This window comes from Symphalangus syndactylus, chromosome 9 (genome assembly GCF_028878055.3).
Source record: "Symphalangus syndactylus isolate Jambi chromosome 9, NHGRI_mSymSyn1-v2.1_pri, whole genome shotgun sequence".
Lineage (NCBI taxonomy): Eukaryota > Metazoa > Chordata > Mammalia > Primates > Hylobatidae > Symphalangus > Symphalangus syndactylus.
The window spans coordinates 137,085,739-137,157,827 of NC_072431.2; the positions used below are offsets into that span (position 1 = coordinate 137,085,739).

Below are 72,089 nucleotides of genomic sequence, written 5' to 3' on the forward strand. Positions count from 1 at the left end.
ATAATAGTCCCTACCTCATTGGGCTGTCATAAGGACCGGAGATGGCGCATAGTAATGATGACAATGCTGGTGGTGATGATAAGAATAAATTTGGACATTTACTATGTGCCAGACATTGTACTAAAATGTATGCATTAGCTTGCTTGAGGTGCTCAGAAAAAATGCTTGGCATGTAATGGGCACTGGATACATTTTAAGCAGCATTATTATCAAGTACTATGTAGAAGAGTGAGAAAATTACTTTGGGGGACATGAATATTCAAGACATATAAATGTTTCAGGTTACTTCTTTGTTACGATGGAAACTTGATGCAAAAAGAGGCATTCATCAAGGTGGATTAGAAACAATTGCAAATCTCAGACTTTACCCAACAGAGGTGTATTTCTCACTTACATGACATGTCCAACAGGGGTCAGCCTGGGGTTCGGCTCATCAAGGTACTCAGCCTTTGGCCGATGGATAGTCCATCTTGACATGTGTTTCCACAGTTACAAAAACATAGAAAAGGAAGACTGGAGGAGAGATGCAGCAATTAAATGCTTCTACTCAGAAGTAATATCTCTTGCTCTTATTTTTTTGGCCAAAGCAAGCCATTTGGTCACACATAACTTGAATGTGGTCGAGAAATGCAATTAGAATGCACATATTTCAGGAAAATTAATAAAATACTTGTGAACGGCCTAATGGCTGGAGACCCTGATGACCACCACAGAAGAGCACACTGGATGGTGGACATTCTGTTGAAAAAATGTGAATAATAAGAGCTACCACGATCCGGGCACCCATTATATAATAGATATTGTGCCAGGTACTTTGCATTTATGTATCAGTTAACCCTCCCAATAAGGAAATCTTAATTTCCATGTTATAATGTGGAAACTGAGGCTTGAACAGGCTCACTTGGCCAGGCATGGTGTCTCATGCATGTAATCCTCTTGCTTTGGCAGGCCGAGGTGGGCACATCACTTGAGCCCAGAAGTTGGAGACCAGCCTGGGCAACATGCAAAACCCTGTCTCAACAACAACAACAACAACAACAAAAATTGAAAGTACAAAAATCAGCCAGGTGTGGTGACGGGTACTATAGTCCCAGCTACTAGGGAGGCTGAGGTGGGATGATCACCTGAGCCTGGGAGGTCGAGGCTGAGGTGAGCCATGATTGCACCACTGCACTCCAGCTTGGGTGACAGAGTGAGACCCTGTCTCAAAAAAAAACAAAAAACAAAAAACAAGGAGGCAAAGAGGCTCACTTGACAAAACATACTAGGTATTAAGGATAACTGAGCATCGTCTGCACAGGTTTTCCGAATTTACAGGGAAGTCCTTCAAAAAGAACAGTGCACTAGGAGGCTATAGAGACTGATTTCTAGTTCTTTTTTCTGGTTTTTAACACTCAAGCACATGCTAGGATGACAAACAGGTCTTGAGTGTCAACTCTGAGAGACTTGGGTTGGTTGCTAGAGAACTGCAATAAGAAGGCCTTCCAACGGGAATGAGTAATGTGATTGATTAACAATATCTGCTGTGGACATAGGGAGCGGGTGGCAGCATGGGAAACAGATCCATCTCTGGGCATTTCTCTTAACTTCTCTGGGTCTCTGTTATACCACCTGCCAAACAAGGTAAATAAACCTTACCTGAATCAACGTAAGAGCCTGGCTGAGATGATTTCTTGACGTCCTCAGAGGGCACCAAAACTTCTGTTTCTAGGTGCATATATTTGAACAGATTTTATGCACACAATTCCGTCATATATTCACAAAAGTCCATTTGTATATTGGGATGAGGTTGTGTAAGGGAACCCAACAGATTTAGTCACAGAAAACTTCTCCTAAAGATGGTGGAGCCGGAAGCCTTTGACAGGAGAGATGAATCATTTATTGGCACTGAGGTATGCCGATTACCATTTCCTACCAATCATCTGTGAGTTGGATATGCCTTTTGTTTTTTTTTTTTAAGACTAAGTCTCACTCTGTCACCCAGGCTGCAGTGCAGTGGCTTGATCTCAGCTCACTGCAACCTCTGCCTCCAGGGTTCAAGAGATTCTCCTGCCTAAGCCTCCTGAGTAGCTGGGATTACAGGCATGCATCACCACGCCCGGCTAATTTTTTTGTATTTTTAATAGAGATGGGGTTTCACCATGTTGGCCAGGCTGGTCTCCAACTCCTGACCTCAAGTGATCTGCCCACATTGGTCTCTCAAAGTGCTGGGATTACAGGTGTGAGCCACCGTGCCTGCAGACATTCCTCTTTGTTGATAAATCTGAAGACTGTCTTTCTCAGTCTGGAGTGGTGACTGTCAGACAAACATGCCTCATCTATTTGGTGGCTAGTTGGGGAATATACACAATATATTTTTCTTAAAAAATACAAGATGTATTAAGGTTCCAGCAGGAAATAGATGGCACACTCAAGGAGTTTAACTGAAGAGATTTTAACAAATATTCCATTTACACAAACAGGTATGATCTGGATGAAGAGAACCAACAAGGCTTGGTAAGATATTCAAGAGTTAGCAACAGTGGGAGGCCATTACTACTCATAGACCTGAAGGAACAACAGGAGGGAAAGGTGTTTCTAGGACCTGGGAATGCTGTGGTTAAACAAGGCTGCTCAACTGAGCCACGGCTGTAGGAACTCAACTGCTGCTTAGACTAGACAGTGGATAGAGAGAGGGTGAGGAGTACACACCCAGAACATTCTCTCCAAGACCCTTTGGTCATGCTACAGGGCAGAAAAGGGTAAATAATGGCTGTGGGAGGACAGAGGGAGAAGGCCTAGCACACCAGAATAGACATAGAAGGTAGAATACAAAATTCACATGAGTTTTAAAAGCATCACATCAGGGGAAACCAGGGAGGGAAAGGAAAGCTGGAGTGTAGGGAACACATTCCCCTCGACTTGGGGAACCAGGACATCAGCCTGGGAGGAGGGAACTGGGAGCTCAACAAAATGCAAACTATTTTCTTGAACCTGGAATCTTTGGAGGCAGGTGATAACTAATGCTTTCCCGTTAAATTTGAGAAAAGTTTCTTGTGAACATGTCCACTTACTTTTTGAAGCTAAGGTGAAACAGAGGAATTGTTTTTGGCCCAGTTTGGGTTAGAAGATTAAGAAGATAATGTGTATGGCCTTTGGCAGGCACAAGTGAAAGAGCCCCAAAGCCCCTTGGGATGAAGGTTGGGACCCATTTGAATAGTGGAGATGGTCTTTTCAGAGCTCTTTTTTGTTGTTGCTTATACGTTGGAAAATTTTCTTTTCTCTTTAACAAAGGAGGCCATCCCAGTCCACCAATCAGATCAACGCTATCTATTTACAATGCTGCACCTGTTGGCCTGGAAACCCATTCCAGCGGCTGGAATGGTCAGAACAGGGGTACTGTCATGTTTTCTTGTTCTTTTCTTGGTTCTCCTCCTCCACAAAGAGCCAAACACTCCTCCTGAGATCCCACCATGAGGGCAGAAGAAGAGGCTACATTGCACTGTACATCTGCATTGTCTAATTTGGTAGCCTCCAGCCACAGGTGGACATTTGAATCTAAAATAAAATTAACTAAAATTAAGTAAATAAAAAATTTAGTAAATAAAAAATTTAGCTGCATTGCATGTGCTCCCTAGGCACACATGGCTGATGGCTACTGCATCAGACAGTGCATAATAAAATTTCCATCATTACAGAAAGCTCTATTGGACAGACTCATCTAGATCCTTGTGCATACCACTGGTTGGGCTAGGGGGCTGGCAACAGGATTCAAAAGCTGTCTTTACCCACAGAATCCTCTCTTCGATGACTGGTGACTCTGGACTTGTATAGTTTTCCTATGCGACTAGCAAAATAGTGATGATGATGGTGATAATAGTGAGCTAAATTTATTTAGCCCTAAATATGTGCCAAATAGTACATTAAGAGATCTATCATATCATTTAATTACCACCACAACCCTGAGAAAGACATCGTTATCATCTCCATTTAAATGAAGCAGAAACTGAGGCTGAGGGAAATTGTGGTCACACAACTATTCAGTTATGCTATGTGAGATTACCACTATTCAGACATTTTAAAATGCAAATGGAAACTTCATATGGCTTAACCTCTTAGTCAATGGCAGAGCCAGGTTTCAAACCCAGACCCAAAGACTGTGTCAAGTTAACGGAGGCTAAGCTTTGTAAATGACCACCTTGAAACCTATGTCATAGGAGTGTTGAAGGATTAAGTGACATAATGTTGGTTTTGTGCCTGGTACACAGTGAGGCTTATGAAACATTCTTTTTGTTTTAACTTCCTTCGATCTGTCAGTTCCTTCCCTTGCTGGGAAGGCAGTGCTGAGCAGATGTGGCCAGTGAGATTGGGAGGAGTGGGCCACTGTCGTTTCCCAGATTCCCTCCCAGGGATCTGGAAAAGTCCATCTTTGTCATCAAGACCTCTCCTGACCCTTCCTCCACAGGTCCCTACCCCTTTCTCTCAGGCAGTGTCTTCTGCTGGGAAGGTCTGGACCATTCTCTCTGGGCTTCAAGCAGGGATGGGGTGATGGACATTGGCCCTGCCTAACAGCCCCAGCAGATGCATTTCATCAGTAAATCCCTCCCCTTGGAGACCGCAGAAGGAGCAGGAAGGCTGGAGGTCGACAGGAACAGGCGGCTGCTGCAGTGAGGGTGTTAGGTGGTTATGTAAGCTGTGCTCCAGACCTGCACGTTGTAACTTTGTTTGCATGATTGTATCTGGCAAAGAAACTAATTAGAAATTTCTCTCTTTTATATTTGGCAAGAGGGGAGAGAAGTCTCCCTTGGCTGAGAGGTCTGTTGTTTGGGTGGGTTTTTTAGGACTTGGGGGTAATTTTCATCCATAAGAGGAAACTCAAAAGCAATAGTACAGGATTGCCAGATTTAGCAAATGAAAGTACAGGACACCTTAAATTTAAATTTTAAATAAACAGTTTTTTAGTAGAAGTATACACCATGCAATATTTGTAAAATGCTTCTACTAAAAATTATTTATCTTGAAATTTAACTGGTGCTATGGTTGGGATGTGTCTCCTCCAAAATTCAGCTGTTGCCAATGTGATCGTTTTCAGAGGTGGATCCTTTAAGAGGTGATTAAGCCATGAGAGCTCCTCCCTCCTGACAGCACGTAAGGTCCTTATAAAGAGGGATTCCTGTAGTGTTTGGCAAGCTTGCTCTTCTACCACGAGAGAATAGAGTGCTCGTCCTCCCCTCAGGAGGATGCAGCAATAAGGAACCGTTTTGGAAACAGAAAGGAGCTCTCACCAGACAACCGAACCTACACATGCCTTGATTTTGGGATTCCCAGACTCCAGAACTGTGAGCAGTAAGTGTCTGTTCTTTATAAATTACCCAGCCTGTAGTATTCTGTGTTAGCAGCACAGAGTAAGACATTCCAGGCATCCTGTATTTTATCTGGCAACCTTAGAACAGTAGGGCGTCTGTTCACCCTTCAGAGGCCAGGTCATTGCTGATAAGAACGCTTGGGAGTAAGGGGGAGAGGGATCTAAATAGAGTTCACCAGTTACAGCCTCCTTTCATAATCATAGCTCCTTATGGGAAGGCAGAACAAACTGATTTAGACCCCTCGCTCTCAACATGTGTTCCCTTGCACAAGCGCCATCAGCATCACCTGGAACTTGTCAGAAATGCAAATCCTTGAGCTCCATCCCAAGCCTACTGATTCATACCCCAAGGACAGGGCCCAGCATGCTCAGCTTTAACAAGCCCTCCAGGTGATGCTGATGACACAAGTTTAGCCCTCCATCAAGAGCCTTGGGGATCAGACAGACCTGGGCTTGAACCCCAGTCCCACTGTTTACTGGCTGTGTGAACGTAGTGGAATTACTTAACTTCTCCAAGCTTCCATTTCTTCCTCAATTAAAAAGTAATCCGATAGCTTATTAAGGGATGTATTAAATATTAAAATTATATGCTCCATATGCAGTCCAAATTTCCTGTCATTGTAGGCAACTCTTCTTATTTTTTCTCTCTCTGTTGCTTGAATCAGCAATTTATTCTTATGACACAAGTATAGGTCCAGCCATGCCCTGAGACAAATTTGAGGGTCTGCATGGCAAGCTCCAGTTACAGGGCAATCTTTGTGTGCTCAGTTCAAAGGAGCATTTAATTTTCAACACTTCCATTTCCAATAGTCCCAAGGAAGGACAAAGAAATTAAGAGGAAAAGGTTACAGGGAGAGAAAGGACCAATTTTCTGTGGGCACTTGTTCTCTAATCCAACCGTGAGAGTGGAGGGCCACACTCATTTAATTCCTTTTGCCCACAGCATTTGTTCAGGAGGCAGGATATTTTTTTTTCTTCCTTTTGTGGAAAAGAGAGAAAAAGGAGGCCTGAGTTGGTGAGGACAGTGTGGGGGCTCCTTCTAATGGGTGAGGATTAGTACATTTAGGCATGTTTCACGAGTCCAATCTGGGGGCTCCCATATTAAATCTAGACAAGAGTTTCTCCAGTTTGGCACTATTGACATTTTGGGTCAGATAATTCTTTATTATGGGGGCTGTCCTTTACCTTGTAGGATGTTTAGCAACATCCTCAGCCCCTACCTCCTAGATGCCAGAAGTCTCCCTTCTTGGCCCTCACAGTATTGGCAATCAAAACCATCTCTAGACATCAGATGGCCTCTGGGGAATGAATTTGCCTTTGAGAACCAGTGGTCTAGAGATTTCATTAGATAACATCCACTTAAACAATTTTAATAGCTATCGTTTATTGAGCATTTACACATATCTATTATCCCCAGACTCATTTTACAAGGCAGGTGGTTTTATTTATTTATTTATTTATTTGAGACAGGTTGGAGTGCAGTGATGTGGTTATAGCTTACTCTAACCTCAAACTCCTGGGCTCAAGTGTTCTCACCTCAGTCTTCCAAGTAGCTGGGACTACAGGTGTGGGCCAGCACCCCCAGATAATTTTTAATAAGTTTTTGTAGCGGCAGGGTCTCACTGTGTTGCTCAGGCTGGCAGGTTAAGTATTGCCTACACTTTACAGTTGAAGAAACTGAGGCTTAAAGGGTTAGAATCGCTTGCCTGAAACCATACAGCTGGTAGCTCTGGGATTCTGACTAAGGTTGGTCTAACTGCAAAGCTTGTATGATTCCTGCTGTAACACTCCCTCTCTCGGGAAAGTTAAGAATTTTTTAAAACTTTAAAGTAAAAAAAATTTTCTCAAGTCCAAAAACATTTATTCAGTTAGATGCCATGAGAAGCTACAAGAGAAAGCTAAGCTGTTGCTCCTCTCAGGTTTTCAATATCAATGTCATTGAGAAGGTCAGATGTTTCACACAACACAGTGAAAGAGCGCTATGAGACATTCTGAGTTTGGGCCAAAATGAGTATTTCTAGAGGCAGAACTTTGTGAACGAAATGGCCTTTGTGTATGTCTGCTTCACATTTCCTTTTGCTGCCAATCATAATGATTTAAAAAAAAAAAAAGAGAGCAATGAAGCCTTTGAAGTTCATGGAATCTACCAGCCACATGTCCTATAAAATATTAATTCTCTTGTCTTGGAGTGGGCTGTGGGTTGCTTCCAGCCAAACACTTAGCTATCTTCTTTCTGGCTCTCTGCATGAAGTTCACCTCTCCCCTCTCCCTACGTATGGCAGTATACTCATAGGCCTTCAGCTTGCTGTAGTAATCAGAAAACTTGTTGTAGAGGATGGAAATGGGCATCCCGTTGAGAATGATCCCGAAAGCAATGCAGAGGAAGGCAAAAAACCTGCCCAGGTGGGTCTCTGGGTACATGTCTCCGTAGCCCACAGTGGAGATGCTCACCTGTAGAAGAAGGAAAGCAGGATGGAATTGTTAGCACTAAGATCGGAGAGGAGAAGAAAGGGAGAGGAGTAGGCAGGGAAGCGTCCTCCCTGTGGGTACACATGGGAAGTGTAATGGCTTCCCATGGAGCCTGCTTTAGGAGGTACCAGGAAGACTCCCTGTAGGACGTGTGTCATGAAAAGAACAGAAGCTGTGGATGGAGCTGAAAGACTTTGACTGAAATCCTGACTACGACTCATGCATGTTTGAATGTAAGATATGGGAGGAGGTAATACCTATTTGAAAGGGTTGTTGTAAAGAGCATTTAAAAGAGTACGTTAAGTTGCTGGTGTAGAATGTGCTCAGTAAATGATCTTTGCCTCCCTAACTCAGCTGGGACCAGATTCAGGATAGCGGGTCCCTGGGTTTGCCTGTACACTGTATGTATTAGAAAAATCTTAGGCTTAGAACAGTCAGACCTGGGTTCAAGTCCTGACTCTGAATCTTTCCAGCTGAGTGACCTGGGGCAAAACCTTCAGACTCTCTCTCTCTCTCTCTCTTTTTTTTTTTTTAATTTAAAACAGAAGACAACCATCTAACTCCCAGGATTCTTGTGAAGGCTAAATAAGAAAATGAATATAAAGCACTGAACACAGTACCGGGCATACAAAAGGCATGAAATTCCTCCACTGTCTTCCTCTCATCTTTAAAATGACAATTATAACACTTCTCAAAGCTGTTATTATGTAGTTCAAATGAGAGACTCTATATGAAGGTGCTTTAATTGCAGATGTCTGGAGAAACACTCTCATTATTTTGTAAAGGGGCTTTTGTAAGACATCACTGACCAAAAATATGTTCACCCCTGCATGAAATACTTCCCATTACTCTTGTCATACTGATTTAAATCCCACTGATTGGAGATTTATTTAGGTTAACAAGCTTCTGTTTTAAAATGCAGATACCCATGGGACTAGTTATCAGTTACCAGAGAAAACCCTGTGAAAATTCCTTGGGGACTGTTTTTTATGCCTCATGTACTCCCTCTGATCCCCCAGAGTATTGGCTAAATTACTAGAAGCCTTTTAAGCAGAGCTGTTGCTCACAGTTGTAAAAATTTTTGCATTGCACAACTCCAGGGGGCACTCTTTGCTTTGTGTATTTGGGTAGTTGTTGCCATAATTTTCCAGCAGACGGCAGTGAAGCATACGGTCATCTTGTTGATCCATGCTGAAGTGGCTGTTAGCAGTGTAAATATTTTTGTTTTGATGATGTAAGGGTTAGTTTGAACCTAGAACAGTGCAGTTGATTGATCAGAATAAAATGAAGAAGTGAGCCAGCTGGACAAAACTGGGGGCACTGATAAGAACCACAGGCCCATGAAAAAAGGAAGGGTATACCTCCTTTCTGGGGCTGATGATGCACCTCCTCTCACTCACTGCCCTGTCTCTGGTGAGAGGTCATGCAGCCTTTTTCTGCAGGGTCAGAATACAAGCAAGCATCCAAGAGAGGCAATGTGGTGTAGATAAGCTGAAGCAAACAGTGACTACAGTAGACTTACGGGTCTGAAGCCACTTCCCAGCTGAAGAAGTTGGGCAGATCACCTAAATTCTCTTGGCCTCAGTTTCCGCTTTTGAAATGTGTGGTTTCTACCTCACAGAGTTGTTATAGGAATTGAAGGAGTGCCTGGCACAGGGTGTGTAAGCAATAATATTAGTATATATATATATATGTATATCATGTAGGCAATCCCAGGGTCCCCCATTCTGGAGCTGGCCCCCACTGAGGAGAGGCAAAGACCAACATTTATTGAGTGCATTCTACACCAGCAACTCTATATACGCTATGCTTATCAGACCTTCAGGCTGTGGAAACAAGCTCCTCCCTGACTCCGCCCTCTGGCTCCAGCAGAGAATCTCCTTTTCCCAACATCTGGACCAAGGGGTGATGTGAGGCAGAGATAAAGTGAGATTGTGGATTAATCTCAAAGTCCTCTTGGTTGCGTGAGTGGGTGTGTGTTTCCTGTCATTGACCACACCAAAAGTCAAAGAACCCCAGGCCGATCTCTCTCCAGGTGTGTGAGCTGAACAATAGCTTTCATTTGTCACGAACACCATCAATCGCACCTCTGGGTGAAAGTTTAGGCAACTTTCCCTGGAGGAGGCCTAAAGGGAGTTTGGATTTAGGAGTGAGTGGCAGGAAGGGGTAGTTTAGAACAGCAGTCCCCAACCTTTTTGGCACCAGGGACCAGTTTTGTGGAAGACAATTTTTCCCATGGATGCGGTGGGGGGAGGGGATGGTTTCGGGATGAAGCTGTTCCATCTCAGGTTGTCAGGTATTAGTTAGATTCTCGTAAGGAGCAAGCAACCTAGATCCTCCGCATGCACAATTCATAATAGGGTTCCCACTCCTACGAGAATCTAACGCTGTGGCTGATCTGACAGGAGGCAGAACTTAGGCGGTAATGATTGATGGCCCTCCACTCATCTCCTGCTGTGTGGCCGGGTTCCTAACAGGCCACAGACAAGTACCAGTCCATAGCCCCGCGATTGGGGACCCCTGGTTTAGAACATGAGACATCCACGGAAGTCCAATGCAAACGCCTGAGGAAACAAGTCACTTAAGGGTTCAGGATGGCGGGGATGGGAGAGGGCAGGAAGACACCAAGGAAGAAAATAATTAAATAAACTGCTTATTTTCAACTTTTGATCATTCTGCACACTGGCTTTGCTTCACCCTTAAGCCAAACTTCTTCTTCTTTTTTTTTTTTTTTGGCTGAACTTTGAGTGAAAAGTCAAAGAGAACTGGCTTAAAGAAGAATAAATATTTGATGTGCATAATATGGTCCAAATATTTTTGTATATCTTCGATCTCTATTTTTAGAGAACAGATCTCTTCTGTTAGAAGGCTGTGTGTGACTGATCCCCAATAATTTGTTCAAAATGTACAGTTAATTTGTGTGTTGTCTATTTTGTGAATAATTTGACTCAACAAGTGATCTGTTTCTTGCTCCTTGGCTCCAGGAGGAACTCAGGATTCTTTGGCTTTGGGGAACTTTTTCTCCACATTCCATAGGCCAAGCCATTTCTCCCTAGATGGGAATTAAAAGCTGAAGGCCCCAGACTGACCCAAGTGACCTCACAGAATGAGTTGTCACATTAGCAGGAGTTGGGTTTGGAAATGTGACCAAAATTTCCACAATCCATCTTAATATCCTGAAGAAAACTGGCTAGCCCAGCAACTCTGCAAACTGGAAATTTAACCATTCTGCTGTAAACATACATACTTTCCTTAGCCTTGGGTCCCAAAGCCAGAACGTGACCTTCCCCTGGCAGTTTACTCATTAAACAGCAAATCCTGGCCTGCCAAATATTATGAGGATAAGCAGCAAATTTTTCTCCAAAACTTCAGAATACTTGGATTTCTCATTTAACACGCAAGTTTGTTTCCCTCATAATGAACAAGGAATAGAATAAATCTTGGCAGCCAGTAGTCCATGCATTCAGGAATTTATGATCCTAGGGAATAAAACTTATTTTTCAAAATAACACTCTTTCTGTTTTCCAAAGGAATTAGAGGTGGTGAAGATGGACCTTTTTTTCGATAAAATTATTATAAGCCTCAATACACGTTGCCCTTCAAAGGATTCAGCTTCAAAGGCTGTACTTACTCATGCTTTTGTTGCAACAACTATATTTGGAATTCCTCTTTCAAATTATAATCTTCACAGTCGATTCAGTGGCAGCAAGTGGTCACATCCACCTTGATGGTTTACTCTAAGTGTCAATCTTAAACTAAAGTGTCTTACCTATTTTAAAATATTGAATCTAGCCTTAAAAAGATAAAGATTTAGCAACATGGAAGCAAGTGGATGTGTCACAAACTCTGAAGGTAATTCCTCAGTGGAATTCAAAGAATGTCTTGATTAGTGGAAGCACTGTTAGAACAAGGTCATGGGTGACTACCTTCAAGAGAACAACAACCCTCATCTGTACATTACAGTTCTGACATGTATGTAAATGGTACAATAAGGGGTAGGTGTGCACAGCTAAAGCAAAACCACAAATGTAAGTTTGAGATCTAGTAATCTATCCACAGAAAGGTGTGCAATAATGATGCTGTCCACATCCTCAGCTTCCTTGCGTTTCTCCCTGCCCTCAACAGTGCTGTCGTGTTCCACTCACATCCTATTGGCTGACATGAGGAACATACTTTAAAGATATAAAAGGAGTCCACTCCAAAATTGGGAATCCATAAGATCAAAAGTAGTAACAATGCCTAAGAGCCTTTACCCCGTCTATAGCTCCTGTGCTATTTCTGAAGGAGCTAGAACTCTACTACTTTCTGTGCCATATATTTATATGTTGTCTCTTAGTCCCAAGCCTGACACCCTTCTGTATTTTATTCTGTAATTCCAGAACTGGGAGTCTGCAAACTACATTTCCCAGATTCACTTGCCCACTGTCTTCTAGTTATGTTCTGCCTGTGAGAGACTGGAAGATGGTGTGAGGACATAAGGGTCTCTAATCCTGCCTCTGGTTTCTGCCGTCATTCCTCCAATTGCAGCTAATAGTTATGGTTCAGGCATTTTTTGGCATTCGTGGCATCAGCCTCGTGGTGCCAATTTAGGAGTCCCTGCAACAGCTACACAGAGGCCCCTCCTCTGGACTCTTAGCTTCTGGTAGCAACACCTTTTCCCATTTATTCTCCCAATTCTAGGGCCAATAGCTACTCCCTGCAGTTACCAATCTCTGTATTATCTCAGTTTTCTGCTTTTCCAGTCTTTTTTCCTTCTAGTCTTCTAACAACTATCTATTTCCCTGTATTAAATTCCCTGTTTGAAATATTCACCTTGGTATCTGTTTTCCTGACTGCTACCTAATTTATTTTTCAAATGGGTTTCCTCAAAGCAATCGGTGAACAAAAATAAAATAATTTCAGTGATCTTGTAAGTGCCACCCATTGGCAAGGTAATGAAAACATACCTTAGGGAAACACAGATGGGAGCAAGGTCTCTGGGACAAAATGATCTGGTGCCTCAACTAGAGATCAATTTTGTTTCTGAGAAGTTAGTTTTTGAAGGAATGAGTTCATGCCATAGTTTCCTGTTTGGTTTCTACAGCTTTAACTTGCCCTGAAAAACTCAGAAGGAAATGGTTCATTGAAAGTCTACTTATTCTTTTCTACTTAAAAATATACCCGCCCTCTGCCACCTCCCCCCCACAACAAAAAAAAAAGAAAAAAAAATGTGGTAATACATTGAGGCTAAAAAAAAAAAAGTAAAAGAAAACCCATACCCACACAGGAGGCCGATGATTACAGCTTCATCATAGAGCCCATTGTTCTCGTTTAGCTGTGCCGTGCGTTTCTTACCCCCAGGCAATCCAGAGAGCCCCAAGATGCCTGGAGCTGCTTTAGGCGTGGGCCTGTTTATCTGGACTCTCAGAAGTTCTCCCATGAGGGAACAGCTGACCTTCTCATATGTTTTATAGGCTCTTTCTTTTCCTCAGCAGAAAAATAATCATTTCTGTTTTATTTTCTTCCCAAATGAATGTAGAAGCAAAGATTATTGCTTCCATGTGATAAAGACTATCAACTAGTCAGGTATGGTAGCTTCTATTTATTGCAGACTTACTATAGGCTAGCAGTTTACATATGTTTCCTATTACATTAGTGCTCACAAATAACCTCCATTTGACAGATGAAAAAGACAGGTCTATCTTACATCCTAATACATGAGCATTTGTAGACATAAGTGTCCAGGAGGGATTTGTTTTGCAGCTGCAGGAGAATTCACAGTAATGAAAATTACTGTATTTTTCTTAAATCCCTGAGTTGAATTACAGAGAAAGTTTGCAGGATCCTTGGCATAGAGAGAAGAAAGATTATTAAAAGCAAGTCAGATTTGGTGTTGCCTGAAAGTATTGAAAATACATAAAAGAATGGATAAGAGAAACTCTCTGTGATGTGGGATGAATGTTTCACAAAGGATACAGCCCCACAATGGTGAAATAAAATGCCAATTATATTTTTCTTTATCTCATCTTTAAAGTTTCAATTTGTGAGTGTATATTTTCTGATATGTATAATATATTTGGGCAGTAATATATTACTGCAGGAGAAAGACTGCATTATTGGAACTAATTCTTTACATCTTTCTGTATCCAAGCTGTTTGCCATATAACTTTGCAGTGCCCTCCTATGGTGGGTGAGCTAACCTGCCCTGCCCTTTGACTTGCAGCTTGGCCATGTGACTTACTCTGGCCAATGGGCTGAGCAAATGCCATGAACAGAAGCATATGAGGTGTTTGCATGATGGGGCTTGCATTCTCTGTCTTATTCTTTGCCACAGCCATGGACATGTGGCTGCTGGAGTCTGCTAGAGGAATGCAGACATGTGGCCTAGTCTCTCCCTTCATGCCAGCTGACCATCAGGCATGTGAATGAGTAATGACAGCCTCATGAAAGAGAAGAACCTTCTAGTTGAAATCACAGTAAATGCTGACTTTTAAATTCATGAGCTAAAGAAATGGTTAATGTTTTAAGCCATTGAGTTTCAGGGGTGTTTGTGATGCATCGTTATTATGGCAATAAGTAACTTCTAATTTATTTATAAATAAATATACATTTATCATGGGTATGTGCCCCAAATTTTTAAAAATAAGATGCATGATCAATAAAATCAGTTACTTTTAGGAATACTCTTCTCAGATTGTCATATCTGTTTAGTCAGGTGCATTTAGATGAATCTCTTTTCATCTTTCAAACTTTATCTCAATGTCATCTTCTCCAACAGGGCTTCTCTGACTATCCCACTAAAGACAGACTCTACCGCTTGAATCACTCTCAATCTTGTTACCCCACACAAGCTGTAGCAATACCTGAAATTATTTATTATCTGTCTTTCTCCATTAGAATGTAAGCTCCACAAGAGAAAGAACTTCATTGTGTTTTCTTCTCCTACGCTGTATCCCTAGTGTTTAGAATATTACTGGGCACGTTGGAGGTGCTCAAAAACTTACTGTTCAGTGAATGAATAAGGTGAATTTTTGTGGGTTACATGACAAATCGGTCCTAACACTTTGTTTCTTTTCACTTTGCATCTACATATTGGAAACAAGACATTTTGTCCACACCACTTCAAAATGTTCTTTTCTCTGTTGAGAATATGAACCTTTAGTCTGTATTATGCAGTGTAGTTAGAACTATAGAGAAGAACTGGATTAATAACATAGCAGTCCTGGGGAACAGAGCAGTCTTAGAATATTCAAGGGCAGTTGCTCCCACTGTTTTCGTAGATTAGTTTAGAAATAAATAAAATGATCAGTCTTTTATCTAATTTATAATGAATTTCACTGGTATAAATAATTTTCAGAATAAAATGGACAAAGACCATTGATAAAGGGTAACGTTTGTAAATGGGATGGTTGGAACATGCAAAATTTGGCCTGTGAAAATAGTGGCTGGCCGGGAGCGGTGGCTCACGCCTGTAATCCCAGCACTTTGGGAGACCCAGGCGGGCGGATCCCGAGGTTAGGAGATTGAGATCGTCCTGGCTAGCACTGTGAAACCCCATCTCTACTAAAAACACAAAAAATTAGCTGGGCATGGTTGCAGGTGCCTGTAGTCCCAGCTACTCTGAAGGCTGAGCCAGGAAAATGGCCTGAACCCGGAAGGCAGAGCTTGCAGTGAGCCGAGATCGCACCACTGCACTCCAGCCTGGGCGACAGAGCGAGCCTCCATCTCAAAAAAAAAAGAAAAAAGAAAATAGTGGCTGATAGAGGTAATGGCTTCAAAAGGAAATTCGTACAGTTAAGAGCAATAATTGGTAACATTTATTATTGATAAAAACTGGTGATTCAATTTTTGTAAAATTTATGAAAAACATTGATTTTGAGTTAAATAATGCCAGTTAACATAAAAAGAGATAATTTGAAAGGTTTAGACTTCATTGTACGTTGAACGGATCAGAAATTTAAGTGAGATCAACAGGTATTCAGTTCAAAAAAAATTTACTGGTAAAAATACAACATGAGTAACATTATTCTTCATGTATTTTATTTTAATTAAAATTTTTTCTCTAGCCATATCCCTTTGAAAGTAACATAACTTGCATCAAAGTATTTGTTAATATTCAAAAAAAGGTTGAAAAAACTTTTGTGAATTAAAACTGCAGTATCAAAGAGTGTACTAGATCCAGTGCCTACATGCACTAGCCTTTAAAGATGTTTAGATGAATAGAAATTTGACTCTCAAGTGTTGTATCGTATCATCAGCGTGTGGATTTACTCTTCTGCTTTCCTGCTTTAGTCACCTCCAAAGTAAATGTCATTTGCTGGGGACAAATCATCAACCACGAGCCTCATCTGTACACATGGTTTATCTACTATGGGGATGACCTTTCATCACTTGGAATATGATCAGAGAAGCAGAATTTGGCCAGCTCATTCAGAAGAGCATTGTGTCATCCTGTCCCTGAAGAGAGCTCACATATCCCCTATACATATGAGCTCCCTGCTTTCAAGGGAAGGAGGACTCACTGAACTGCAGACTTTTACATGTCCAACCTCCCCTTTTAGAGGTGAGAAAGCAGAACTGGAAGTGTGGGATTAAGGTTTCACAGTTAATTATTCAGGGTCATGGTTAATTATTGACAGGTCTGAGACTAGAATCAGGTTTTCTAGATCTTCTATCATGCTACATTGCACTGTCAGTGGCCTTGGGTTGGTTTGTCTCAGAAGTGTATACCAGACTATGGGTTATGACATACACAATGTTAATGTTGAAAATATCTACTTTCTGACATGGGAAAACTAGTGATATTTGCTTAATGTCTTTAAAGGTATTACAATCTACTTTTCAAAAGAAAACTAAGGAAACCATACATTCAATTCTTTCCTTCATATATGCCAACTTATTCATTGATCTGAGAAGACCTGATTAACATTTATTTCCAGAGATTCAGCTACCACAGCTCAAAATACAAATATTTGAGTAAACAGCACAAGTTATAAAAAGGCAAAGGCCAGGCCGGGCGCGGTGGCTCAAGCCTGTAATCCCAGCACTTTGGGAGGCCGAGGCGGGCGGATCACGAGGTCAGGAGATCGAGACCATCCTGGCTAACACGGTGAAACCCCGTCTCTACTAAAAATACAAAAAATTAGCTGGGCGTGGTGGCGGGCGCCTGTAATCCCAGCTACTCAGGAGGCTGAGGCAGAAGAATGGCATGAACCCGAGAGGTGGAGCTTGCAGTGAGCCGAGATCGTGCCAGTGCACTCCAGCCTGGGGGACAGAGAAAGACTCCGTCTCAAAAAAAAAAAAAAAAAGCAAAGGCCAAAGAAAACAATGACAAAAAATAACTATTACACTAATTGTACAAATTCAGCAATGCATGCAAAAGAACTAAAACTTGAGACAGTGCTTGAGTGTGGGAAAGGCATGGATTTTGGAGTTGGACAGGCTTGAGTTTCACTTCTGGCTTTGCCACCTCTAGGTGTGTGTCCACACTCAAACTCTCTGTACTTCGATTTCACTGTCTGTAAAATGGGGCAATAATACAGGGTCCTGAAAGAACTTCAGTGAAGTCAGAGCAAGTTTCAGTTTGAGATGCTTCTTTCCACACTTAGATTTAACTGGAACCAGAGGTGGTGGGATTTCAGTTAGAGTCGACATGGTTCAGCCAAGTCTCGCCTCCTTCTCTGCATAAATCTACAGTTTCTTTCAAAAACTGAAGCCATTTCTGCTTGTCCCCTTAAAAAAAATGGTGGCCATAACCATCTCAAAGGCTGTGATGCCAAAATGAGATAAGCTTTGTCAGGACACTGGATGGTCAATAACTGGTAAATAACAGTAATGATGACGAATCTTCTTTAAAATCTGTCTTTCAAAGGTTTGAAGACTAAATCTAGATTTGGAGATTTCTACGACTAAGCCAAATTCAGTTACTTACTGATCTGCTGAGATTCTCTTTCCAACACTTTGACATCCACCGCCGTTTTGTTAGCTGTATGCAGCGATTGGTGGTGGGGAGGAAGAAGAGGATCAGAAGCCAAAGCCTGGTGGCTGATAACCAGGGAAGGGAGGAGCAGCTCACCGGGCTGGGAAGAGGATGGGAAAGCCCAGGGCCAAGGTACTCACCGCGGCCCACCACCAAGAGTGGGGGATGGTGGTGAAGTTGGTGCTGGGCACATCGTGTTCCACAGAGTAAACGGCCGCAGAGAAAGTGAAGATGCCCATGGCGATGAAGAGCAGCAGGCAGCCCACCTGCTGGTAGCACTGGCGCAGCGTGAAGCCGAAGGCGCGCAGTCCCGTGGAGTGACGCGCCAGCTTGAGGATGCGGAAGATGCGCATGAGGCGCATGACGCGCAACACCTGACCCACCTTCCCCACGCTGCCCACCGTCTGGCCGCGTTGGTGCTCCTCGCCCGTGAAGCACTCGAGCAGCAGCTGAAGGTAGAGTGGCAGGATGGCCACCAGGTCCACGAGGTTGAGGGCGCTGCGCGCGAAGCGCCTCAGGTCGGGCGTGGAGACGAGGCGCAGCAGGTACTCGAGTGTGAAGAAGCCGATGCACAGCATCTCCACGTGCTCCAGGATGGGCCGCAGGTCTGGGCCGCCGTCGTCCCGCTCCGAGTGCTGCTGCATCTCCTCCACGGTGTTGAGCGCCAGCGCCACCACGGAGACGAGCACGAAGATGCTGGAGGCCACCCCGATGGCCTTGGCGGCCACCGAGGAGAAGGGCTTCTCCATGAGGTTCCAGAGGCGGCGCCGCTGCGGGCCGTAGAAGCGCATGTCGCGGAACAGTTCCTCCGCCTCCTCCACCTGCGCCTGCGCGCGCAGCTCGTGCTGGATCTTGAGCTGTTCGCTCAGCTCGTCGCGCCGCTCCTCGAAGCAGATGCGGCAGCAGCGCGGCGTGTACTTGAGCCGCACGCCCCAATAGCCCAGCTCCTCCAGGAAGCAGCGCGGACACAGCTCATCGAGCACCAGCAGCACCCCGGACAAGTAGAAGTTGTAGACCAGCTGGAAGACGGCCGGGTCGCGGTCGAAGAAGTATTCGTCTGTCTGCTCCTCGTAGTCGTCGCACAGGCTTAGCTGGCGGCTGCGGCTAGTGGAGGTCGCCAGGCGACCTAGGCGCGTCTTGGGGAAGCTGGCCAGCTCGCAGTATTCCAGCTGGTAGCTGTGGCCACCCACGTTCACATTCAGTGTGGACAGCAGGGCCGGAGGGTCGCTGGGGCCTTCAGGCTTGGCAGTGGTGACCTCCTCTGCCTGCTGGGCCTCCTCTGCCGAGTCGTCCTTCCACTGGTCCTCCTCCTCCCCATCTTCGTCTTCCTCGATGTAGTAGTTATAGTTGCCCTCTGTCCAGCCTTGGATGCTGGCCTGGGAGCCGGAACGGGCACCCAGGGAGCAAATGCTCCTGCGGTGTTGGCTGCCCTCATTCTCCGTCGTGTTCCAGGGCTTATAGCTCCAGGACCGTCTCCTCTCGCTCTGTTTCAGCATGGCTGCGGAGAGTGGACTCCGTGCTTTTTCCTCCTGGCTGTCGTAGGATCCCTAACCTGCTCACTGCCTCTAGGAGGATGGATCACGTGGCCTGCACTGTCTTAGAGAGGCCAGCCTGGACCAGCACACCCAGGGGCTCAGACATTGCCACCGGAGCTGCCCCTCCTGAGGTCCTGGGCAGGCCAGCCCAGCCTGCAGGGTCTGAACGCAGTCAGCTGTTGACTGCTCTAATCTCGCTGATTTGGAAGAAGCAAGTGTTAGGAGGGATTTAGAACCTCTTAGCCCATTTCCTCCCCGACTCCCTTGACCCTGTGACGTAGAAGATGATTATGTGGTCTTAAGTCTCTAGAGAATCAGAAGAAGGCAGAGATTATTGCTAATAAAAATGTCAGTCAACCTTGCTCTTAGGAAGTGCTCAGTGTATGTGTGCTGAGATGAAATCAACTGAATTAGCTATAGAATACGGATGCCTGTGTCTTCAGCTTCATGGTTGAGATGGTAGCCTCTGCCCTAGGTAAACTCACCATTAGCAGGGATGACACATAGCAACGGAGCAAAGCTGACTTCATGACAAGTCAGTTTCCCTCTCAGCATAACTCTTTGTTTAGAGCATATAAGATCTAAAGCCATCTCCTTCTTGTCCATTCACATCATCACATTTTTTTTTTAAATGGATTCTCCCTGCGGCACTGCTCAGGTCAATTCAGATCTTTGTCAGCTTCAGCTTCTCTCTCTCTCCTTTTTATCTCCTCCCTTTCTCTTAAAGGATAGGGACATGTTTCAAGGTAGAATTCCAGGAATGGTAGGAAGATGTTTTTAGGGCCTCAAAACCCTGCTCAGCAATATTAGGTCATATTTAAAGGGAGCCTGACTTCCAAAAAAAGGAGTCTTCTTCATTCTTCAAAACATCACTTTAAAAAAAAAACCCTCTTCATGATAGGCACGGTGCAAATGCTGGATATGCAAATACGATGGAGACACAGTTGTAGCACTGAAAGAACTCCTGGTTTTGTTGGGGATATAAACATGCAAGGATAACAAAAGATGCAGTAAATACTGGGGAGGAGAGAAGCGGGAGAGATTTGCTTTGAGCAGGGAATTGGTTTTTTGATTCAATTTATTTTGCATAGCTAATACACATTCATGATAAAAAATTTTAAAGGTACAAAGGCATATTACAGTAGAAAGCTTATGTCTTTCCCAACCATAATTTCAAGCCATCAGGTGTACCTCAAGGAAGCAACCACTATTACTACCTTTTGGCTATCCTTCCAGAAATATTCTAAACATATACAAGCAAAAATATACCTACCTTTATCCATCATCTCTATACCTCTTTATTATTAATAGAAATCATAGAATGCTATACACTTTGCCTTTTCCAGTTGGCCATATAAAAGCTGTTTTCGTATTTGAACACAAATATCTACCTTATTTTAAAAATAGCCACTGAGCACTTTCCTAATGACAGACATTCAAGATGTTTCTACCTTTGCTTTTATAGACAATTATGCAACAAATACCTTATATGTACATCACTTTACACATGTTCAAGATTTATAAAGGATAAATTCTTAGAGGTGAGATTACTAGGTCAAAGATTGCACATTTGTAACTTTGATTAGTAGTGCTAAATTTCTCTCCATAAAAGTTTTATCAATTTAGAATTCACCATCAATGGTTGAAAATGTCTTATCATACTTTTTTAACTCCACCAATTTTGTAAGTGAAAATGATGTGTAGGTTAATTTGTATTTCTTATAAATGTGATTGAACACTTTTTCATGTGATTAAAAGCTATTTCTTTTTCTGGGAACTGTTCATCTACTTTGCCTATATTTTCCATTGAATTGTTTACATTTTTCTTATTGACTTGTAGGAGAGCTTAATATATTATGAAAAAAGACCCTTTACTTGTGATATGGATTGCAAACTTTTTCTCAGTTTTTCCTTTAATATTTTTTCCATGTAACAATCTTTATTTTATGACTTCTGGGTGTTGTGTAGTATTAGAAAAGGCTTCACTTCTCTGTAATTAAAAATTTTCTTTTTATAGTTTTATTTTTAACATCAGAAATTAATTTCGATGTAAAGAGTGAAGTAGGGGCCTAACTTCGTTTTCCAAGCTTTTATCCAGATGTTTCAACACATTAATTGCATAATCCATCATTTCCTCACTGATTTGTGGTGCTATCTTTGTCACTTAGTTGAGTTTTAACTATGCTTCAGAGTTGTTGAGACGGGTAACATGATGAGGTCTGCATCTGCTAGCGTGGCATTCACCAATGTTGTTTAGCTTGCAGTGGGCCTCAGACCTACAAGCTTATGGGAAAGCTTCTTACCAGGCTTAGCCTTTAAGTTCCTGTGTTTCTAGCGTTCCCTTTTTGGAATACAACATTGATGTTGTTTTGCTAGCCACACACTCAATTGCTTTCCAAGTCTATCTTTGCTTTATATTGTGCTGAGTACTGCCATAATAGATTTTGCATGTTGCATAAATTCACCTTTTCTCTTTAGAACCAATTATACTATTATAAAAAGTAAAGACTGGGTGCGGTGGCTCACGCCTGTAATCCTAGCACTTTGGGAGGCCGAGGTAGGTGGATCACTTGAAGTAAGGAGTTTGAGACCAGCCTGGCCAACATGGTGAAACCCCATCTCTACTAAAAATACAAAAATTAGCCGGGCTGGGCATGCTGGCGGGTGCATGTAATCCCAGCTACTCAGGAGGCTGACAAACAAGAATTATTTGAACCCGGGAGACAGAGGTTGCAGTGAGCCGAGATCATGCTGCTATACTCCAGCCTCGGTGACAGAGTGAGACTTGGTCTCAAAAAAAAAAAAAAAAAAGTAAAAATATCACCATTTTCATATTTTTATCATCTTTTTCAACTAAAATAATATACTACTTTTTTTTTTTTTTTTTTTTTTAGACAGAGTCTCTCTGTGTTGCCCATGCTAGAGTGCAGTGGCGTGATGTCGGCTCACTGCAACCTCTGCCTCCTAGGTTCAAGCAATTCTTCTGCTTCAGCCTCCTGAGTAGCTGGGATTACAGGCACCCGCCTTCAGGCCGGGCTAATTTTGTATTTTTAGTAGAGATGGGGTTTCACCATGTTGGCCAGGCTGGTCCTGAACTCCTGATGTCAGGTGATCCACTCACCTTGGTCTCCCAAAATGCTGGGATTACAGGAGTGAGCCACCACGCCCAACCCGTATACTACCACTTATCCAAACTTTCAACACTTAAAAACTATGGAGTTAGTAATGTTTGTATGGCATCTAGAAGCTAAGCACAAACACCACATCCATACCGTAGATTGAGGAATATTACATGGGTAGACCACACTTAAGTGACGATTACACCCCTGGTATGAGTAGTTGCTTGGATTTTTCCCTGATGTATATGCATGTAAGTGCAACATTAGATGATTATGCACATATATAGACACAGTTTCTAATAAAACTGTCATCCAACAATGGTTGACTCATAACGTGGAAAGCACCCTCTTTATTTTATTTTATTTTATTTTACTTTACATTCCAGGATACAGGTGCAGAACGTGTAGGACTGTTACATAGGTGTACACGTGCCATGGTGGTTTGCTGCAGCTATCAACCCGTCATCTAAGTTTTCAGCCCTGCATGCATTAGCTATTTGTCCTAACGCTCTCCCTCCCCTCACCCCTCATTCCGACTGGCCACGGTGTGTGTCGTTACCCTCCCTGTGTCCATGTGTTCTCATTGTTCAGCTCCCAATTTTGAGTGAGAACATGTGGTGTTTGCTTTTCTATTCCTGTCTTAGTTTGCTGAGGATGATGACTTCCATTTTCATCCATGTCTCTGCAAAGGACATAATCCTTTTTTTGGCTGCATAGTATTCCGTGGGAAAGCACCCTCTTTCTGAGTGCATTTAACAATCAGTCGAGCAGGCTGCAAGGGAGACGTGCACAGGGTGGAAAGTAGGACTGGATGACCTTCATGTCCCCTTCTTGCCTTTAAATTACTAAGATGCTAGGTCTTTGCTTGATAATCCATTTATCTTGAATTCTCTTCCGACCTTTTTGTTAAATCTTTGGCTTCCAAAAGTCAGCTCAGACGTTGTCTTTCTCTTTCAGGGATTCTTCTCTGACATCGCTCTGTTTCTCCAAGGTGAATCAGCTGTCCCATCTCAGTGTCTTCATTTAAGATAGTATATACCACTAGCTTACAACATGAGACACTTGTTTTAAATAAGAGTGATTAAATTTTTTTCCTCTAAAAGTTACATAAGTGCATTGTAGAAAAATTTAAAAATAGAAATCAGAATACCAACAATTGATACAATATTAAATAGTAAATAGAATGTCCACATACTGTTATGTTAACGTTTACACCAATCCTATAGTATAGGTGCTATTATTAATCGTAATTTACAGATGAGAAAACAGATACAAGTTAAGTGTCTGTTTTACAGTAGCTTGGCCAGAATGTCATTATTATGATTCTGGTTATTGTTATTGTTTGTTAATCGACAGGTGAAAATTGCATTACATTTTTGCTTTAACCAACTCTATATTAATGATTTATTTACATGTTCCTCGTCTCCTCTAAAGTCTTTAAGGGAAAGGATGATCTTGTCTCTGTGGCCCCAGCACTAAGAAGGGGGTCTAGTAGGGTAGCAGATTTAAAAAAATTATTGAAAGGATATGCAGAATCTTACCATATGACCTCTTACAACTGCATGTGGATCTACCATGATCTTAACATAAAAAGTGAAAGAATATTACTCTGCATTGACATAGCCCCAGTCCTCACTTCGAAGGAAAGAAAACGAGTAATCTTTGCGGAACAGTGGCTGAGATTTATAGAGATTTTCCTTGTTGACAGAGATTTACAGGCAGCACAGTACAGTAAAAAGAAGACTGGAATGCAAACAGACTTGATTTTGTATTCTAGTTACAAAGTTTGGGCAAATTACTTAACCTCTTTTAGGTTCTGTTTTTGCATATATAAAATGGGTTACTGGAACATCTGCTCATATAAAGAGAATACTTCTTTACTTTATTTTTCCCTGGTCTATGCCCAAAACTTGGCATAAAATAAGTACTCCTCAAAAGACAGTCATCTCTCCCTCATCTAGCCACCTCCTACCCCAGTTCCTGACTCTACACCTATAGCACACAAATAAGTTCATTTTTATTACCTGTAGAGTTTCTTAGTACAGAAATAATGGTTACATTCTTAGTCTACCATTAACATTAATTCCTTTATATGAAGGCAGCACTGACTGATAGAATTTTCTATGTGGATGGTAATGTTCTTATGGGTTAAAACATGGCAAATGCCACAGAGGAATGGAAATTTAAAATTTGATTTAATTTTAATTAATATATATTAATTAAATCAATGTTTGTTATAATTAATTAATATATATATATATTTTGAGACAGGATCTGGCTCTGTCACCCATGCTGGAGTGCAGGGCACGATCTTAGCTCACTGCAACCTCCACTTCCTGAACTCAAGCCATCTTCCCACCTCACCCTCCCAAGGAGCCAGGACTATAGGTGCAGCCACCGTGGCTGGCTAATTTTTTTTTTTTTTTTTTTGTAGAGATTAGATTTCACCATGTTGTCCAGGCTAATCTCAAACTCTTGAGCTGTAGCAATCTACCCACTTTGGCCTCACAGAATGCTGCGACTACAGGCATGAGCACCCGCACCTGGCCTTAATTAATTTATATTTAAATTTGAACAGTCACATGTGGCTAGTGGCTACCATGTTGGAAAGTGTAGTGTTAAGCTATCAGCTGCGTCCAGATCCATCTCTCTTAAATACACAGGGTTCTTAAACCTCTTAATCAAATGAGTTTGCCAGCATAAAGTGGCCTGCTACTTCTGAGAGTAAAAGCGAATGTGACAGGGAGAAAGGAATTTTGATAAAATGAATAGGATGATGGGACAGGATTGAGAAGCATGAGCAAGTAGAGAGCAGGCTTGGGATGGGGGCATTTCAGAATGGATTCAGGATGGCGTGGCGAGAATAATATTGAAAGAGTTGAACTGAGGTAAATGGTAGGAATCGCAAGAGTACTGAAAATAAACAACTTTACAAATTTACTCAGACCTAGTTGTGAAAGGCAGAGGGAGAGAGGCAGACAGAAGGGAACTTTGGCATTTACTTGGGAAACTACATTTCCTTTAGGGCCTTTGAAAGTAAGTGACTAAGATTGTAATTGTAAAATGGGAAGTTAAAATAAATAGCTGGATAATTTGATAGTCAAACAAAAATAAATTATTCTAAAAAACATAACAATCTCCCCACTCCCAATAAAGGAAAAAAGAGTAGGTCTTTCCCCCCCATCCCCCCAAAGCTTGTGTTAAGTCTGGTAAGTTTCTTCCAGTAATTGAATTATTTGTTCACTTCCTCTTTACATTTGCCTGTCTTGCCATAGGTGAGATGTGGAATGAATGGGAGCAGCAGTTGATTACAAAGTGTCCTATTTGGTTGAAATTCTTGCTGACTAAATTAAAGTGGTCTGTGAGTTTAGAAAAAGGAAGAGTAAATGATGGGTAGAAGAGGAGGCTGTAACTAAGCATTCTTTTTATCAATGTCTTGTAATAAAGCTTAAATCTGGAGGGTGCATCCATTTTCCCAAAGCACATCCATCCACTTTAATTCTCTTTTCAAAAGATAAAGAACCTGAGACTTAGAGCTGTGGGTTTTCAGCCTGCTGGTGGTTGACAGAGCTGGATCTGGATCTGGGACACATGTATCTGCCTCTCTGGGCACCTTTCTCTTCTCTGGACTGTGGTAACTGAACGTGAAGCCCCTATCGATATGCCCCTTACTTAGAAAATCTTGACTTTTATTACTGGTCTTTATTTATTGCTCCTCCTGAATATACATGGACTATCTTTCAACATGGTTCTTTTTGTTCTTTTTGCCCAAGCTGATGCAACAGATCTTGCCATCTGTTTTGGCATCTTGGAAGTGGATGCAAGCTAATTCAACATGAAGTAGGGGTACCTGCTTGTACTGCATGCACGGCGTTGTGCTATTTTCCAGCTGGCAGTTACCCAGATTTACCTAGTTCCACTGCTCACTTTAGAAATAAGGAAACGGAGGTGTCAGATAGGTCAGGCGACTAGTCCCAAATCTCACAGGTGAGTTAGTAGCACCTAACTCACTCTATTCTAGAATCCTTTCTAACTCCAGGTTAGTGCCCTATCCTTCTAACTTGGTATTGTTTCTGCTTCCTTGAACGTATTTTTCACTTTGAAGTTGTATCTATGCAGAACAAGCAAGTTATAGATTTAGAGGGAATGTTTTTGAGTAATTTAAATATCAGATCCTGGTATTTAAAAAAGAGCTGAGTTCAGTTATCCAAAGTAATTGCCTTCACAGATCTCATTTTGTGGAAGATTTCTGCTCTCCATTTTCTGTTGCCTACATGGTCACAGTTGAATGTCACATACCTTTCTTAAACAGTATCTTCTCTTCTGTCCAAACCAGAACTTTGCTTATTTTCTGTTGGGGCACAGCCCCATTGACCTTCAAAAGTTTAGTGTCGTATAATTTAACACTGCTTTACATCTAACCTCCTTTGGTTTCCTTGTGTTCTCTCTTGGTCTCTAGGTCTTGGTGTGTTCCGCTCCCTCTACTATGAGCAATGAGGTTCTCTGTGACCAAGCCTCCGTAAGAGCAGAAATAAGATGCCTGAGTGCTGCATTTGATGCAGAGAGAAAGCATTTGCCGATAGTGCTTTCACTCACAGGATTTTTTTTCACCTCAAAATTTGCATTCGAAAGCTCTACCAAGGAAGGGGAATGTGCCAGAGATTATGGAACATCTGCTCTGACACTGGCATTACTACAATGATGAGGGCTCCCTGGAGTAGGGGTGACAGGAGCCAGATGATGCTCCTGAGGAGATTTGCCGATTTCCAAAGTGGCATCTGTGAAAACCTCGTAAGAATGTAAGGAATGTGCTTGAACAGATGGTATGTGTGTAACATTGGAATAGAATCATTCTCTGAATCTTTTAAGGATTAATAAACGTGTTGAAGGAAAAGGACTGCAAAAGATTAATGATGACTCAATTATATTATACAAATTTCATATGCAGTTTTACTCCAAAAGCTGGGGTTTTTTTTTTTGTTTGTACAGGTCAACAGTTATCGGTCATGGCAAAATTATATAGTGTAGATAAATACTTTCCACATAGCTTTCTAAGATGTATCTCTGCATTGCAGGGGCTACTCATAAAGTCAGAACAGAAGAGTTAGACCTTAAGTGATGAATGTGTGTGTGAGTTACACACTGAAAAGCATAAATAATATATTTAAATAATTTGTTGTCATATTGTTTTTATGTTGATGTGGATTAAATTTTCAAGCAGTGCAGCTGATTTCAGAGAATGCCATGAGAAAAGTCAGTATTTTGGACTGAAGATCAAATTGGAAATAAATGAGCAAGTAATTGCCTGAAAGAGTTTATGAAATAAATAAAAATTATTTATATAATTGACGTAGCAAGTATTAATATGTCACTCTGTGCTGGGTGCTGCAAAAGGGCTTGTGATTAATAAGTAGCTTTTTTTTTTTTGAGAAACGTAATGATTTTCCTTGTCCCCATAATTTCACTCTTGATTTCTTCTGAAATTAATTTGGCAAAAGTCAATTTTAGCTCTTGCTTATATGAGAACATGGCAAACTATGACTAGATAAAGTCAATTTAAGGACGTTTTATTGCATCCACCTTTTAGGATTATGTTAGGCTGCCTGTAACTGAAAGAATACTAAATATGGCTTTGACATGTAGGCATTATTTCTCTCCTATGACAAGATGCCCAAAGATTGGCAGTCCGGGGCTGGTGGAGGTGCTAAGGATGTCATCAAGGATGATCCTGTCACCAGGATCCTTCCATATTTCTGCTTTGCCGTCTTTAATACATAGCTTTGATCCTCATGATTGCAAGATGAGTTTTGGACCTCCAGGAATTAAGTCTATATTTCAGGCTGCTAAAAAAAAAAAATAAAAAAGTAAAAGAGGGCAGGCATGGTAGCCCAGGCCCATAATCCCAGTGCTTTGGGAGGCTGAGATGAAAGGATCACTTTTGCCCAGTAGTTTGAGGCTGCAGTGAGTTACGACTGTACCACTGCACTCTGGCCTAGGTGACACAGTGAGACCCTGTCTCTAAAACCACACACACACAAAAAGAATAACAACAAACTAATAATTAAAAAAAAGGAATAAGAGGCCCCTTTTAAAAGGATATTGTTTAAGGAAGCCCCACCCAGCAACCTTCACTTATTTCTGATTGGCCAGATCTGAGTTACAAGGGAGTTCAGGAAGGTGATTACTATACTTTCCAGTATTTATAGTGTTGTTTTATAGTATGGTTGGGGCTCTAGATGTTTGGGAGTGGTTGTTGATACGCCAACTAAGACTAACTGCCACCTTGTGTGTAAATATAAACTCTGAATCTCTTGTATTATTGTGGTGCATACTTACATACAGATAAATCCCAGAATATTTGTAAATTTTAGAAACATGCATTTGGTCCTAAATACAAATTCTTTCCCTTATTTCTTTTTCTGGATGATTAAGCTCTGCTATAATCTCTATATCCAATCTACGTCCTAATATGAACATTTGTTTCAACCCACTGGTTGGTCATGCTTCTGATACCTGGGGTTATTCAGATCAGCCTGTATTTTAAATTTTTTTGCCTTGATAAAGATACCTGATCAATATAAGAAAAAATTGATAGTAGAAAAATGTACGAAGAAGAAATAAAATCTACGTCAAATCTTACAACTCAGAATAACTGTATACTGTTTACATCTTCATGAATATTCATCCAGAGATCTCTGCATATTGCTGTCTATATCCATATACACATATATGTATACACACACATACATATATTTAATATGTCTAACACAGTTTTTCCTTTTAAGTTCTGGGATACATGTGCTGAACGTGTAGGTTTGTTACATAGGTATACATGTGTCATGGTGGTTTACTGCAGCTATCAACCCGTCATCTAGGTTTTAAACCCCACATGCATTAGGTATTTGTCCTAATGCTCTCTCTCCCCTGTCCCCCCACCCCCTGACAGGCCATGGTGTATGATGTTCCCCTCCCTGTGTCCATGTATTCTCACTGTTCGACTCCCACTTAGGAGTAAGAACATACGGTGTATGGTTTTCTGTTCCTGTGTTAGTTTGCTGAGGATGATAGTATCCAGCTTCATCCATGTCCCTGCAAAGACATGAACTCATTTTTCACGGCTGCATAGGATTCCCTGATCACACACATGTATTTAGACATGTATAAATTTTACGTGTATGGAATATGGATAAATGTAACATTCTACAACCTTTATTCACTCAATGATATGTGACAGTCATTTTTCCACGTGTAGATCTATGTCTAGTTTTCCATCATCTTTTTAATAGCTGTCTGGTAGTCTCTTGTTTGTATGTACCTTATTTGTTGCCTAACAAAATATTAATAGACTATGTGCCCCATGACAATGCTTAGTTTTTTTCTCCAGCCTGATCCCACTGCTCGCGTGTCCTAACTGTGTGGTAAAATCTCTTTAAGTACTAGATTGGACTGTGCTGAGAAGAGTACTTTAAACTCTTCATATTGTAACTGAGAGGCAAAATGATACGTTGTGGAAGTCACAAGAAGTGAGTTGTAGTTCCAGCTTGGCTACTAGCTATGTGAACTTCAATAAAACACACGTCCTTTCTGGGCTCAGTTTTTACATCTGTGAAATAATGACATGAGTATAGGTAACATATAAGGTCTCTTCCATCAGCCCCTATGTTTTCTGATTTTTAAACCTTATCTTCCATTATTACTCAATTATCAGGTTTTTCGGAATACAGACCAAGTCTAGATTATTATTTATGTGTAGTCCAGAGGCTGGCACTTAGTAAGTGGTAAATATTTGTTGAATGGCTGAATGCAAATGCCAGCTCACATGCATTCTAAATTATTCTGCAAATAGAACAAGACCATTCCCCTGTTTAACATTTTTACCCAAATATGAATGCAGAGAAACTTCCCAGAGTTGTTTGTCTTTCCATTTGGTCAGATCTTATTTTATGACTTTTGGCAATATTTGATAGATTATTTATCAAAGTCCTAAGCCTGCCTTGTTAAATTTCTCCTGAAATATTTTACTCACTTTGTCTTGTAAATGAAACATCTCCCATTTCCGTTTCTTTTCTTTTGAGACAGGGTCTCACTCTGTTGCCCACGCTGGAGTGCAGTGGCGCAATCTCAGCTCACTGCAACCTCCACCTCCTGAGTTCAAGCGATTCTCCTGCCTCAGCCTCCCAAGCAGCTGGGATTACAGGCACCTGCCACCACGCCTGGCTAGTTTTTGTATTTTTAATAGAGGTGGAGGTTTCACATTGTTGGCCAGGCTGGTCTCAAACTCCTGACCTCAAGTGATCCACCTGCCTCAGTCTCCCAAAGCGTTGGGATTACAGGTGTGAGCCACCGTGCCTAGCTGCCCATTTCCATTTCTTGGGCCTTACTGAAAGTATAAAGAAAAGTTATTTATCATTGTATATTTATCTTACATTTAGCCATCTTATCAAATTTCTTATTAATTCTACACATTTTTCTTTTTTAACTAGAGTTTTTAGGGCTTGTGGAAATAAAATCACATCAATCTAGAGTTTTATCTCTACTTTCTAAATGTTTACATAGATTATTTTATTTTCTGGTCTTTTGAATTTGCTCACAACTTTAGGACAATATTGAGTAATATGTAGTTAAATTTATCAATCATTTTTATGCCTAGCACTTTTTGTGTCTGCTTAGGAAACCCTCCCATAAGGTCAAAAAGACATATCCTTTTTTTTTCTTTGGCAACTTTTATAATTTTCCATTACATTTAAGTTTAAAGTTTATCTGGAATCCATCGATCTGAAAATATGGCCTGAGATATGGATACAATTTTACTTTTTGCTTCCATGGATAACCACTTATCTGAGTAGTATTTATTAAATAGGATACTCATCCCCAAGTAATTTGCGATATTATTTCTAGCATATATCAGATTTCTATAGTTGCTCTGTGTCTGGTCCTCTCTTTGCCATTACTTGGTTTGTCTGTTGCTGAAGCAATCCCACACTGTTTTAACAGCCATTGATACCAAGCTTTATAAGAAGTCTTGGTATCTGTGGGTCACGTTCTTCAATCTTGTACTGTTTCTCATTCAAGAGTTTGTTTTCTATTCTTTGACCTTTGAATTATTTCCATAAAAGCTCTAGAATCTACTATTCTTTTCTGCTTTTTGAGACAAAGTCTTACTCTGTCACACAGGCTGGAGTGCAGTGGCACAATCGCTGCTCACTGCAACCTCCGCCTCCGGAGCTCAAGTCATCCTCCCACCTTAGCCTCCCCAGTAGCTGGGAATGCAGGTGCATACCACCACCCCGGCTAGTATAGTGCCAGGCTGGTCTCAAATTCCTGGCCTCAAGTAATGCCCCCGCCTCAGCCTCCCAAAGTGCTGGGGTTACAGGTGTGAGCCACTGCACTCAGCCCAGAATCTACTTTTCAAGTTCCAAACATTTTTTAAAAATCTGTTGGGGCCTTAGATTAGAATTAAATTGAATTATTATATTAATTTGGAATAATTGCTATTAAGACTACTTATCATGAATCTCTTCATTTATTTAGGTCTTCTTTAATGTCTTTCACTAAAGTTTTAAAATTTTTCTCTCTAAGGTTTTAAACATCTTTCATTAGATTTATTTCTAAGTAACTTCAAATTTTTCTGGTTTTGTATATGACATTGCTGATGGTTTTAAAATATGTTCACACATTCTTTGAAATTCTTCCTTTTAAAAGGTGGTGCTTCCTTCTTTCAGTCCCTGGCAGGCAAAAAAAAAAAAAAAAAAAAAAGAAAGGTGGGGCTTAATTCTCCTCCTGTTAGATGTGGGATAAACTTAGTGACTTGGTGCTGCTAAGGAATAAAATAAAGCAGAAGTAATTTTAAAATGACACCATAAAATGTACTGTGGTTTTGGCTTTCTTCTTTCTCTTTCTCAGAGCACCCTTTGTGCAAGAAGGCAGTGCTATGTCATGAGGATAATCAAGCAGCCCTACGGAGAGCTCCACATGGAGAGAACTGAGGCTTGCTTGAACTCTGTGAGATGTTTGTTGTTTCAATTTAAACAACAAAATTTAAACTAAATTTTGGGATAATTTGTTACAGACTAGTGTATAATTATCTTTTTAAAAATTATGTTTTCTATTTGTTTCTGCTTTATAGAAATTAAAGTTTTTATATTATTCTCCTAGCTAGTTACCTTATTTAGCTGTCTTCTTAATTTCAGTAATAATACATCTCAATAGATTCTATTGAGTTTTATGTAGATAATCATCTTCTATGTACTTAATGGCAGCTTTGAGTCTTTCTCTCCAATCCTTATTTATTTTTCTTCTCCACACAGATGGCTTAGTCTTTGGCATAATATCAACTAAAAGAAATGTTAGTGAGTATTCTTGTTCTGTTCTTGATTTTAAGGGGATTTTCTAATATTTTCCATTTAAGAATACCATTTTATAGGTTTCTGATGGATATCCTTATTAGATTAAGGGAGTTCTTTGTAACTCCTGGTTGCTTCTCTCAACATACACACACACACACACACACACACACACACACACAGACTCCTCATACTGCTATAGTTTATATTTCTGTATGGAATTGACAAATCAGAAGGTGCACACACGTTTATTAATAAAATATTGCTGGATATTGTCAAATCACCCTCTAAATATCGTGCAGATATAAAATCCATCCAATAATATATGTAGATGCCTACTTTTCCACCTTTCACCAACCCATTTTTCTTCAATGCAACTCCACGTTTTCTTAATAATAAAAACCAACAGTTACATAGCAGTTACTTTTCTCCAGGCACTGTTCTATGGCTTCATTTATATCAGCTCATTTAATCCTTACAACACCCTTTCAGGTATACTATTGTTATCCTAAATTTATAGTTGAGCAACTGTGGCACAAAAAAAACTAAATAACTTGTCCAGGGTCTCCCTACTACTAAGTGACATAGTCAGGATTTGAATACAGACAATCTGGCTTCCAAGTTGATACTTATTTATTTATTTTTAGACAGGGTCTCTGTTGCCCAGGCTGGAGTACAGTGGCATGAATATGGCTCACTGCAGCCTTGACTTTCTGGCTCACACTATCCTCCTGTCTCAGCCTCCTGGGTAGCTGAGATTACAGGTGCATGCTACCATGCATGGCTATTTTTTTTTTTTTCTTTTCATAGACATGGGGTCCTGCCATTTTGCCCAGGCTGGTCTTGAACTCCTAGACTTCTCCTGTCTTACCCTCCCAAAGTGTCGGGATTACAGGCATGAGCCACCACAAGTCCATTGTGTGAGCCACCAGCCCCAAGTTTATGCTCTTAAACATTGTCCTGAACTGCCTTTTATAGCCAATAGCTATTGAGTGCTTGCTGTGTGGTGAGAGCAATTGATTACAATCAGTACAACTACCTTCTAAGGTACAGATTATTATTATCCCAGTACTTTGGATGTTGCAGCACAGGACACACTTTTGCTGCCGAGGGAAAGCATTGGTTTGATGGTGGCTTGACAGAGTGGTTGATCTTCCTATGCCCTTTGATCTCCCAATAAGTGGTTCCTACAGGTCATCAGGATTTGCCCCTGGGGCTGGAGCTAGGTGTGATATATTGCATGATTAGTGTGGAAGGCACGTAGTTGTAGTTTGAATTTTATTTATTTGTATTTATTTTTATTTTTTTTTAGAATTGGGGTTTTTCTCTCTCTCTCTGTCACTCAGGCTGCAGTATAGTGACATCATCATAGCTCACTGCAGTCTTGAACTCCTGGGCTCAAGCAGTCCTCCCACCTCAGCCTCACAGTAGCTGGGACTACAGGTGCACACCACCGCATGCAGCTAATGTAGTTTGAATTTAGTAAGGATCATATTCATATCCATATTGAACAAGAGACAGTCTGAAAGAGAAAGAGATCAGGGGAGAGAAATGCTTAATTTAATCTTCCCTTCATCACTTAACAGGTAGGGTTTATTTAAATCTGAGCCTTAGATTTTTTTCATCTGTAAAATGGGGATAATAATAGCTGCTTGGTGGTGGTGGTGTGAGAATTAAGTAAGATGGTGTGTATAAAGTGTCTGGCCTGGTGCCCGGCACGTGGTACTTGCTCTGCAAATGTCCTTCTCTTTTCCCAAGGGCTGTTAACTGTTGAGATAATAGATCTCTGTATGTGAAGGTTACCAAACCAGCCCCAACTAAAATCTAAAACCTACTGAATAATCCACACCTAGACAATTGAGAGTAGATGGTATATGAGGAACTATTTTCATTAATGTCAAAGAAATGTATGATATCTTATTGTATGCCAGGCACAATTCTAAATCCATTAAATACGTTTAATTTTCAAAATCCTCAACCAACTCTGTATGTTAGAACATTTATTATTACTTTCATTTTGTGCACAAAGAAACTGAGTCAGAACGCAGTTAAGTAACTTGCTCTGGGTTGCAAAGCTAGTAAGTAGTAGATCTGGGATTCAAACTCAGGCTATGTGGTTTCAGAGTCTGAACTTGGTAAGACCAGCTGGCAAATTCACACTTTGGGTTTCTGTCTGGCAGTCCATTTCCAGAGTTTTTATTTAAGTTTGACATCTTCCTTGATTATATCCAACAGTGTATATTAAAGTTAATTTGAATTGTTACCACTGTGTTTGTTTCATAAGAGATCATCCATCTATCCATCTACCATTTCCTTTATTCATTCAGCAATATTTGTTAGGTCCTTAAAAAGGCAGGACAATTGCATAAGAAGACTTGAAGTCAAAAGACCTGGCTCCAAATCATGTCTTTTTCATTTCCTTTCTGTATGACCTTGGGTGGGTCATTTAACTTGTCTGAGCCTCAGTCTCTTCAGGTTAAATGGAGGAAGTAATACCTACTTCTCTGGGTTATTCTGATGCTTAGGTGAGACAGTGACGAAAAGAAAAACAATTTGGAAAATAAAGTGCTCTGCAGACGTTATTTGATAGGACCATTTCACAAAGAGGAGCCAGCCAGAAGCCTCTGCTTACTTAAGCAACAACTTAGCTTTGGGAATTAGACATGAATTAAATTGCTCTCTGTCCTTCTTTTATTGTTGATCTTTTATTGTTGAGTTTGAGCCTCAGCTGTGGCACCCATAAGTGAAGAAAAAGAGAAGCTTCAAGCAGCTCAGGGAACCCTCTTCTTTGTATGCAAGTGTCTTCGGGGGGAAAGTGATAGGTTTGTCTGGCAGCAGGGTGTTGCCTCTTTCATGGTCTGGAATACAAATGGAAATGTTACACTACAAAATGATTAGCATTTCCTTACACAGAAAAGATGTTAAAGATAAACAAGGGGCTTGTGGGACTTGGTAGAAGAGGTGAAGCTTACTAAGGAGCTCATGCTGCCTTGCTGCGGAAGACCAGCCTTCTGACCGCCCAGAAGCATTTCAGACCGCGAGGAACTCCGATTTAAATTGCAGAGGACAGAGGACTTTTTTTTTGCTTCTCATAAATCGCCTTGTGTACCATTGTCCGTTAAGAGAGTTGGTTCCCCGAGTGACTGGCAGCATTGGAATAAACTAATTATAAGTGAAAGTTAAATACCAATTCCTAGTCCCACTCCTCAAGGAGACTTATCCTTTGCATCTGATCATCTGCATTTTTAAAACCTCCCAGGAGGATGCTAATTCACCACGAAATATGGGACTTATGGCTTGAAGATGGGGATGAACTGAAGCATATGGTGATCAGACTGATGAGTTTTGGGGACTAACCAGGTTTTCGGAATGCTTCTGTCCCAGGTCCTTTTCACCTCCATTTTCCATTACCTTCTCTCTATTTTCACGAAAACCAATTTTCAGAATAGTTTATACGACAATTGCAGCATGCCAGTTTTAAATCACTTTAATCAATGCCATTCTTTGTCACCCATTTCATGAGAGCAGAAGTGAATGATTTTAGGAGGTTTTTTGCCTTATCCTTTCAAATTCACGCCCCCCAGGTACAGCTCTGTGATTGATATTTGAGCACACTGTTTCCATGATAAAATCTCAGTGCTCAGTTCTCTGTTCATCTGCTTTTTTTGTGCTATGGGTGGCAAGTACTGCTGGGTTAGGCTGTGCCTGAACAATGCCAAGAAAGAAAGAGAATAATCTTTGACGTGTTTTATCTTCAAGATCTTTGGAGGTCATGAAATGTAAGGCAAGTTGTTAGTGAAGGCTTTGGAATACACTGTGTTTCCTAAGAGCTGATGAAAGGTGGGGAACATAGCCACACTTGTGACTTAGGAATGCAAGTAAGTGTGTTGACTGTGATGTTGTGATTAAATATAAATTAAAAGATGTGTTCATATACCTGTCTTGGCATGTTATTATTTTTTTTTAGACAGAATCTTGCTCTGTCATTCAGACTGGAGTGCAGTGGCACGATCATGGCTCACCCCAGCCTCGACCTCCCAGGCTCAAGTGATGCTCTCTCCTCAGCGTCCTCAGTAGCTGGGACCACAGGTGCGTACCCTACACCTGGCTATTTTTTTCTATTTTTTGTAAAGCTGGAGGTCTCACTTTGTTGCTATTTTGACAGATTACTTCTTAACCAACAAAACCTGTGCGTTTGGATTCTGGTTTCTGACATTTACTGTGTGACCAAGTACAAGTGGCTTAACCTCTCTGCCTTTAGTTTCCTCATCTGATAAAAGGATTTAACAATGGTCAAATTCCTTGGCTGTTTTGAAGTTATGATAAGACAAGGATGTGAGTGTCTTGCACATAGCAAAAGATAGTTTGCTTCCGATCTGGAGCCAGCTTCCACCTTCTCAGTTTGTCCTGGAGTGTAAAGTGTCAGCTACTGCGAGACGAGTCAGTCTTGATAGGAGGATCTATTTAGCTGAGCTGATGCGCCTCAATGTTGCTTCGTAAAAAAGATGCTGGGATACATATTGGTGCATATAATTTCATAAAGTACTACGTGACAATGCATAATGTAGCAGCTTGGGAGCTGTAGAAGGCAACAAAGCAGATTGTTGAAATGTGCTTTGCAAAATGGCTATGAATCCAGGAGGATGTATTAGTGGTATCCCTACTGGTCCACCCGAGTATTTATTTAATATCAATGGGTCAGCTGTAGGAAGGTCTCATTATATAGTTGGTAACATGATGTCGTCATGGTTGGATTCCACTCGCCATATAAGATTCCAGAAGGCAGGGATGTTTAGTTAATACATTTTGAGCTAAGTAGTCACAGATCAGTTTTTCCTATTTTATGTTGGGGCTTGAAGTTACGACAAATGACTATAGCTACATGGAAGAAAGCAATCTGAACAGGAGCTGAGAATTGCTGGGTTCCAAATTCAACATCATTTCCTTGGGCGAGGGTCATCAAGATAAGCATAGGTGCTCAACCAAGAAAGAGCACCCAGATAGCAAGTTTTGTGCTGAACACTGAGACCCAGGCTTAGCCCTCTTTGGTAAGAACAGAAGCTTAGCAAAGAGGGCTGAAGTCTCATAGTGGCCAAAAGCACTTTTCAAAGCTATTTTCTCATTTAAGCCTTACAGCAGCCCTGTGTTGTCAGTGTTTGAAATCCTCATTTGGCTTGGGAGGGAGGAAGACACAGGGCCATGAAGTGGCAGGGCTGGGAATGGATTCTTCGGCCCAGGTTTTTCCCCATATGAAATGGCCTCTGTCAAAAATAAGGTGAGGTTTTGATGGTAGTATGATAGTATAAAGCCCAGGTGGCCCAGAAATACTGAAATCTTACCTCCCCAGTGAGGTGGATACATTTACCTGGTGACACAGGACAACAAGAATAAAAATAATTAAAATTAAAAATTAAAAAAAAGCAAAATATTTTTTTTCTCTTTCATTCCTTTTTTTTTTTTTTTTTTTTAATTTAGAAATGGAGTCTCACACTATCAACCAGGCTGGAGTCCAGTGTGTAATCATAGCTCATGGCAACCTTGAATTCCTGGGCTCAAGCAATCCTCCTGTCTGAGCCTCCCAAGTTCCTAGGACTACAGGCATGTGCCACTACATCTGGCTAATTTTTTTTTTAATTTTTGTAAAGTTTGGATCTTGCTATGTTGCCCAGCTGGCCTTGAACTCCTGGGCTCAAATAGTCTTCCCTCCTTGGCCACCCAAAGTGCTGCAATTACAGCCGTGAGCCACCATACCTAGCCTCAAATCTGAAATTCTGAGTTAGCAGTCCAGGATGGGGCTAGAGAAATTGCATCCTCATGGACCGTGACAGCAAGCAGCACTGACCTACAGGATATAGCCTAGGCCTTTTAACCTCATCTAATAGACTTCCATACCTAATTTTTTACTGTCTCTTTAGCATCATTACATGCCATCAGGTCACTTTTCATGTAGCACGTGTAGCATGGTGTTTGGGGAATACTACAAAAATGTTGTTTCAAGGCTCTATCTGCTGTTTTTCCTCAAACCTCTTCCTAATTTCTCCCAAAGGAGAGAAAGTTGCTGTGAGTTGAACTGACTCTGGAATAGTTTTTGAGCCATATTTGCTATATATGTGGAAAGGTTAATGATTGAAAGTGTCATCTCTCTCTTGTTTATTCCGCACTGATGGGCTAGGACCCACTTCATTGCTCAAGGACCTCTGGCCTGCTTGTTCTGTCTCATTCTCACCCCTCTTCCACCCAAGTGTCAGAAGTGGTAGCATAACCATTGGGAAGAGTAGGCCTGACTTCTTCATTATCAGTCTCTCAGTGGCTCTCTATGTTTCTGTGTGTCTCTGTCTTTCTTTTTCACTTCTGAGGCAGGAGGATCGCTTGAGCCAAGCAGGTCAAGGCTGCAGTGAGCTGTGGTTGCACCACTGCACCCCAGCCTGTCTCAAAACAAAAAACAAAAATACATACACAAAAAAAAAACAAACCTGGGGCCTGGGAAACTGTGTGTTAATTCCCTTGAGGTGACTTTTGCATTGGCTACAGTATGAGAAGCACTGGACTGGTTCACCAGAAGGGAACTAAAAGGTTTCAGGGAAGGATGGGGCATATTTGATATTTTGGGGGTGGTTATACAGCCTGTCACCTCTTCATCTGATGGCTTCCATCCCCTCAACCCACCAGCCAGGGTTGGCCTTTCAGCAGCTGTGTTTTAATTTGGCTAATATGGCCTGTATGACTGTAGCTGATTGGGCCATGTGAAGACACCTAATCCAAGCTAGGTCAATCAGATGATCGCTCCCAAATTCCCTGGTTTGCAGGAAGTCCAATTTGTTTCATTCACTTACCTCAGAACCAACTGAGAGTTTTGGGTTGTCCTTCTATGTCTACTATGCACTTCTTTCTTTTTCTATTTATGTCTTCCTTACGTGGGTTTCTTCTTTTCCTTGGGCCTCTATCTGACCTGCCCTTGCCTGGTTTTTCTCTTGTCTCTCTTGCCTTATTATTCCCTTTTCTGCTTTCACTCAACCCTGTCTTCTTCATTTAACCTACGAGAATATAAAATGAAATTATTGTATACCTCTAAAAGTTGTATATTTGTGGAATAAAGTTTTATGTTCCTTGCTCTGAATTTAAAAGCAGTGTAACTTAAATTAGATAATTATAATGATCATTCCTATAATAGACTCTATACAACCTTAAAAATGAAAGGTGAGCCCAATCAGTGCCTATTTCCATTTTTCAGATTTCAATTTACATGACCTAAATTGGGGATTAAGTAACTTGTGGCCTATTGTACCTTTGTACCTATTACTGCAGTTTTCTTCATTACAGATGATCCCCCAAACACCAATTTCCCATTGGCTCCAGTTGTTCAAGGTAGTAAAACTGCACATAAAAAAGCTTTTAAAAAATAGCCTAAATCTGGAATGTAATCAAGTGTACCACAAACATAGTTGCCTCATCAACAACAAATACTGTTTATATCCCCTATGGACTGAGAGTCCCTGATACGAGCATCAAGAACCGTCTCTGAGTAGGACATCCTCATTCTTCTCTAGTTCCCTTGTGGTCTATCATCTATTCAATCCAACTTAGTTGAACAAACATTCATTATGCACCTGTTAAGTGTTAGGGATTTTCAGATAGTGTGCTACCACTTTTAAATAACAGAGAAGCTTCCCATTAGCGCACACATTTCCCAACTCTGCTAGCTGAGCCCGGTAAGTATAAATAAATGGAGATACAGGTTGAGTATCCCTTATCTGAAATGCTTAGAAGCAGAAGTAGTTTGTGTTTTGAATTTTTTTTCAGATTTTGGAATATTTACATTATACTCATAGGTTGAGCATCCCAAATCTGCAAATCCCAAATCTGAAACGAGTATTTCCTTGGAGCATCATGTCAGTGCTCAAACAGATTTTGGAACATTTTGGAGTTTTGATTTTTGAATTTGGGCTACTCAAGTTGTATTAGCATTGGGCAAAGGAAAGTTAATGAACATAGTTCTGACTACCACAGTGGGCTCTGTGCCAAACAGTACAGTCATACGGGCCATATTAGGCAAATTAAAACACAGCTGCTGAAAGCCCACACCTGGCTGGTGGGTTGAGCCAATGGAAGCCATCAGATGAAGGGGTGATAGGCTGTATAACCACCCCCAAAATACCAAGCTAGGTGCTTTTGGAGTATTAGAGTTTAATTATTGCAACAATTTTTGAGCTTAGGTCTTATTGTCACCCTTTTTACTGATGGAGAAACCGAGGCTTTAATAAGTCAAATGAATTGCAAAACAAGTAGTAATTACTATTTTTTTTGGTGTTTTTTTTTATTGTGGTAAAATACATATAATGTAAGCATAACATATAACATAACATAACATTTGGCCAGTTGCGGTGGTTCATGCCTGTAATCCCAGCACTTTGGGAGGTCGAGGCAGGTGGACAGCTTGAGGTCAGGAGTTGGAGACCAGCCTCGCCAACATGGTGAAACTCTGTCGCTACTAAAAATACAAAAATTAGCCAGCGTGATGGTACGTGCTTGTAATTCCAGCTACTTGGGAGACTGAGGCAGGAGAATTGCTTGAACCTTTTGAACAACAGCAACAAACATAACATTTAACCATTTTTAACTGTACAATTCAGTGGCATTAAATACATCCATGATGTAGTTTAATCATTACTACTATTTCCAAAATTCTAAATTATCCTAAACAGAAACTCTATACCCATTAAACAATAATTTCCCGTTACTCCCACCTCACCCGCCTTGGTAGCCTCTATTCTACTTTCTGATCACTGTTGTTTCTATTGATACTTAGCTGGCATTACTGGGAAGCAGCAGAATGTGGCGATGTGAATGAGGGCTCTAACACCAGAAACCAAAGTTCAAAACTTTACTTCTTTAGGCTTAAAATTTATTTTTGTAAATCTAATACACTAATTGCAATTTCTTTTTCCATTTCAATCAGAAGAGGCAAGGTCCCAGCTGTATTTTGGTCAGAAAAACTAGATAACTTCATACATAGAAAATGAATAGTTGGCTTCAGAATATAGAACTCAGGAAGACATTTCTGATGGAAATTACAAGGATATATTAATACTGGTGCAGTCCAGGCACGGTGGCTCACGCCTGTAATCCCAGCACTTCAGAAGGCCAACGCTGGCAGATCATGAGGTCAGGAGATCGAGACCAACCCGGCTAACAGGGTGAAACTCTGTCTCTACTAAAAATACAAAAAGTTAGCCAGGCGTGGTGGTGGGCATCTGTAGTCCCAGCTACTTGGGAGGCTGAGGCAGGAGAATGGCATGAACCCAGGAGGCGGAGCTTGCAGTGAGCCGAGATGGTGCCACTGCACTCCAGCCTGGGTGACAGAGCAAGACTCTGTCTCAAAAAAAAAAAAAAAAAAAAAAAGTAGTGCAAAGAAATTATGAAGGGCCAGGGAAACTTCTGATTTGGGAAAGGATCCCAAAGTGTATGTTATGAGTCCGGTGCTGAAAAAGAAAAAAATTTTTTTTTTTTAGATGGGGTTTCACTCTGTCGCCCAGGCTGGATGGAGTGTCTCGGCTCACTGCACCCTCTGCCTCCCAGGCTCAAGTAATACTTCCACCTCACCTCAGCCTCCCGAGTAGCTGGGACCACAGGCATACACCACCACACCCAGCTAATTTTTGTGTTTTTGGTAGAGATGGGGTTTCACCATGTTGCCCAGGCTGGTCTCAAACTCCTGAGCCCAAGTGATCTGCCCACCTTGACCTCCCAAAACGTTAGAATTACAGGCATAAGCCACAGTACCCAGCCTTCAAAAAGAAAAATCTTAACTAGCAATAAAGACACAGACACACAGATACACACAGGCATGCACACACACACACACACGTATGTGCAACATAAAGGGTTCCAGTGGTTACACACACATATACGTGTGTGTATACACACACACACATCCTTATCTATACGTACATCTATCTCTGTATCTGTTGTGATGGTTAGTATTATCTGTGAACTTGACTGCACCAGGGGAGCCTAGAATAAACGTTGTTCCTGGATGTATCTGTGAGGGCGTTTCCAGGTGAGGTGAGCATTTGAGTCAGTGGACTGAGTAAATTGCCCTCCCCAGTGTGGGTGGGTATCATCCAATCCATTGAGCGCCTGAATAGTAGAGGAAGGAGGAATGTGGGTTTCTTCCTGCTCGCCTGCTTGAGCTGTCACGTCGGTCTTCTCTTGCCCTTGGATTGGGATTTATGCTGTCAGCTTCTGGGCTTCTCAGGCCTTTGAACTCAACTAGAATTACGCCACTGGCATTCCTGAGTCTGTAGCTTGCAGACAGCAGATCATGGGACTTGGTTGCCAAAACCGCATGAGCCAATTCCTTGTAATAAATATTCATATGTATATGTGTATGCGCGTGCGCACACACACACAGACACAGACACACACACAGTTGATCCTTTTTATCTGGACAAGCCTGACTATCTGTCTACCTATCTATGGACCAATGTGTAGCTTAAAATACTGGTACCCATTCTGCCTTGATCCCAGGGTAAAGAGCTCTCAGAGTTCTCAACAAAACAACTTGAAAGTAGCATTTCACTTGTCAGAGAGTGACGATAACTGAACCTGACGTAAACACACATCCAGTTCCCTCTGAGGTGCAGGTGAATAAGTGTAGCTACCTAACTCTCTCCAAATGAACAACTTTACAGGACCCAGCAAGTTCACAGCAAAGTCATGCAAATCTAGGGAAATCACAGCGTTCCTTGAGAAATGTCCGGGCCTGGGTCTTTGAAAGATGGACAAACTTGTCATCTGCTAGAAGAAACCTTGGAGAAAAACAGGTCTAGGGGTGACAGCTGACGCCGGCCCATATGAGCCAGTTGATTTTGGGCTAATAGTTGTACCTGTCTGAACCAGGTTAATAGGATCTATTGCATAAAGCAGATCTGGGGATTAAATGAGGAAATGTATGTCAACAGTGCTTGGCCATTGCCTGGCACAAAGAATATGGTCAAGAAATATGATTTCTCTTAATGGCACTAGAAGCTGCTGTTTCTAAAGCATTTCCTATGTTGTCAAAATTATATATTTTTCTTCTTTACAACTTGGAAAGGAAGCACTATCATCTTGGTTTTTTGTTTTGTGTGTGTGTGTGTGTGTGTGTGTGTGTGTACAGATGAGGAAACTCAATCTCAGAGAAGTTAAATAATGGCCCGAGGCGCAGCTGGAAAGTGGCAGGACTAGAATTTACGGCAGGCCACGTGGGCTTCCTCAGTTGGCCTGCTCACCACCCTCCTTTCATCTTTCAACAGTCACTGCCCAATCTGACCTTATGTAGTGGGCTCTAAAAAATAAAGTCAACCGAGAAGCCAGATATTTATTTCTTAGTAAGGTTTGAAGGGAGAATGTCGGGGGAAAATACTTTAGTATGTGTCCTGGCTTTACCTGTTCTCCTCCGGATGGGCAAAGTTATGGACTTTTATTTCTTCAGACTTTTGGCAGTTGTTTGTTCCTACCAACAAGGGCAGTGGCGCTAAATCAGTGCCACCAACTCAGTGGAGGGAGACAGGTGGTGATGCTGAGCACTTTCAATGACAACATAAATCACAGCTGTTCACCCCATCGGTATCAAAAAGGGATAGGCTAGAAAGCTAATCAGGTTACAGAGTTGTTTAAAGAAAGATACTTGGAGGCAAATAGTTTCTGTGGAGACTATCTTATCCTCCATGACCTTGCTGGTGTATTCCGATGTCCCTCCCAGCAGAGGGGTGTGGAGTTTGGGACCAAAGATTTTGTAACATTAAATTCAACTCTGAAGCATGAATTTGCATTTAAAATTAAAGCAGTTTGGGGCTAGGTGTGGTGGCTCATGCCTGTAATCCCAGCACTTTGGGAGGCTGAGGAGGGCAGATCACTTGAGGTCAGGAGTTTGAGGCCAGCCTGGCCAACATGGTGAAACCCCGTCTCTACTAAAAATATAAAAATTAGCTGGGAGTGATGAGTCACACTTGTAATGCCAGCTACTTGGGAGGCTGAGGCAGGAGAATCGCTTGTACCTGGGAGGCAGAGATTGCAGTGAGCTGAGACTGCACCATTGCACTGTAGCCTGAGTGACAGAGTGAGGCTCCATCTCAAAAATAAATAAACAAAATTAAATAACATTAAAGCAGTTTGGGCTATAAGGTCTTAAAAGTTCTCTGCCTCAAAACTTTGGTGATGCCATCTTTCCCAGTGGCCCTTGTCTTGTCCTTTTGGCTAACCTATTTTCTTTTCTCCTTTTCCTGTGACCACTCTGTAAGTTTCCTTGTTTCTAGGGTCCTTCATTTCTCATAGCTTTGGGGAATTCAAGCCCTTCAAGTGTCACCTCAGGATTGGGTTGCTGTGAACGCCTCCCAACCCATGCTCCTGTCCTCAGTCCTTTCCGAAACTCAGCTGCCTTGAATGCAACAACCAGAATTTTCTTACTTTCAACCTTTTACTCAATAGTTTCCAATTATTTCCTCCTTCTCAAGCTTAAGCCTTCTCAAATTGGATCTGGCATCCACTTTTATTCAAATACTGTTTTTATCTTACGAAAAACAGAGATCCATTTAGAATAATAACTGGGGGCAACCTCAGTCAGCTGAACTTGCAATGGGTATACCTTCAGGGATAGCAGTCAACTCATGAAACATTGCATGGATGGGGTAGCACAGAAAAGCGAAAGTCAACTTGAAAGGATTGCAGTAAAGGCAAGAAGGGAATTTACTTGCTAATCTAGCAAATTCAATGTTGAAGTGACTATAACATCAGGAGTTATTATTAGAAAGAAGATAATAGGTAGCACTGAAAACGTCATGGGCCCTGTGTTTCTTCCTAACCAATGATTCATTTTTCATTGGAACCACAACAGGAAGTAATTCATCCTGTTATAAAGAATGTAACGTTTCCTTCCATTTACATAGCAGGCTGGAGTTTGGTGATTTTACTGGAAATGATGTTTTTTTCCTTGGAGAGAATTCTGTTTCTGTGAAGCACACACAGCTGCTGAAACCAATCTGAAATACAGGTTAGAGAGGAAGAGAGGCTCAGCGGCATACAGGATAGCATGAGTTTAATTGGGAACATGTCAGAAGCAGCCAGCAATTTTTTTTTTTTAAACAGGGAATATTGAGAATAAGCAAAGCCTGCTTTTACAGAATTCAACTGATGCATTCCCAGTTGAAGATATTGAGATGGTATGTTAGCAAAGTCTATGAACTTCTTCTGATAAGTAATTAGAACAGAGAGGAGAGATTTGGACGTGTCAGCCAGACAGCGTGGCTCCTATGGAAGAGAGTGAAGGTAAGGTCAGAAGACTATTCGCAGTCCCGCTGCGTGTGTTCTTACCTCTGCCTTAGTGACGATGGAATTGACATAGCTAGTGTGAGTCACTGTGTGCCCGTCTTTCATCACTCATTGTACTGAGGATAAAATCATAAATTGTTCACAGTTGTCATCATAGTCATTGCCAGTAAAATTCTTTTGTCATCTTCATTATGCCCAAAGTTCATCCTTCTCCCTTGCTGCCGTTGATTAGAGGTATTAGGAAAAGTAGAGCCCTAGTTGATTTTCAGGTGCCAAGGTAAGTGGAAAGTGCTTCTTCAAAATGCTCATTTCTCCCAACTTCCTTCCATCAGGAGGTGCTGCATCTCACAGAAACAAATTGCATTTTCCATGTGTACTCTCACTGGATATTAGCTGCCATCTGCTTTGTGCCCTCTCCAGAAACTACTACAGGTCCTTGTCATGGGATGAACTGTGTACCTTCAAAATTGATGTGCTGAAGTCGTAATCCCTAATCCCTCAGAATGTGGCTATATTTGGAGAGATAGTCTTTAAAGAAGTCGTTAAGGTAAATGAGGTCATTTGGGTGAACCCAAATCCAATCTATGACTGGTATCCTTATAAGAAGAGATTAGGGTACAGACCCACACAGAAGGAAGACCGTATGAAAACATAGGGAGAAGACGGCAATCTACAAACAAAGGAGAGAGACCTGAAAAGAAATCAACTCTGCTGGTACGTTGATTCCGGATTTCCAGCCTGCAGAACTGTGAAGAAATAAATTTCTGTTGTGTAAGCCACTCAGTCTGTGGTACTTCGTTATAACAGCCCCGTATTATACTAATACGGTATCCTTTCTGCCACCTGCATTGCTGACTCCTGAATGTGGGGACATAGGCAATTGTGTTTGTTAGACACACAGAAAGGACAGATGTGATCTACATCAAGCCTAGACTCCTGCTCCTTGTTTTCTAGGTTCTCTCTAATCTTCCTCTCCTCTTCTGCATTCCAAGCCTTATCTCTCTGGCATGAACTTTACATGACCATCAGACAAGGTTCCTTCCTGTCTTGCTCACTGCACCTCCCATAGACATTGCTAAGTTCTGCTCCTCCAGTGTCCTGATGTGGTCCCTTATCCACCCAGCCCCCAAAGCCCATATTTCAATTGCTCCTCCACTATTCTCACCTTCTGCTAGACAGGTACCCTGCTTTGTAATTGGTACCACACCATTTCAGGCTTGAGTTTTCTTTCTTCACAGCCTTTCCAATTTTTTTTTTTAAAGGTATATTTAGGCTTACACAGGTACATTAAATGAAGAAAGAGAACATAAATTTGGCAATGGGGAAAAAGGAAAACAAGGACAGAGAGAAATTAAAGGGAGCCAGGAATGAAACAAACATCGGAGAGCACACTCATCTTGCTACAGATTTGGCTCACTTTTCAAGAAACCAACTTAAAAATGGAAACTTTACAGTTACACAATTCACACTGTATATAAAATGGAAACAAACTGATTGCTCAGAAGTAAAACTGTTCCTGATATTATCAAAAGGAATGCATTTCTCCTGAGAGTTCTAAAACTGCTTTATGTAATGAATGGCATTTTCAGCATCTTCACAGTGGCCAAGTGGTGAGGTTTTTTGAATGTTGTCACAGCATTATACCAACGTTTAATTCAGTTAGGCTACAGTAAGTCCTCAGTTAATCCAAGGCCTTAGATTTTCAAGGTCTTAGAGGAAGAAAGGGATTACGTATGCTGCAGGCAGTTCATCATATTGCTTCTTTTAAATGAGCATTGATCGGTACTGGATAACAATGAGCAATGAATTTAGCAATGGCAAGAGCCTACAAATAGAATTCTGGCTTGCCAAGTAAGTTTTGATTGCTTGTGTTAAAGGCAACAAAAGCCAGGAATAGGCCTGCCGTGGTGGCTCATGCCTGTAATCCCAGCACTCCAGGAGGCTGAGGCGGGTGGATCCCCTGAGGTCAGGAGTTCAAGACCAGCCTGACCAACATGGCGAAACCCTGTCTCTACTAATAATACAAAAATTAGCCAGACCTGCTGGTTCATGCCTGTATTCCCAGCTACTTGGGAGGCTGAAGCAGGAGAACCACTTGAACCTGGGGGGCGGAGGTTGTAGTGAGTTGAGATCATGCCATGGCACTCCAGCCTGGGTGAAAGAGTGAAACTCTGTCTCAAAAGAAAAAAAAAAAAAAAGAGCCAGGAATAAAGCTGATTCTATTTGACAGTGCTCTAAAGCCAAAGACCACCAGGAATGCACCCGAAGTCAAACTGAGTTGGGTTTTTCTTGGCATGTTGCACTGAGGCAGACTGCATATCAAGGGGACACATAGGTGGAAGGCACAGAGAAAAGGTGTGAGAGGTTTACATTATGGGATTTGAGGTGGTGGTAGATGATTTTGGAGAGAGTTCAAGGAAGCATGAGTTTGCTCTGGATACTGTGCTGTCAGGAATTGGGCCAATTCTGACTGGGTATCTGAATTTTTATCAAGAAGGCAGGAAGAATAAAGTGTGATTAAAGCTGTGATTATTAAGAAGGTGTAGTCTCTCTCATAAGCTGAGAGAAATATTTGGTTATTTTGGTGGTTTTCGCAGTGGCCTTATTTTTGTCTGTGCTCGGACATGACTATGGGGTGAATGTATTTCTGTCTGACTTTATCTCAGTGATAGAACGGCCTTGTCTAACACTGTTTTCTATAGTAGCAATACCAAGACCGAACTGCTAGTGCCAGCCAGCTCCCAACTATCAGGGGCTGTGTTGCTTTCTCCCACTGTATAGACTGAGGAGCCTGATAAGTACGTATGGATGAACTGGAGGGAATGCCTTCAGAGAGACACGATTTTACTCTAAAACTTTGGTTTGAATCGGTGTAAACATACAGGCAAATAAGGAAATTGAGACCTCTCTTATTTCTTCTAATAATTTAACCATCTAAGTCTTAGTGCAAACCCCTCCCCCAAGCAATATCAAGCTTAAAATTTGGTTTTGCTCTTGGCATGTAGATCCTGGAGCCTTGGATCATCTGGCTTAGCTGCAAGGCATGTGCTATGTGTGAACTTTCCTTTAGCGTTTACAGATTATAGCTGTGACTTCTTCATGTTACTTATTAAAAATATAACTCCTTTTTTTGTTTACAAAAGCTGAACTTTATATAAACTATTAACTCAAAAAAGTTGTTACTAAAATATTACATTACAGAAAGTATGAAACAGGGAATAAAACCTATAATTCGATTAGCGACGCTAACCCAAATATAGTTATCTTGCTTATTCCTGTAATGACTCTAACCCAACTACTGTAATATTTGTTTATTCTGTCATTTTCATGGACATTTAAAAATAGTTTTAATTATACTGCATAACATTCTATAATTTGCTATTTTACTTTATAATGTGTTGTTTTTCCTTACATCTGTGCTTTTCCATGTAACTATAGAATCATTTTAATGATTGTTTATATTGGCTGCATAAAATTTCACATAAATTTACCATTTTCTTATATTTCTGATAGAAATGTGTAATTATTTTCTTTTTATTTCTGTTTTACTATCATTAGGATGAAGATTTTCCAAGTTTATAGAACTATCTTTTTCTTTGAAAAAGATAATTCCTGGGTCCTTTCAACCCAGAACTTTTCAAGATTTTCTCTTTATGCTTGAAGTTTGGGAGTTTTGTAAAAATGTGGATAAATGTCTCTCTTCTTTCAATAATATTGCCTGAAGTTTATTAGGCATTTTCAATCTAAAAACTCGGTTTATTTTTAAGGGGAGGTTTTTTAAACTTTTGCTTCTTCTCCATCTCTTCACTTTTTTCTTTTCTTTTTCTTCTAGTGCTGGTTTCCTGGGTCTACTTCTTATGTTTTTCCTCAAGATTACTAGACCTTTGTATTTTTTTTCCTTGAGGATTTACTTATTTTATCCTTTTGATCTTCCAGGCCATTGAATTTGAGTATCATCAGTGATCATCGTTTCCTTAAATTCATCTACTGACTTAAGAAAAAAATGAATGCGTGTTTTCTAGGAAGTCTTTTGTTATGTGCTGAATTTGAGTCTCTTTAAATACTCTTTTTATCATTTACTTTTTCATTTTTTTTTTAATACATTGCCCTCTGCCTGCTCCAGTCAGCTTTATTTCATGAGGGACTAGCTAATCCTTGTTTATTTTTCCTCGCTCTAATTGTTGAGCCCCCTTAGCATCTGGTTATTTTTCTTTGCTGATCCTTAAGAGTTCAGTGGCTAGGATGCTGAACTGGGATTGAGGGTGGGGTGGGATTGTCTGAGAAACAGAAGGTGTGGTGAGCTGACCCTGAAAACTGGCTGGGCTGCAGTGAGAAGTCATCAACTCCCTATCATGGCATGAGGAAGGGTGGAGGAGGAGGGAGGCTCTCCTTGGCTTTCCCAGCCTCAGGGGGAGCCCTCAGTCCACCCTCACGGCTCCTCATCAGCTTCTCTGGGCCTGGCGAGACTGGCCAATGTCAACTTTGTCAACTTTCCCTACAGAGGTTCAGGGATCTCAGGAGATCAAGCCATTCCCAGGAGCTGGCTGCTTCAGGTCCTTGCATTGGAACTACCTTCTGCTGCCTCTGCCTCCCAGACTCCCACTTGGCCCAGAGGGTAGACACACCACACTGATGTGCAATGTGTGTAACGTGTGTGTGCAGTTTGCCAGTTCGCTGCCTGAGTGGATGCTAGGCTGAGGGGAGTGAGAGAAAGCTGAGGAGGAGCTGTGTGTCTAGGAAAGGCAGGAGGCACCAATGTACTATCTTTCTAGATTCTCCTGCTGCCATGCTTTCTAGAATTATTTTAAATATTTCAGCTCAGTTATTCTTTCCTATAACTTTAGAATAAATCATTCTGTGAATTTTTCTTGGGGTGGGGGAAGGAGGTAAATTAGCATCTTTCAAATATTTACTCATGGAAGATATGGCTCTATATTAATTCAAGCCTTCTTTATTGTAAGTTTCATTATTTTCTATGTATAAAGTCATACACTTTTCTCATTAAGGTTTTTTCAGATACTTGGTTATGATCATGAATCGTATTTCTTTTATTTTTCTCTTTACGTTTTATTTTTAATTATGTTCGTATTAATTTTCAAGATGCAGGCCGGGTGCGGTGGCCCACACCTGTAATCCTAGCACTGTGGGAGGCCAAGGCAGGCAGATCACTTGGGGTCAGCAGTTAGAGACCAGCCTGAACAACATGGTGAAAACCCACCTCCACTAAAAATACAAAAATTAGCCGTGCCTGGCGGTGCACACCTGTAATCCCAGCTACTTGGAAGGCTGAAGTGGGAGAATCACTTGAATCCAGGAGGCAGAGGTTGCAGTGAGCCAAGATCACGCCACTGCACTCCTGGGAGACAGAGGGAGACTCTGTCTCAAAAAAAAAAAAAAAAAAAAAATTGAGACGCTCTTTAGAGAAAGTTCTTAACCCTGGATGTAGTTTAGAATCTAGATCTCTACCCAGATTGCTCATTTCCAGGTTCCAGATGCCTTTCCTTTCTCCATCACAGGCAGTCAGGGGGTTCCCTCTGTGCCTGTGCAGCTGGGTCCAGACAATCACAGGGAAGATTTTCACTTACTTTTTCAATGTAGCCACAGAGAAAATGATCATGAAGTACTATAATGCACTATAATATAGCATGAAACATAAAAATAGCCATGTATTTTTATTTTTCCATCAGAAGAGATAAGGACATTTGCTTTTTTCTCCCTCAGAACAGAGATGACTCTTCTAAATGCAGTGGTAAAATAATATGGGACACATACTGGTCCAGCTTCCTGGTCTCTCTTGTCACTCCAAGGATCACCTCAGGGAGTCATGCCAATGACAGAATGCCTCATCAAGGACACACTAATTCTTATCCCAAATGGACAATTTCAAAGATTATTGGATTATTAATCAAACAATTTAAGGATATTATTAACAAATTGTTTATTTTCTTAAAACAGGAAATGTTTGACCCTTGCACAAAATTTAAAAATATATAAAAGAGGCTGGGCGTGGTGGCTCTTGACTGTAATCCTAGCACTTTGGGAGGCTGAGGTGGGCGGATCACGAGGTCAGGAGATCGAGACCATACTGGCTAATGTGGTGAAAGCCCATTTCTACTTAAAAAAAAAAAAAAAAAAATAGCTGGATGTGGTGGGGCTTGCCTGTAATCCCAGCTGCTGGGGAGGCTGAGGCAGGAGAATCGCTCGAACCCGGGAGGTGGAGGTTGCAGTGAGTCAAGATCGTGTCACTGCACTCCAGCCTGGCAGCAAAGCTAGACTCCATCTCAAAAAAAAAAAAAAAAAAAAATATATATATATATATATACACACACACACACACACACACACACACACGGTAGAAAGTAAAACCTGTCTTCTTCCTGCTCTTGTTTTTAAATTCCAGTGCCCTTCCCCAGAGGAAACTATAGCTGTTAGTTGCTGTAAATTCTTTTTGACCAGGGGTGGACAAACTTGTTCTGTAAAGTCCCAGGTAATAAATGTTTTACCCTTACTGGGTCATGAAGTTTTCATCACAACTATTCAATTCTACCATTATTTTGTGGATAGTATGAAGAGTGTGTCGGCCAGGCATGGTGGCTGGCGCCTGTACCAACATGGTGAAACCCTGTCTCTACTAAGAATATAAAAATTAGTAGGGCAGAGTGGCAGTTGCCACTTAAAAAAAAAAAAAAAAGATTGTGTCTGTGTTCCAGGAAAGTTTCATGGACATTGAAATTTGAATTTCGTATATTTTCATGCCATTATATTCATCTTTTGAATTTATTCTTCTATTTATTTTTTTCAACCATTAAAAATATTTAAAAAATACAAAAACAGGTAGTGGGCTGGTGTTGGCCTTTGGGCCAGTTTGCTGACTGCTGTTCTAGAGGCATTCCCTGCATATTCAAGTACATGTAGATATACTATCTTTTCCTTCTGTTTCTTTGTTAATTTGTCTGCAAACAGGCTCCATGTCATTATGTATTGTTCTGCACTGAGCTTTTTCTATTAAGCTTTCCTGGTGATCATTCCATGTTGGTTCATAGAATGACTTCTTTTGTTTTATTGGTCTTGTGATATTCAGGCATGTGTCATGATATATTGAGGAGCATTAAGGCTGTTACTTTTTTGTTGTTGTTTTTTTAAAAAAGTCTCTTTTTTGAGACAGAGTCTTTCACTGTTGCCCAGGTTGGAGTGCAGTGGTGCTGTCTCGGTTCACTGCAGCCTCCATATCCAGGGCTCAAGCGATCCTTACACCTTAGCCTCTCAAGTAGCTGGAACCACAGATGCATGCCACCACACCCAGCTAATTTTTTTTTTTTTTAGACCAAGCCTTGCTCTGTCACCAAGCTGGAGTGCAGTGGCATGATCTCGGCTCACTGTAACCTCTGGCTCCCGGGTTCAAGTGATTCCCTACCTCAGCCTCCTGAGCAGCTGGGACAACAGACATGCACCACCATGCCTGTCTAATTTTTTTGTATTTTAGTAGAGACAAGGTTTTGCCATGTTGGCCATCTCCTGGCCTCAAATGATCTGCCTGCATCAGCCTCCCAAAGTGCTGGGGTTATAGTTGTGAGCCACCATGCGCCTGGCCTAAGATTGTTTCGATGTCTACCTTCTGTAAGTAATGCTGCAACGTATATCCTTGTACATTTGCATTTGTGCACCTCTGTGATTCTGTTTGTAGAATAAATTCAAATAAGAGTAATCAGAACTAACAATTGAGCACAAATATAAGTAAAGTTTCTAACCAGAGACTTGGCTACTTCTGTTACAGTTTTAATGTCCAGATCACAGCAGAACTCTGGGTGATTTTGAATCTTTTAAGAAATCACCTATTAACAGGGATCCCAGAGGATATGGACAAAATTTGTAGGTACAGGCATGTCTTAACTACCAGTGTGCAGAATGGAGAGGAAAAGGGTATACAATGGACCCATCCCTTGTAGGACTCTGAAGGCTCCAAATGACCCATCAGGGGTACAGATTAGAGTTTCTCTTACCACCCACAGGGGTTAATTGCACTGCACAGATCTGGAGAGGAGAGAGTGACAGGGTTTGAGGTAGGATACAAGTATGCAATTTGAATTTTTATGATTCACCAAGATTATGTCCAAAAAGATTATGAACTATTTTTATAAATGAAAATGTATTTTAATGGCATAGAGGTACTATCTAAATGAATCTTATGAATCATTTCATAGAGCAAGTAGTTCTCTTGAAACATAAATGTTTTATAATAAGTCATATTTTGAGTTGGCATATGACAATTTCTGTTTGCATGTATAAGAAGCTTTTGTACCCAGGATAACAGGTGCCCCAAAAAGTACAAAGTGACGATAATCCAAAATCAGGTGTATCTGGGTCCAGCAAATGTCTTAGTCCCTCCAGGCTTGTTTCTTTACCTTAAAAATGAGAGGGTTAGGATATTTGCTCTCTAAGCCCCCTGCAGCTTTGGGACTAGGCACAATGTGGACAGTCAAGAAATGCTCAGTAGACTGAAGTCCATGGCAGCAGAGGCAGTATCTACTTTTTCTTGTTGTGGTATCACCTGCTACTGAGAATAGAGTATGGCAGGTTGGGCATGGTAGCTCATGCCTATAATCCCAGCGCTTTGGGAGGTTGAAATGGGAGGATCACATTAGCCTAGCAGCTCAAGACCAGCCTGGGCAATATAGTGAGACGCCCATCTCTAAAAAAAAGTTTTTAAAAAAAAGTTAGCCAAGCATTATGGCAGGCACCTGTAGTCCCAGCTACCCAGGAGGCTGAGTTGGCTGCATAGCTTGAGCCCGGGAGTTTGGGGCTACAGTGAGCCATGATCTCACCACTGCACTCCAGCCTGAGCAACAGAGTGAGACCCCATCTCAAAAACAAATAGTGTATGGCACATGAAGAGCACAGGAATCATTGGTTAAATAGATGAAAAAATGACCAGATGGCAGAAACTTTCCTTTTTGCGTTTGCCGTAGACTCCCGTCTGATTCAAAAGTCATTCCTCTTTCCTCCTTTGTATCAGAACTCTGTTACTGTCTAAATTATGTCTACTCTCCTTCACCTTGTCATAAGTTTCAGAGGACATGGTCTTCAGACCTAGTGCTAAAAGGTGGCACTAGCCAATCACAGTGACTTGATTTCCCTTGCTTGTGATGGTTGTGAGCATGGTCACATGATTTAATTCTGGCCAATGATAAACTATGGCCAATTAGGGAAAAAGTGCTACTGGGGCTCTAGAAAAGTTTCCTCACTGATAAGATAGGACCCCTTGAAGAAAGCAGTCTTCCCATTGCTTGAAAGAAAGCACGTGTACTTCACTCCCGAAGCTATTCAGCCATCTTGCGATCATTAGAGTCAGTTTGAGGAAAGCTAAGAAGACCAGAGTGATGGGGCAGAAATACGGAAAGGATCTGAGTCCATGGTGACATGGTGACATGTAGAAGTTCTGAGATAACAAAACCAAGGAAGCTTTTCTTCTAGATTTTTTTTATTAAGTGAAATGGTAAATTTTTTATGGTTTAGATAAGTTTATTGTTTTGTTACTTGTAGCCAAAATAATCCTAATTATATATTACCTTTATAGTATTTACTCAGATGGCTGTTGAAAATTAAAGAGCCCTCATTGGCTGTAACATGGAGCTTCATGGGTAGAAAATAAGGAGGCATTTTTCTTGTCCTTTCTCCTGCTATGGGAAATTTTAAGAAGCAAAAACTACTAAAATAGGGAAGAGTCTAGTATTTTTTTTTTTAAGAAAAGGCATTCCCATTGCAAGTTTTATAAACTGTGAAGAAATATTACAGATCTAGGCTGTTTTAAAAATGATTTATGAGGATAGATGTATTAGAATATTTCCACTTTGAAACAAGGTAACACTGTATTTGGTTAAGAAGTTTCTTTACTCTTATTTTTCTTATGGTTGCAGACAAAAGGACTCTGTTCCAATTTTTTTCTGTGTGAAATCCACAGCAAGAACAAGATACTGACATCAATAACCAAATCAATAAAATGCAGGCAAAGCACTCATATCTGTGTCAGTATCTTCAAAATAGAGAAATGTCAATTCAGTATTGACTCAATGTCCCACCCACAGCAGGAAGCTGGGTGGTGAGGCAAGCTTGCTAGAATTTCAGGCCTGTATGTGATTAGCCTATAGAATTATAGGATTAGCCAAGGATAAAATATTATTAGACTTGTCAATATTTGTTAATTGCTGGATAATACTGTTTCATACATCTTATCTCTGTCTCACCGCGGTATCTCTCTTTCAGTCCCAAACACACATAAACACACACACATTTTGGACTTTGGCGGTGGATCAAGGTAAGCACTCGTCTAAAAGACACTGCAAACTTAATTCTTAGTTACATGAAATTTTCCCAAGATTCTGGTGACAGGTGTCCAAAACTCTGCTCGGATGCTTTTATTTTAAAGCAATCTTTGCTTATGGAAGGCACCATAGAACTCTAAGAATAGACGTCCAAAGCCACACAAAGGAAATTATTATAGAAAAACAGAGGCCGAGCACGGTGCCTCACGCCTGTAATCCCAGCACTTTGGGAGGCCGAGGCGGGTGGATCACAAGGTCAGGAGATCGAGACCATCCTGGCTAACACAGTGAAACCCGGTTTCTACTAAAAATACAAAAAATTAGCCGGGCATGGTGGCGGGCACCTGTAGTCCCAGCTACTGGGGAGGCTGAGGCAGGAGAATGGAACACGGTTTCCTTGGGTCCCCTTTTTTTTTTTCTTCTGCCATCTAACATCTCTAAATGCAAATTCGATCTAACCTGATTTTTCTGGAACAGCGGTGTTCTTTAGGACACCCGGCAGGCGGAGCTTGCAGTGAGCCGAGATGGAGCCACTGCACTCTAGCCTGGGTGACAGAGAGAAACTCTGTCTCAAAAAAAAAAAAAAAAAAAAAAAAAAAAGAGCAACTGGGTGATTGTATTGAAAGGAAAGGTCTTTGGAACCTTGATTGACAAGTTCTACCAGTTGCAGCCAAGGAGGCTTTCCGCTGAGTTGTGTGCTCATGACATTCTTAGTCATGGACTGACTTAGCTTTCTTGATCTTAAATAAATAAATCCTTTCTTTTCTCCCTGTTGTATTTTCTTTCCCACTCATTTGCCCTTCCTCTCTCTTTCTTATAGGTTTGATGGGATGGAAATTTTATATTACAAGAGTACAAAAGTGGGCTTATAGCTTTTCACAAATAGAAGGCCTATCTCAATGGTAAAGCTCCTGGTTGGAGGTAGTGTTACATGGCGTACTCTATTCTGTTAAGGTCTAGAAGTCTTCATAGGAAGGATGAGTCCGCGTGAGGTTAATTTCATACTTCAGATTCATTATTGAGCTTGGTTCCATGCAGTAGAAGAAGGCTGTTGTAGTGAAAAGAGAACGGGGTTTAGGGTCAAGCCAGCCTGAGTTCACAAATCATCTCTGTCATTCATTAATTGTGTGACTGAAATAACATAATTAGCCAATACAAGATAAGCCTTAGTTTCTTCATTTGCCAACTGAGATACTAATACAGACCTTGTGAGGATTAACAGCAGGCATGGGATGCAGGTGAGCACTTACTCATTCTACAGACATTTATTGAGTACTGCTCTGTTCCAGGCATATTTCAGGATAGGACATTAAAATCAAATATGGGCTAGGCACAGTGGCTCAAGCCTGTAATCCCAGCACTTTGGGAGGCTGAGGCAGGAGGATCACTTGAGGCCCAGAATTTGAGACCAGCCTGGGCAGCATCATGAAACTTCGTCTCTATTAAAAAATATAAAAATTAGCCGTGTGTTTTGGCTCATGCTTGTAATCCCATCTACTCAGGAGGCTGAGATATGAGAACTGCTTGAACCCAGGAGGTGGAGTTTGCAGTGAGCCGAGATTGCTCCACTGTACTCCAGCCTGAGTGACAGAATGGGACTCTGTTCAAAAAAAAAAAAAAAATACAGCACAGTGCCTGACTCTGAAGAGTTTACAGTCCATTGGGGAAAGCAGATGTGTACATCAATAATTCCAGAAAAGAAACCCAGAGGAGGAGGCGAGAGATAGTGATGATGATGATAGCATAGTGATGGAGAAGTTTTTCTACTGATGGCCTCTGAGATGTATTTCAAAGGACAAGTAGGACAAGGAGAAATGAGGGGAAGTGCAGTTAAGGCTGAAGAAAAAACATGCACAAAAGCTACTAGGGTTTACCAGAGCATGAGCAATTATTACTGGGGCTGTATGGTTAAATTGAACGAAGTGATGGAGGCAGTGATAGGTGGTGAAATAAAAAAAATTGTCGGGGCTGGGCACGGTGGCTTATGCCGGTAATCCCAGCACTTTGGGAGGCCGAGGTGGGTGGATCGTGAGGTCAAAAGATTGAGACCATCCTGGCCAACATGGTGAAACCCCGTCTCTACTAAAAATACAAAAATTAGCTGGGCATGGTGGCATGCGCCTGTAGTCCCAGCTGCTTGGGAGGCTGAGGCAGGAGAATCACTTGAACCTGGGAGGTGGAGGTTGCAGTGAGCCAAGATTGCGCCACTGCACTCCAGCCTGGCAACAGAGCAAGACTCAGTCTCAAAAAAAAAAAAAAAAAAAAAACAAAACAGCCAGGAATCCCACAGTAAAGGACCTTGTGTGCTAAGAAGTGAAGTTTGGACTTACCAAGTAATATGGTCACATAGCCTGTAAGAGATAGGTAGATTAGGGTGGAACTCAAGTTATCTAAATCCAAGGTCAGAATGTATTCTCCCATACAGCTCTCTACTTCCTTTAATGTGGTACGTTAGCACAGTGATCGTAGTGTCAGTGCCTGTGGAGGTCACCTATAATAGTATAATCTGGAGTGGAGAATGTTGGATGTGTAGCCTAAGTTTCCCCATGGAGCTGAGAGACACCCACCTGTAGGTCAGTGGCTTGCCTGGGAAAAATAGGCTATAGGTTCTAAAGCAGGGAGAGTCTGAGCTTAGGTACCAAAAAGACCAATAGAAGGAGTAAAGTCCCTCCAAAAGTGAGTGAGGGTGAAATGGAGGATGATACCCATGGGTCAGGCAGCAGGTAAACACAAGAACAGAGGAGGAAGTCAGGAATAAGGACTGCAAGGAGGGAAAGAGGGTTCAGGGCTCAGAGGCTGGGAGCCTATTGTTATTTATTAGGTGCTGGTTGCAGAGGGTGTGTGTGGGTTAGTCACCCTAGTTAAATGCTCAGGTTGGCCCAAAGAGCAAGTCATAATTGGCTCCTCCAGTGTAACTGAGATCACCTTGCAGTATACCATGTCTGTACCTCATTGAGGAAGCTTTCTACTTCCTTCCTTCATATCTTAGCTTGTGTTTTTCCTTCTTATGTCCTAAGGCCCTCCAAAGGGATGGTGTCAGTTGAACATTTTCATTATAAAATTTTCTTGAGGATAGCCCAGGCTTTAAAATTAATTTCAATTATCATTTATTGAAACTTCCTTGCCTGAGGACATTATGCTAACTTGGAATCCTAAAGAACACCGCTGTTCCAGAAAAATCAGGTTAGATAGAATTTGCATTTAGAGATGTTAGATGGCAGAAGAAAAAAAAAAAAAGGGACCCAAGGAAACCCTGTTCCAGTTGCTTCCTGGGCTCAAGAATAAATCTAACACATGTGTTCAGGTAGTGTCATGTTGGTAAACATGTTTCGGTTTGTTTTGCTGGGGGTTGATTTCCAGTCAAGTTGTTTGGGTATTAGAACATAATGTGCTGACTCTGGCAGCCCTGGTTTGCTTTGGTAGAGGGATTAATGTTGGTATGTGTCACTGAATGTAACCAGTTGTTTGTATTCTGATTCTTCCTGTCCAAACTAGGGAAGCACACTTCTTCAGATCACTTTTCAGTGTCAGTTTGTAATCTTGATTTTGACCTGGAAAAAATGAAAGTATACTGGTTTGGTTCTTGCCAAATTCTAACTGGTGCCCTAAATATGTCAAGCAACACCTGCACCGTGTTACCAGCAGGCCAGCTGGGTCTGTAGTCATCCAATACTCGCTTTTGAGTTGATGTCAGTTACTGGCCCCAAATCCATGCCTTTTGGGGGAAAATCTAACGCTCCAGTTTGCAACCGCATTGATGCTTTTTAAGTGGCTTCAGAGCCAAGGAAGACATGGCTCTTTATAAAATCGTTTGCAGATTCAGCAGTGTACTATACATAGTGGCAGGACTTTTTTTAATCGTAAAAAAATGTAGGAGGCTGTGCCTTTATATGGAGCAAAGTTGCAAAAGTCTTTTCCAACTTGTTAGAGACTCAAAACTTCCTTTAGAATCCTCAGTGGACTTTGAGTTCAGCAAAAATGCAGTGCCTGTCATCTACTAAGTCATCCGGTGAAACCACTGGGGAATCTCACCTTTCAAACACCATGATGAAAGGATACAGGCACCTTATATCTTGCTCCTGGAAATAGGACTTACCAAGCAAGTTATGCTAAGGCTGGAACCAAGACTCTTGCTTCATCTTCTTGCTTCTATCTCCTCCTATTGCTTTCCTGCTTTCATCTCTTCTCTAGGACAGGGAAGTGAGGGTCAAACAATCACTCACATCCTTCTGAAGCGATCCAAATCTTTTCAGAAGAGTCATGTTTTCTCTTCCATCAGTGCACTCAAGTTTGAGACTTGCATTCTTGAATGACTAAGACTCCTTTTCTTCTGTCCTATAAAATATCCCTGTGATTTGGAAATGTTCTGATAAACTTGAGTCAGAAAAATCAACAGGTAGAATGTAAACTTCATGGTCTTTGTTTGTAAACTTAATGATCTTTACAGAAATCTTTGTTTTGTTAATTGAAGTATCCATGCTCTAGGAACAGTGTCAGGCATAAAAGCAGTGCTCAAAATATTTGTCGGATGAATAAATAAAGGGGTAAGTGTGTTGATCATTAATTAAGTAGGTCCAGAGAGTACAAGGAGCTATTGGAAAAGTAGACTTTTCCACTGTTTTTTCCTCATGGGCTGAAGATGTTTGAAACCTGGAGTGGAGGTAGAAGAATGGGTTTGGGAAAAAGTTTGAGAAAAAGTGTAACTTTTAGAGAATAATGTCAAAGGAGAACAAGAGGCTTAAAAATAAATAGTATAGCATTGAATGCAGGTATTTGAACAGTTATTCACAATAGCCAAAAAATAAAAATAACCCAAATATCCATCAACAGATGCATGGATAAAAAAAAACCGTATTACGTACATACAGCGGAATATTATTTAGCCTTTGAAAGAAATGACATTCTGATGCATGTTACAAGGATGAATCTTGAAAACATTATACTTAACAAGCCAGATGCAAATTAAGCCAAACACAAAAGCAGGACACAAAAGGGTAAATATTATATAATTCCACTTATATTGGGTAAGTAGACTAGACGAATTCATAGAGTCAGAAAGTAAAATAGAATTTACGAGAAGCTGGTGGAAGTGGGGAATAGGAAGTTGTTATTGTTTAATGTACAGAGTTTCTGTTTGGGATGAGGAATAAGTTCTGGAAATCGTGATGACAATTGCAAATATTGTGAATGTACTTAGTGCTGCTGAATTGTATACACTGAAATGGTTAAAAAGGTCAATTTTATGTTAAGCATATTTTCCTACAATTTTAAAAAGCAAACAAACAACAAACCTGACATTTTAATATGCCCAGGAAGCACAGGAAACTTGTTTCTTTGGGTTTCTTTTTCTCTGTCATGCCACAGAAGACTTTGGCATCAGTCAGACTTGGCTCAAATCCAAGCCCCACCATTCATTAATGGTGTGGCTTTGGTCAGGCAAGTTCACTCCTTAGAGTTCCAGCTTTCTTATTGGCAAAATGGAGATAATAGAAATGCCTAATTATTGTGATGTGAGAATATATGTTATTGTGTAGGTAATATGCTTAGCACAGTGACCGGAAACATGGCAGGCAAGCAATAAATGATTAATTCGTGATCTCTCCCACTCTTTTCCCTATGCCTGTCTTCCCTCCATCCTCTTCCATCTCTTCAATTATTTTTTCTTCCATTTTGCAAAATTTGGTTCTGTGATCCAGGCTGTATTAGTCTGTTCTCATGGTACTAATAAAGACATACTGGAGCCTGGGTAATTTATAAAGAAAAGAGGTTTAATGGACTCACAATTCCACATGGCTGGGAAGGCCTCAGAATCATGGTGCAAGATGAATGAGGAGCAAAGTTACATCTCACATGCTGGCAGGCAAAGAGAGAGTGTGCAGGGGAACTCCCCTTTATAAAACCATCAGATGTCGTGAGACTTATTCACTATCACAAGAACAACACAGGAAAGACCTGCCCCTGTGATTCAATTACCTCCCATCAGGTCCCTCCCACAACGTGTGGGAATTATGGGAGCTACAATTCAAGATGAGACTTGGGTGGGGACATGGCCAAACCATGTCACAGGCCTAGATTTCTGACAGATGGTATTCCCTGGCTGGGCTCAGGCAAGAGTTCTGGCAGAGAAAGCAGTTTCTGATCCAGGTGAATGTTTTAAAAACTTTCTGTATAGTTATTTCAACTGGAGTGCATATTCCTTTCTATGTGCCTCTGCCATTGCTGGCACAGCGTACACATTCCTCATTGCATTGTGGAATTCAGAGATCACCCTGTTTCTTGGAATATCATTTTATCTTCCTTACATGAAAGCATAAAGGAACTTCCTTAACCCTATGTGTTCATGCCGTCAAAGCCCTTGCTTCATGCTCTTTTTGAAGTCATTTAATAAATAAAATGTAGGCACTCTTTTAAAAATTAACAAGTTCTACAATGATTATAATGAAAACCTGTGGTCCCTTCTCTAACCTCTTTCCCACCCTTGATCCCAGCTACCCAGAGACAAGTACTGTTAACTTTTCCTACCCTTAATGCTAGTATTTCACTTCATTTTCTAAGTGATAAAATTTTACTGCTAAATCTTATTTTTTATTGAGTTAGAGGTTATCAATTGACTTGTTACTATCAAACATGAGACTTTTAATCACTTAAAACTCCTCACAACTGTGCCTCCACATTCTTCTTCTCTATTCTTGTATTACACAATTTTTGATTATAGTAATCGAGTTGTAGATTACTATTATTAATAGTTGTATTTATATTTTTATAATAATGTAAATCATATTCTTGTTTTTCATAACAATATAAATACTGAATCTTGTGTATTTTTATTTTTCTTGTACAATTACTTTTTATTTTCTTGAAAATAATCACCCAAGTTTTGGTTTGGTAAATCTTTCTGAGAGCATGCATGGCTGAAAATGTGTTTATTTCACCCTTCTCTCATTTGATTAATAGTTTGATTGGATCTAGAATTCTAGGTTAAGCTAATCTTTCTTCAGCATATTAAAGCCATTCCATTTTCTTCTAGTGTCTGGTGTTGTTGAGAAGTCTAGTTACATATGGTTGTCTGATCTATTTGTGGCCTGTTATTTCTGTCTGGAAATATTTATGATCTCCACTTTGTTCTGCGTTGTCTGAAATGTTGTGGTGATGTATCTTGGGGTATATGTGTTTTATTGTGCTGGACAGTCAGGTGGTTGGCGGGGGGGGTCCTTTCAGTCTGAAAACTCATTTTTTTCTCTTCCAGTAAATTCTCATGTTATTACTTCAATGATATTCTTTATCTCATCTTCTCTGAACTCTTCCTGGAACTTTGTCTTTGAGTATTGGGCCTCCTAGACTGATCCTCTGGTTGTCACATATTTTGTCTCTTATTTTCTCTTTCTTTGACTTTTGTTCTACTTTTTAGAATTGTTTTTTTCCATCTTATTTTAGAATTATTTTACTGACCTGTTTATTTTTGGTTATAGTATTTTTAACTTTCAAAAATTTTTCTTATGTTTGGAATATTACTTTTTTATAAAATCCAATTCTTATTTTATATATGCAGTGTTTTATGTTTCAAAGCTATGAATTATAGAGATTTTTTAAACATTTTCTTTTGTTTTCTTCCTTGACATGAATTCTTCTGAAGTTATTTTTTCTTGTTCAGTTTAGTCTGTCTTTCATGTTGGAAGTCTTTTAAAAAATTTGGGTGATCTTTTGGCTGTTGTACTTAAGAGTGAGGAACTAAATGTTGATTAAAACTCTGTGTGCACGAGTAGCACTTGCTGACTGATGATTTTCTCTATACATGGTTTTGTTCAGTACCTTGCCATTTTTAAAGGGAATTCTGACCATCGGCAGCTACAGATCCTTTTTCTTGGTCATATCAAAACCTTTACTCCCCTGTTGTGTGTGTGCACAGAAGCGGGTTTAAATCTGGCTGAAATGTTCTGGGAATTAAGAAGACGGGGGCTTTGAAAATAGACAATGTTTACTCCCAACGTGCTCCACCCTGTTTTCATCCAAATTTCTGGTTTATTTCTTCCAGAGTGTAAACTTGGTTATTAAGATAAGAGAGAGAGTGATCTGGGTTATGAGGAAAATCTAATGAGTTTTCTGTTTGTTGTGTGGGTGGAGGAGGTGGGAATATTCTTTAAAAACCCAATTTTAGAAAAGTCTGAGGCAAAATCAAATGCTTATAAATAGGGACAAGGTTAAGTAGAGGGTGGTAGAGCTATACCATGACATATTATGTAGCCTATACAATAATAATTTAGCCAAACATACACTATGTAGAAAAATGGTCATAATGTATGGCTAAGTGAAAAAATGCAGACTGTAAAATATGCATAATATAATAGTATTTTATCAAAACAAAAAATATTCTCACTGTATAATTCCTATTGCTATAAATATTTCAGTTGTATGACAAAGGATGTGTTAATAAGACAGGCCAGGAAATAGAACTCTGAAAATAAGACCAAATAGTTATAAGAAAAGTTTGTCCCATTTGATGCAGCTATAAGGAAATTATTTTCCCAATAATTTTGACTTTTTATTTTCTACATCATTTAATCTGTGTGGCTCACAGAAGCTTTTGCCATAATTATTTGGCCAAATTAGATGTGAGGTATAAGCCCTGTGACCCTGAGGTATAAACCCTATGACACCAAGCCCTATTGAGTACCCTACAACAACTGCCTCTGGCATGAACTGAGGAAATTCAAGAGCCCTGGGGCCAGTGGGGACATGTAACATGAAGAATGGAAGTGAGGAAGTTGCACATATCTTTGGAAAAAAAACCATTTTTTTTTTCTTTTTGAGAGAGAGTCTCTCTCTGTTACCCAGGCTGGAGTGCAGTGGTGTGATCTCAGCTCACTGCAACCTCTGCCTCCTGGGGTCAAGCAATTCTCCTGCCTCAGCCTCCCAAGTAGCTGAGACTACAGGTGTCCACCACCACACCCAGCTAATTTTTGGTATTTTTAGTACAGACGGGGTTTCACTGTGTTTGCCAGGATGGTCTCGATCTCCTGACCTCGTGATCTACTGGCCTCAGCCTCCCAAAGTGCCGGGATTACAGGCATGAGCCACCGTGCCCAGCCAAACCCAGCGTTTTTGTTTTGTTGAGGCTCTCAGAAGAAATGCTTCTGGTGTATTTTATCGTTAAGTATGAAAGTGGCTATTGATCTAAAAGTGCTGTATATTTTTATCATTTTAAAGAACTGTCTTTGTAATCCTGGTTTTCAGAGAGCTTTTATTTAAAATTGCTTATTGAATTTTACAGAATGCCTTTTGGATGTTTTATAAGGTTTGTCTTATTTGATCCGTTGATGTGCCATATTAGATTTCTTAACATTAAATTTTTCTAGCATAGCACAATAACTATGACTTGGTCATCGTGGATTATGCCATTTATGGTATCTTTGAATTTAATTTGCTAGCGTTTTATTTGGAATACTTTCATTTGCATTTATAAGTGACAGTGATTGATAGGTGCCCTCATATGCACGTGTGTGTGAGTGTGTGCATGCGCTTTCACACAAGCTATTATTGTCAGGCACGGACCAGGATTTTTCTTTTTTTTTTTTCTTTCCAACTTTTATTTTAGGTTCAAGGGGCAGCTGTGCAGGTTTGTTACATGGGGAAATTGTGTGTTGTAGGGGTTTGATATGCAGATAATTTTGTTACTCCATTAAGCAGAATAATATCTGATAGGTTGTTTTTCAGTTCTCACCCTTCTCCTATCCTTCGCCCTCAATTAGGCCCCGGTGTCTGTTGTTCCCTTCTTTGTATTCGTATGTACTCAGTGTTTAGCTCTCACTTGTAAGTGAGAATATGCGGCATTTGGTTTTCGGTTCCTGCGTTAATTCGTTTAGGATTATGGCCTCCGGCTCCATCCACGTTGCTGCAGAGACTATGATCTCAATTTTTTAAATAGTTGCATAGTATTCTCTAGTGTATATGTACTGCACTTTCTTTATCCAGTCCACTGTTGGTGGCCATCTGGGTTGATTCCATGTCTTTGCTATTGTGAATTATGCTGCAATGAACATAGGTGTGCATGTGTCTTCATGGTAGAACAACATATTTCTTTGGGTAATGGAATTGCTGAGTCAAATGGTAGTTCTATTTTAAATTCTTTGAGAAGTCTCCAAACAGAACAGGACTTTTCTGAGTACAGCATTAAATATATGGACAAAAACTGATGGAGCTGCAAGAATCAATAGACAATGCATATTTATAGTTAGAGATTTCAATACCTTTCTCAATAACTGATAAAACAGAAAATCTGTGAGAATATATACAGTTTGAACAGCACTATCAACTAATTTGATCTAATTGACATTTGCAGAACACTCCACCCAACAACAGCAGAGTTCATATTCTCTTAAAATTCATATGTAGCATTTATCAAAATAGGCTACATTCTTACGTTCAGGTCTTCGTATCTTTTGTCAGCTTTATACCTAAAGTTTTCATATTTTTGATATTTGTGCACTGCATTTTTATCCTGCAACTGCTAAACACATGTTAAGTTTAGTACCTTTTTTATAGATTTTGTAAGATTATCTGGACAGTTGATAATGTCATTTGTGAATAAAGAAAGTTTACTTCTTCCTTTCAATCTGGATGCATTTTATTTCTTTTTTCTTGTCTTATTGTATTGACTAGAATCCCTAATACAATAGTGAATTGAAGTGGTGAAAGAAAAGACCCTTGGCTTATTCCTGATCTTAGGGTGAGAGCAGTCAGTCAGTCTTTCACTATGAAGTGTGATGTTAGCTATAAACATTTCGTAAATGCTCATTGTGAGGTTAAGGAGGTACCCTTCGATTTCTAGTTTACTGAGCTTTTTATTAGGAGTAGATGCTGTATTTTGTCAAATGCTGTTTCTGTACCTACTGAGATGATCGCTTGGTTTCTTTTGTAATCTATTAATATCACAAATTACATTAATTGGTTTTCAATTTTTTAAGGTAAACCCCATATGGTCATGTTGTATTGTCCATTTTCTGTGTTGCTGGATTTCATTTGCTAATATAATATTTTGTTAAGAATTTTTTCATCTGTGCTCAGGAATATTGATCTATTCTCTTGTAATGTCTTCATCTGGTTTTGGTATCAGCATAACCTTGATCTCTTAAAACAAGTTGGGAAAGATTCTATTCTCTTCAATTTTCTGGAGAGATTAGGTCATAATGGTATTATTTCTTTCTTGAATATTTGGTCAAATTTACCAGCAAATCCATTTGGAAGGCCTTGAATGCCAGGCTCAAGAGCTTAACTTTGCTCATAAATCTGCAGTAGTTTCTATTGTAAAAAGATGATGTTTGCAAAGTGGGTTTTGGAGAGATGAATCTGGCAGCCATGGGCAGGAAATATGTTGGCAGCGAGGGCAATATAAACACCCAGGAAAACATTATATTCTAATTTCCAAAGTTTCTGAAGAAAAAACTTTTGTTTCGTCTTTCACAGGCTGGAAGGAATTTCCTTCATAGAAGGGAAAGTGACTCCATTTGATGAAAACTGTGAATAGTCTGAAAGATTATTCTATAAGGGTAGGCAATGAGGGGGCCGCAACCCTCGTCACTGGAAAATTAATTCTGCTCCCTCGGGTTTCTAATTCTGCTAAATAAATCCAACCTGGCTTGACACTTCCTTTATGAAGTGCCAATACCACAGTTAGACTGCAGCATTTTTAAGTGATTGGAATTTTTTAAAGACAATTTTAGATTTTCTTTTCTTTCTAGGTTTAAAGAGTCATGAAAGAAAACTGGGGCCGGGTGTGGTGGCTCACGCCTGTAATCCCAGCACTTTGGGAGGCTGAGGCGGGTGGATCACTGGGGCCGGGTGTGGTGGCTCACGCCTGTAATCCCAGCACTTTGGGAGGCTGAGGCGGGTGAATCACTAGGCCGGGAGTTCCAGACCAGCCTGACCAATATGGTGAAACCCCATCTCTACTAAAAATACAAAAAAATTAGCCAGGTGTGGTGGTGTGCGCCTGTAGTCCCAGTTACTCAGGAGGCTGAGGCAGGAGAATTGCTTGAACCCAGGAGACGGAGGTTGCAGTGAGCTGAGATCGTGCCACTGACTCCAGCCTGGGCAACAGAGCGAGACTCTATCTCAAAAAAATAAATAAATAAATAAAAGAAAACAAATCTGAAGGACCTATTCATAATATAACTCTATAATATTGCCACCTTCCTTCAGTACTGGAGATTTGTCCTTTTGAATAAACATGGTCTCCTGTTCTGGGCATGATAGCCAACATATTTCATTCCACACTGTTTATTATTTTTATTAAACAATATTGAAATTCAATTTATGTGATTGCAATGGCCAATCTCAATGAGTTTCACTTTATTGCATTGGCTCTCAGGATAGGATAGGCCAGGCCAGTACCAACTTCAAAGTTTAGTAACTTAAACTAAAAATAATAATATGAATTTGTCTTAAGGCTGAAACCATCATATTTCATAAGCCCTTTTCAGCTTATGAAAATATTTCCCCAAATATAAGCTTTACGAAAGCATCTTTCAGCATTTCCTTCTGAACTGCAACCCAAACAATGCCTAAACACCTTTCTAATATAAAAGTGTTGGGAAAAAGCATTGTTAGGGAATGGCTTTCACCTGGCATTAGTTTGAATGACTTGGCATTGTCAACATGGGTGGTGTTATTTTAAACACAGAATATCCTGCACAGTGATTTTCATTGTAAAGTCTGTGATGTCAAACCTCAATAAAATTTCTTTCTGGAAATTGAACCTGCAAAATGTACACATGGCAAATGTCTTTTACTCAAACAGCCTTAAAAATAAAACAAAACAAAAAAGCTCACATCTGGATCGTATACATCTGTTATCCCATCTGGTCCTCATAACAACTGTATGAAGCAACTAAGTCAAATTTTATCATTCACTCATTGTACAGATGCAGAAATGGAGGCATGGAAATGGAAGATAATTGACCACGACTGTAATAAGTAAGTGGCAAAACTAAGATCAGAACTCAAATCTCTTAACTCTGGCTTTCATGCTTCTACATATGGCATACTGCCTCTCCAGAGGGACAGTACAGAGATGGTGATGAAGTGATTCCTAGTTGCAAGATTCAAAATATACACACTTGGTATATTCATAGGGTAAGCCAATATTACACCCCTGGAGTTGAATATTTTGTCAATAAGTTTCCGAATGTTACAATTCCATAAAGAAAAGTCTGTTTTACTTTTAAATAAGATATTTTTTCCACCCATTAATGCTCTGTTTGGATGGTATCTCAGAGAACTTACGTGTGGGATTTTAGAAAAAAAAAGAGAACAGGCATAGATAATGTGAATTTATTTAAACGTATATAAAACAGAGGTTTCTAACTTATGATATAGACCTTTTTAGAATCCCCATATAGACAGACACCCGGAGATACAGGAATTCCTGAAATTAAATGTAAAATTTTATGAGTTTAAATGTTTTCTGGGAGGATCTTTTGGTTTCATTGGGCTTTTAAAGTGGGGTTTGTTTCTTGAGGAACCATTACTCTGACAGACACAAAAAATAATTCCTCCTATCCCCCACCAAAGCAGCCCACAAAGGTATCTCCAACTCCTGAGCTTTCAGAGAGTGTGCTATCTGTCTGGCATGTTTTTTTGGGACCCACTGAGCTTTGCTTTGTCATTAAACTGTTACACATAAGAGGGACTTCATCTCAATAATCTGTTTCAGAGTACACAGAACCCTTTTGTGCCTGTAGTAGATGCTTAATAAATCATAGACTTGAAAATGTTGACTTTAAACTCTCTGATAACTAGGGTAAGAACCTATGAGGACTGTGGGATCAAGCAATGCTTAATTAAGGTACTTAGTTGGCAAATCTATTCTAAACACAAAAAAAACAAGTAACAGGTGTGATTATTGAGCTATAGGATAACTTTAAAAATAACCCCACCAGTGTATAGTAACCTAGATGACTGTTACCATTTCAGTGTAATTCCTTTTCCTGGTTATGTGTTTTTTCAAAGATGATGCTTATATTAGTCCATTTTCACACTGTTGATGAAGGCATACCCGAGACTGGGAAGAAAAAGAGGTTTAATGGATTTACAGTTTCACATGGCTGGGGAGGCCTCACAATCATAGCAGAAGGTAAGGAGGAGCAAGTCATGTCTTACATGGATGGCAGTAGGCAAAAAGAGAGCTTGTGCAGGGAAACTCCCATTTTTGAAACCATCAGATCTTGTGAGACTTATTCACTATCATGAGAACAGCATGAGAAAGACCCATCCCCATGATTAAGTTATCTCCCACCAGGTCCCTTCCACAACATGTGGGAATTATGGGAGCTACAAGATAAGATTTGGGTGGTGACACAGAGCCAAACCATATCATTCCACCCCTGGCCCCTCCCAAATTTCATGTCTTCACATTTCAAAACCAATCATGCCTTCCCAACAGTCCCCCAAAATCTTAAGTCATTTCATCATTAACTCAAAAGTCCATAGTCCAAAGTCTCATCTGAGACAAAGCAAGTCCCTTCCGCCTATGCACCTGTAAAATCAAAAGCAAGTTAGTTACTTCCTAGATACAACTGGGTTACAGGCATTGGGTAAATGCAGCCATCCCAAATGGGAGAAATTGACCAAAAGAAAGGGGCTATAGGCTCCATGCAAGTCCAAAATCCAGCGGGCAGTCAAATCTTAAAGCTCCAAAATGATCTCCTTTAACTCCATGTCTCACATCTAGGTCACACTGATGCAAGAGGTGGGCTCCCATAGCTTTGAGTAGCTCTGTCCCTGTGGCTTTGCAGGGTATAGCTCCATTCCTGACTGCCTTCATGGGCTGGTATTGCATGTCTGTGGCTTTTCCAGTCACATGGTGCAAGTTGTCAGAAGATCTACCATTCTAGGGTCTGGAGGATGGTGGCCCTCTTCTCACAGCTCCAGTAGGTAGTGCCCCAGTAGGGACTCTGTGTGGGGCTCTGACCCTACATTTCCCTTCTGCACTTCCCTAGCAGAGGTTCTCCATGAGCACCCCACCCCTGTAGCAAACTTCTGCCTGGACATCCTGGCATTTCCATACATGCTCAAAATTTAGGCGGAGGTTTCCAAACCCTAGTTATTGACTTCTGTGCATGTGCAGGCTCAATACCACGTAGAAGCTGCCAAGGCTTGGGGCTTCCACCCTCTGAAGCAAAAGCCCAAGGTGTACCTTGACTCCTTTTAGTCATATGGAGCAGCTGTGTTGCAGGGGACCAAGTCCCTAGACTGCATACAGCAGAGGGACCCTGGGCCTGGGCCACTAAATCATTTTCTGCCTCTAAGCCTCTGGGCCTGTGATGGGTGGGGGGCTGCTGCAAAGGTCTCTGACATGCCCTGGAAACATTTTCCCCATTGGCTTGATGACTAACATTTGACTCCTTGTTACTTAGGCAAATTTCTGCAGGCAGCTTGAATTTCTCCTAAGAAAATGGAATTTTCCTTTCTGTTGCATTGTCAGGTGGCAAATTTTTGGAACTTTTATGCTTTGTTTCCCCTTTAAATCTGAATGCCTTTAACAGCACCCAAGTCACCTCTTGAATGCTTTGCTGTTTAGAAATTTTTTCTGCCATATACTCTAAATCATCTCTCTTGCCAGACAGCACACTCTCTGAAAGCTCAGAGATGGAGATATCTTTGTGGGCTGCTTTGGTGGGGGATAGGAGGAATTATTTTT

General features: G+C 40.8%; 1 protein-coding gene across 1 annotated transcript; it reads right to left on the reverse strand.

Moving 5' to 3' along the window:
• Positions 1 to 7,188: 7,188 nt before the first annotated feature.
• Positions 7,189 to 19,496, reverse strand: KCNV2 (potassium voltage-gated channel modifier subfamily V member 2). Its single transcript, XM_055294345.1, has 2 exons — positions 17,912 to 19,496; positions 7,189 to 7,795 (listed from the first exon to the last, which is right to left on the reverse strand). The coding sequence occupies exons 1-2, from the start codon at positions 19,265 to 19,267 to the stop codon at positions 7,514 to 7,516; spliced, it is 1,638 nt and encodes a 545-aa protein (XP_055150320.1). The 5' UTR covers positions 19,268 to 19,496; the 3' UTR covers positions 7,189 to 7,513.
• Between the last annotated feature and the right edge of the window lie 52,593 nt (positions 19,497 to 72,089).

Bases quoted from the DNA above. Each gene is read 5' to 3' on its own strand.
- KCNV2 (XM_055294345.1), bottom strand. From the start codon at position 19,267: ATGCTGAAACAGAGCGAGAGGAGACGGTCCTGGAGCTATAAGCCCTGG. The intron at 7,796-17,911 runs GTGAGTACCTTG...CTTCTTCTACAG, and splicing joins ACTCTTGGTGGTGGGCCGCG to GTGAGCATCTCCACTGTGGG.